This window comes from Musca autumnalis, unplaced genomic scaffold (assembly GCF_047663935.1).
Source record: "Musca autumnalis isolate F117 unplaced genomic scaffold, ASM4766393v1 scaffold_4, whole genome shotgun sequence".
In the NCBI taxonomy this organism is placed as follows: Eukaryota; Metazoa; Arthropoda; class Insecta; order Diptera; family Muscidae; genus Musca; species Musca autumnalis.
In genome coordinates, this window is record NW_027411977.1 from 6,449,036 (window position 1) to 6,521,124 (window position 72,089).

The 72,089-nt window shown below is 35.4% G+C and overlaps 1 pseudogene; it reads left to right on the forward strand.

Annotated features, from left to right (window-relative positions):
- Positions 1-17,546: 17,546 nt before the first annotated feature.
- Positions 17,547-17,914, forward strand: LOC141401759 (ATP synthase F(0) complex subunit k, mitochondrial pseudogene; annotated as a pseudogene).
- Positions 17,915-72,089: the final 54,175 nt, after the last annotated feature.

A 72,089-nucleotide genomic window follows, 5' to 3' on the forward strand; every position in this document is an offset into this window, starting at 1 on the left:
AGCCGTTCATTCATCATCGAGTACGTTATCCTCTTGTAATATGGAGCGAACTAGCTGAGGCATCTACCTTATTGACGTTCCGCCTACGAAAGAACTAGATTGGTAAACAACATACCCAAGCAAATAACACCAAAACAAATCTCAAATTGCGTATCATAGAAATTGTGTTATATTCATAAGTGCACATTGGGTAGGCATCCTTCCCCTTGGGCTTATTCAAAACACATTCATAAAAACCATCTCCCTCTGATTAATATATGAAGTGATGAAATGACATCTATTGCTGATTTGTTAAAACGTTCATAATTTCTTTACACATCACCATAACGGGAGCACTTCACAAAACTAAAAGACACCAAAAAGGAAGCAAAAGAAGAAAAAAACTCCGGACAAAAACTCACATAAAATTAAAATGAAAAGGATTCCTTGGAGAGATAAATTAAGGAAGCACCAGCATCTCAAACAAAAACACCACCCATAGAGCAACATGGGAACATCATTGTCACCATTGCAGTCGTCGTCGCATATAAATGATGTTCAAGGAAATGGAACGAAAAGAACAAAGATATCAAAATTACAAGCTAACAACAAAAAACAGAGGAAGCATCATTAAACTCCTGGCTATCATGCCAAGTCAAAGAAACAGCACAGAGGGCGTGCAATGGACACTTTTTTCCACGAACAATGTTCTGTTCAGTGGTAGTGTATACCACTGAAGAGTTGTTGCTATTGTCTCAAAAGCAAAAAAAAACTATTCCAACTATTACCACTTTTCTGTTCGGTTTGGCCAGGAAGAAGTGTGTCGATGATATATTACTTTGGTCGACACACCCCCCTATGGAAAAACATTAAAAATCTTCAATACCAATGAAGACATATGAGTGTGGCACGGGAAACCTTCAGAAAAGTGTACATTCATGCTCACAAACACAATGGTGCCTTTTGTGAGACTCTCTAGCTGGAACGCAATGGTGTGAGAATAAAGAACTACTTAAGTTCTTTAAAATATTCTTTTGTCAGAACACAAGTGGAATTCAACCAATGACAAGATTCATCTTCCCCAAAATAGAACAGTTAGGTACTTTAAAATACCCTACAGTACTGGGGAACTATAGTAACTGTAGTAGAATAACGATCATTCGTAATGGCAAGGGATCGTCGAGAACTGTTATATGGGGGGCCATATTTATAAGAGGGCCTATATAAAGGGTGATCCATTAAGAAGTTCCTATGGGGGGCCATACTTATAAGAGGGGCTATATAAAGGGTGATCCATTAAGAAGTTCCTACTTTCTTTAACCAAAAAAAAAAGACACCGAAAAATCAAATTTATTGGGGAATGTTTATTATTATTTGAAAAAAAGATTCGATGACATTTATTTTTTTGCAGATTATGGTCCAAAAAATATTGGCCGTCTCAGACGGTCCATCCGTTGAGTCAAATTTTCAATGACTCGTTCAAGCTTTTCGACTGGTAACTGGCGAATGGCACGTCTGATGTTTTCCCCAAAGATGGGAATCGAAGCGGCTTTATCCGCATACAATTTTGAATTTACATATTCTCACAGAAAAAAGTCTAACGGAGTGATATGAGACGATCTTGGTGGCCAATCGACTGGTACAAAACGTGCTCACCGAAGTGTTCTTTCAATATACCCATTGATTGATGCGATGTGTGGGAAGTGGCGCCGTTTAGTTGAAACCAAATGTCGCCGAGATTACGAGCTTCAATTTCAGACATCAAATAGTCTTTTCTCACGCGCAATAACGGTCGCCATTGACGATGAAGACCTTACTGCCATCATTTTGAAGAAATAGGTCCCGACGATCCCACCGACCCACAAACCGTTATTTTTCTGGATGAATTGCCAGCTCTTGAACATCTTTAAGTTGCTCTTCTTCCCAAATGTGCAAATTCGCTTCCTTACATACCTATAAAATCAGAAATGTCCTCATCACCGAACAAAATTAGGCTCGAAACACACTCCCCCATTACCCGAATTTTCGTAATAAAGTTGAACGATTTGTAAACGTTGTAGAGGAGTAAGATTTTCCATGATAAAATGTCAAACAGTACTATACAAAAATAACATGAACACGTGACACGACTTACGCGTGATCTGTCAAAAAAAAGGCTGTTGAAAAACATACCTCGAAATGCATAGGCCTAAGATTGCCTCGCCTATTAATGACTAGAACCCTATGCGGCCCTCGGGCAAAATTATAAAGAATAATTCTGGACAGTTTAGTACCAACCATGTACCTGACGAAGTTTAACATCAAAGTTCGACGATATTAACATTGTATGTCGAACACTGAAAGAAGTATCAGATATATTTGAAAAGTCTAAAAAGAAAATGTAAAAGTAGGTTTGACAGTAAATGTGACAAGAGGAAGAATATTTTATCGACGTGAAAGACAATCCGTATACTCGGACACACTTTAGAAGTTCAAATACAATATTTGAGGTATCTTCCTGAAGATTAATATTAATATCAAATTAAATTATCCAGAACATAGAACTCCAATTGAGTTTTGTGTCGTAGCAGGTGAAAACTATTCATTACTAGCGGACCCGAGGAACTTCGTCTCGCTTTTAAGGAATAAAATTGCATACAAAAACTAAATTTTCGATTTTCCAATTTTCCGACTTTTCCAGAGAGATTTTCCAAAATTTTCTTCCGTAAAGACCTTCTCCTCGAAAATACGAATAACTGACAAAAATTTTACAGAAATCGGCCTAGCCGTTCTCATTTTATGAATTACTATAAATTTTTTACACCATTTTTTATATATATAGATTTCCTTATAGGGCATCCTAAGTTCGACACAATTTCTCTTATTACCTCTCAGATGTAAAAAAGAAATTCTCTTTTAACTAAACCTATTCACGGTGGCCACCAACAAACATAAACTGAATAACATTAGTTTAGGACTTTTTGAATTAATTTAAAACTTATACATTTTGGACAACTATTCTCCTCGCCGTAGCAAAGTCAACCTAAACTAAAGTCAAGTAAATAACTTTCTCTTACCCAGGCAAAAGATGGGCGAGGAGTGGTGCTTATGTAGCAGTCATTGAATTGGTAATAAGACGAATGCCGTTAGTTCGTTTCATTTCATTCCAGTTAGCCAAGGTTCTGGATAGGTTGTGTTTTCAAGTGAATTACCTCCCAGCTATCAGTCGTTTGTTACAGATGGATGTGTGTGTATGAATTGTAGCCAAAGAACTTTACGCTAAAAGTTTCTTTTTTATTTTATTCAAGTGGTGCAACAGACAACTCAGAGAACAGAACATTATTTCATAATAAATATGTTTGTCTTGAAGATTTCATGCTAGGCTATATTTTCCTCCAAGGCCCCATGGAAGTCTTCATATTCACAGGTCCATCACTCACACACATAAAGGAGAATACATTCATTATGTGGTTGTTGTAAACTTGAATTTTTAAAGTAAAGTTTCGGTTTCCACTTGCAATAACCAGTTTTATTTTTCTTCTTCTTGGCCAGAGTATGTCCAGTCATTCCAGTTTTTGAGTTATAATACAAACATTGGTTTTAGGCAGTTTTGTGGCATCTACAAAATTGCAAAAAAATAACAAACTTTTTTGCAACATCCACCCACACATAAACAATGAAGCAACTGTCCAGAAATCATAAAATATATTTTTGAAATAGTGGGTGTTGCTTTCACTTTACCTGTTGTTGCAACTTTGATTCTGGGACTGTATGTGTTTGTCTCCATTTTTTTATTTGCTTTCTGCTGCAAGAAAGTTCAAAGTTTCACAAACAAAAGTTTATGATTTTATTTCTATTTCATGTTTTCCGCCCTTTCCTCAATTCAAGTAGATGCTATTCAACTTAAAGACTAATTTAATTCGATTATGCACAAATAATTTTGAAAATTTAAAAAATATGTGTTATTTGAATATCGAACAGAGTTGCGAAATACTCAGGAGTTCTTGGATTTAAAATAGACTCAAATGTTAAAAGTTGCAAATATTCAGATTGGCAATTAAAATTTTTCTAAACATCTTGGCTATGGAACAGCACTTCGGATTCTCATAGAACTGCGATCCGAGAGGAGCTCTTCACTTCACTTCTTTCGAATTTTGTGTGGGAGGTACCTGAAGGATTGAACCGATTTAGCCTACATTCGAACCCGATATATACCTGGAAGGAATAATACGATGTGCAAAGTTCAGACCAAATCGATTGATCCCTACGAGAGTTATCGCTCACACCATTTTACAGAATAATGTTTTACTTTTGTGGCGAGGTACCCGAAGATGTCGCAAAATACACTGCACTTAAGGCAGTTAATTTTGATTGCCTCACAATATAAATCCCCAAAGTTTTTTCATATAAATGAGTTCAAACTGTCCCGGTTAACTACTTTTCTATAAGTACCCAATTCGAATATTTGCCTGTCAAATATTTTCCCCAAAAGGAACATATAATAATATTTTTATCGGTTTAGTACCCGCACTGGTGTATTTCTGAGATAATCAATTTCAATGACTTCCTGATGAAGTTGTCCATTGATATGTTATGGTGTTGGGCTCACAGATGACTAAATGTCTTATTGGTTAAACAGTATAATTTCTATATTTTTAGACTTGAAATGAACTATTCTAATATACACCATTTTGTTTTTTTGACGATTATATTCTAGTCATTTTTGTAAGTTGAGATCAGAACTACTCGCAAATTAGCTATGTGGGATTTTCGAAACTGCCTTTTCCGCATAACTGCCTCAATTTTTTGGAATTTAATAAGAGGTAGTTAACCGGGGTGCAGTGTAGTACGAAGTGCAAAATTTGATTCGAATTGGTTCATCCGTTCGAGAGTTATCGTGCGCACCAGCCAGACAGACAGGCAGACGGGACACATTTAAACCGACTACAAATTGTCTGAAACGAATTTCGAACAAACATACATGGGGTATAAACCATTATTTCAATTAGACACATTTTGGTCGTATCGAAGATAGCATAAAGGCTGAGGGTATAGACACTTCATACCATCAAGAGTATCGTGCTGCCAATGAAGAAAAAATGCGACAAATATGGTTTCGAAATCTAGTAGGATGCATCCAGACAAAAAAGAGGAGAAGCATATTTTACCAATTGGCAATAATCCGAGTTTTGCATAAGCAACATAATCGACTGTAATAATACATTTTGGGTTGCTGCGGTACCACATTGATAAGAAAGATAGTACAATTTGATGCAACTAGTAAAATAAATTTTAAATATTTCCAAATCAATGCCGGACATCATCCCCAAAATCACTTTGGGATTTATGTCCGGGCACCTATTTCTGCATGTACATATAAACATTTTCCTATAGTCATCTATGATCTTTGAGACCCTAATAATATTTTTCACATTGGTTGCACTTGAGTTTGCTTTCACCCCATCGTACGTCTTAGATAAGTACATAATTAAAAAATTAATAGTGTTTTATTTATATATGCACTTTCTTGAAATATTTTGCGGATTCTGAAACTACAACGTTCAAAGATGAGAAAAATAAAAAAAATCTCCGAAGCGCTTTTTAAATAAATCGCGGTCAAAGTTCACATTTTTAGGGTTTTTAGGTTTTTTTATTCCTAGTTTTTACCATTTTTGAGATATAGAAGTTCATGTCACATCTTTTAGGTTTTTTGTTACGTTTTCACAATTTGCTCAACATGGAACTAGAGAAAATGTTATATGTAGGGACATTTCACTGACTGAATCGTCTCCTTATAAAACAACGTCATGACTGCAATTTCTCAACTTAAACTTATATATCTCAAAAATGGTACAACCTAGGAAAAATTACGAAAGCCAATCTTGTAGAGAATTTGCACACCTATAAGATTTTCTCTAGTCCCATTTTGAGCAAATTGTGAAAACGTTACAAAAAAACCTAAAAGATGTGACATGAACTTCTATATCTCAAAAATGGTAAAAACTAGGAATAAATCCATCCTGTACAACCATTTTTCTTTAGCTCCATTTCGATAGGACTTGCGATTTCCAAGACAAATCGCGAAAACCTAAAGTAAACCTAAAAATGTGAACTTTGACCGCGATGTAAGCGGTATTTATTTAAAGTTAGATAAGGCGCACAGTGCATGTCATTGTTTTATAATTAGGTGATACATCCAGTGCATTGTCCCAATTTAAACTTCTATATCTCAAAAAGGTAAACCTTGGAAAAAGTTATAAAGGTCAATCTTTTCACTGCTACAGTATTTTTTTGGTGCCATTTCGATCGGACTCTCGGTTTCCAAGCAAAATCGTAAAAACCTAAAAAACCCTTAAAATGCGAGCTTTGATTGTTTGTTGCGATTGTTTGTTTTTTATTTTCCTCATATATGAACATTTGTAACGTGGTTTTCTCGTCGGCTGGAGTAAGTTCAGTCGCGACCCTAGTCTCCATACGGACCCACTAAACCTTACGAAATGAAAGACCAGTATTCTCCCTTTCCTGGGGACTAAATCGGGGATTTATTGCTTAAATACTAATTTACAATATACATGTGTTTAAATGATACGATACGAATGAATTCAATGTGTATATATTTGGATTAATAGTTGGCGTAAGGATTATGCAGACTCGCTGGGGTTTGGCAGCTGAGAAGTTCGTGTTGAATTAGCGGCTTCTTCTTCGAGGGAAACGGAGTTGTTAGTGTTCGGGTGTGAATGATCGGGAAGACTATGAATTCGGTGTTCGGGTGCAGATGATCGGGTAGACGATGAATTCAGTGTTAGGCTATAGATGATCGGGGATACGATATATTTGGTGTTCGGCTGCAGATGATCGGGGATACGATGTATTCGGTGTTCGGCTGTAGATGATCGGGAAGACGATGCGTTCGGCGATCGGCTGTTGATGTTCGGTGTTCGGCTGCAGATGTTCGTGAACACTATAGGATAGGATATTAGGTTAGTGTTATGGTCTAATTTCTACCATGCGCTATTGGTTTCTACCTACGAAACAGCCGACACGAATGTCCTGTGGAACTGCTGACCCGAAGGCCCTGTGGAACAGCCGACACGAATGTCCGTGGAACTGCTGACCTGAAGGTCTAGTGGAACAACTGACCCGAAGGACCTGTGGAAATCCTGACCCGAAGGGCAACAACTGACTCGAAAGACCTGTGTATGTATTAGTCACCAAACATAATGGGTAGCCCTCAAAAAGTATTCCCAACGCTTAATCAACGTAGTGTAAGTTGGCGGATTTAGAACAGTCTTTTATTCCAACCCGTGTAGCTAACTCCCTGCAGTAGTAAGCTCCTCGTCAACAATTAACTTTGAAATATTAGGAGTCCTTGCTTTGTGCGTCCACAAAACAGGAATCAACAAATCTTCTTCTATCGATCCAACCTGTAGTGGAATTCTGTAACTAATTTTTCGAGTTACCGACAAATATCGGTAAAATTAAAACGCAAAATTATGAATGAAACGTTTTACTTTTAGTTGACAGCACTCTTACAAAAATTTCGTTAATTACTGAAATTATAAGTATTTTTTATTAATTTTCTCGTTTAGAGTTAAGCTTGATGATCGGAAATTATTTGCCAGTGAAAAAGGAAAGCCAAGGACTCGAACCCACATAGTCACCAAAATTGCGTTACCTGGTTTCATTGGTGGTAAAGCAAATCTTCGGACGTATCGACTATGTAATGGCTTCTCTGTCCTAGATCTTATCGTTTTTCAAATCCAAATGTGTTTTGAACATTTACGCGGATACTTGGCCACAGAAATGTATTTTCTTCACGACAAACGCTTTTTTTGCGCTGCCTTTGAATTTATGAGTTTTAATAAAAAATCATTAAAAATGATCTTCGCCCTTACAGGCAAAAATTTCAAAAAATAAAAAACAGGCTGAGCACGACTGGGATTTGAACCCACGTCCTTGAAAACATATCAAAAAATGTTGCCACGGCGTGTTAGCGTTCAAAGCCAAAACTCATAACTTCAAAGGCAGCGCAAAAAAAAGCGTTTGTCGTGAAGAAAATACATTTCTGTGGCCAAGTATCCGCGTAAATGTTCAAAACACATTTGCATTTGAAAAACGATAAGTTCTAGGATAGAGAAGCCATTACATAGTCGATACGTCCGAAGATTTGCTTTACCATCAATGAAACCAGGTAACGTAATTTTGGTGACTACGTGGGTTCGAGTCCTTGGCTTTCCTTTTTCACTTGCAAATAATTTCCGATCATCAAGCTTAACTCTAAACGAGAAAATTAATAAAAAATCATTAAAAATGATCTTCGCCCTTACAGGCAAAATTTCAAAAAATATAAGTATTTTAATTTTACAGATTTTTGTCGGTAACTCGAAAAATGAGTTACAGAGAAGAATTGTTGATTCTTGTTTTGTGGACACACAAAGCAGGGACTCATATATACTTTGGGGTCTGCAAAAATGGAATCGATAATTCCTCTTTTTAAAATGATGTGGTTCTTACCTGATGAATCAGAGTGTACTGTCAAAATAACGGAAACATATATTTGGTATCTTTAAAGGTTTAGTCACAATTTCTCAATATCTCACAAACTTTCTAAAAACTTAACACATTTACATTTTAAACTGTCTAAACGTTTTCACTACCACGAGTGTTTCCTAACTTATTTTACTAAATTGAAATTTAATTTTGTCAAAATTTATAAACTTCAATGCCATTCAATAGTGCAAAAACCAACAAAATAAATTAAACAGTACAAACATTCACAAGAATGGTAAACGTTTGTTAAAATGTTCCAATTATAATGGCACACTCAAACCCATATCGGACGATAGGCGTAGCTCCAGAGTTTATACTGAAAACATTTGTTATAACTAGAAGAATAAGAAGAAGAACAACAACAATTATACTGGGTGCAATTAAGACTATCATTAGCTGTTCTTTATAGCAAAACACATCATCATTAAAAAGTAAAGCCCTTTTCATGACTGCTGTGGCTGTGGTTATTGTTGTTGCCCTCCTTACCCCCTAATTTTATCAAGACATTGCTTATTTGCTATGCGGAGGGGTTTTCATTGCTTTTTATGATTTTGACATTTTTAAATGCCAACAAATTAAGACATCTTCTACTGCTTCAACATTGCCATCAACATAGCCTAAAACAACAACAACAACACCAGTAGCAGCACTAATATCTTGAACACCACCAATGCCATCATTCCCAACACATTTTTAATAATTTCAACAAGAACATTAACGACTGGCAATGAAGGCGTTAGCCTAACTTTGCAACAGTGGTTTTATTGATGCAGGTAATGTATGCATCAGAAAATTTGGCAATATCAAATATATTTAAACTCTTGTCAAATTTCTTTAAGACTACTTACCGAGGAAAGTGGAGTTGTTTGGTTAACAAAACAAAAATTACTAGTTCTTGCAGTTCATTGTTTTGCATCTCCAAGGTCTCATAACTTATCACAAGCAACCTACTTTGGTGGTTAAACAAAACACCCTCTTCACCACTGTGACTCTCATCATTGAAAGCTGATAGAGACAAGGAGGCGAATGAGTAATGTTAATTACCCTCTGAATTAAAAGAAATATGAAAATTTTTGTTTTTGAATTTTATAGGATTTTTATGGTGAACAAGAGTCTGAACAATTCTCTTATTATACATACATACATATATCTGTTTGTACATTTGTTTGTTTGTATGTTATGTGCGTTAGTATTAAAAAGTAATTTGCAGTTAAAAAGTCTTTATTGGTGTGGGTTGACTTGATAATTATACACGAACAAAATGTCAGTGGTACCAAAAGAGGCTCACAACTTTGTTTATTTGCTTGCCACAAATATTACCGCCTTCCTGTGGCAACAACAACAGCAACTACCAAATGGAAATGGAATACCAAAGAGCTTCTCCAATGTCTTAAATATTTTCAGCAGGTTGCCAATGTTAAATTGTTTATAAATGAACATTAAGTGAAGACTGAGATTTTCTCCGATACATCTTCAATTTCCTTTCGGAGGTGTAGGCAAAGATTAAGTTTCACACTTGCTGCGAATTAGAGTGCCACGGCATTCACATTCTTCGCATTGTCTCAGCCATTAAGTGAGTACTTGAGAGTCATTGGGGAAGAACTTAATATGAGATAATGATATTTGATTATTGTTTACCTAAATAATTTTAATGGTTTTATGGCGGTTTGCCAAATATAATCGTAAATTATGCGTTAGGATTTCACAAAGCTCGAGAATAAATCAGCATGGATAGGTGAGTTTATTAAAATGTTTTATGTTTGGAATTTAGAGGTGTTCTATTTAAAGTTCTGTGATGATAGCTCTAATTTTTCAAAACAATATTATTGATGTGTATCTATTTTCTATCTATTTAATATCCGTTGAAATTAGTGGGGTAACCAAACCTTGCTAAAAATGGATATGAACAAAGAAAGAAAAGAAAGAAGCGGAATATAAAGAAGATAGTTTTTTATTAGACATCTTGCGGAACTGTTGTCCAATGCTGACAGAAAAATGTTAAATTCGAACTGATTCGATTGAAAATCTTCAACATTTTTGAAATCGAGAGGTATGCCATATCTTTGACCCATGTTGAACATTATTGGTAAGAAAATGTGGCTAAAACTACCCACAATATGAGTAAAGAATATCCAAACTTGACTTGTATATAAATAAAATACAATATAAACAAGTAAAAAGTAACAGTCGGCTTTGCCGACAGAGATATACCCTCAGCCTGTATGAACTGAAACGTCCATCTTCTGACAATGTCGAATCTACAGATTACGAATTTTGTAGCCCCTTTGGAAATTTGCCGACATAAAATATATTTGGTTTGAAGCTCAAATGTGTTGCGGAGGATGTACTTGAAGAATTGGACCGACAGAGTCCATTTTGGAAGTAGATCTTATTTTGGGATTCATTCCTTTTGATAGATTTTGTGCCCACCAGTGACTAAGTGGTTTTGCGCCACGATGTCAGGAAGCATGGATTTGCGCTTAAACAGGACCACAACAAATAGCATAGGTATAATTTTCCAAAGGTTCTTCGAACCGATCCTAAACTGCGCTAAACAAAAATATTGATCTTTTATGGGGGAGGTACCCTAAGGAGAAGACCGATTTCTGAAGGTTTGGGACTGTTGCTACGTCCAGCAGATATAGCACGTACTATTTTAGTGACATGCCTAACTTTTGGGGCTTGGGCGAGGTACCGGAAGTTACGCACCGACCGTGCCAATCTTTAATCTTAACCATAGTTTGGACTAAATATTATGAAGCCCCAAATTTTGGACGGAATCGGCTGATCCATATGAGAGTTATCGTACTCATTTTACAGTTTTCCGGCGATTTCCTCTGAAATTTGGCTCAAAATATCGGTAACTCCCTTGGCAAACTTACGGAAAATGGGGAGGTACAATTCTATGCGGGCTATATCGAAACATGGACCAATATTGGCGATTTTCTGGGGGGAGAAGTTTCGTAGTCTCAAAGAAGACAAAATACCAAATTTCAGTTATTTTGGTATGATAATACAGCTGCACAAGATCGAAACTCTGGAGGTAGCCTCCTATGGGGGATGTATCCAAACGTGGACTTATACAAACAATTTTTGGTACAAATGCTTTTTAGCCTCTTTTCGATGAGTTACAAATGGAATGAAAAATTTAATAGCTATTTATTTCTCCACAAATTGTGAAAAGTTACGTATTTTTCAAAATGGGACAAGATGTTCGTCTTTATTGGTACGCCACGTCCACACCTTCTCATATTTAGACCCAATTTGTTGGTTTCCTTAGTTTCAATATGATTACTATCGAATTCCATATTGAAATTAAGAATCGGTGATGACCAAAATTGGAGGGTTTGGAAAGGAAAGTCGATTTCGGAACCATTGTGCTACGGTCACAATGTATAATAGCTGGTGCGCACGACAACTTTCAAACCGAAAACTGTGTTTTGCCCACTCTTTGCATATCACAATCTTTGTTTTGACGAAATCCCATTTCAAAAAATTTGGAGTCGGTTTTGCCTGTCTTTTGGCACTACTACTACTTACTTAGTTGGCCCATTACAGAACATTTGTTCCATAGACCGAACTAAGAAAAGATCTCCATTCCTCTCTCTTTTCGCTTGACTTTTTTGGAATACCGCGCCTTTTCATTTCTTCATCCACTTGTATGCTCCATCGAAGCTTAGGCCTGCCGATTCTGCGTGCACCACTATGTGGCAAGTATTCATACGCCTTTTTAGCGGGTTCATCATCGCTCATTCTTATGATATAGCCAACGCAATCGTTGCATCTCGATACGTTTAACTTTATTCATGTCTTTGTATAGCTTATATAGCTCGTGGTTCATACGACGTCGATATTCATAGTCAACACAAATCGGCCCATAGATCTTTCAAAGAATTTTTCCTCTCAAACACACCAAGCACTGCCTTATCTGTTTGCGCAAGTACCCATGCTTCGGAGCCATACATTAGCACGGGTAGTATCAGCGTTTTGTATAGTGTTATTTTTGTTTGACGAGATGTGGCTTTGTTTTTAAATTGCTTACTTAGACCATAGTAGCATCTGTTGGCCAATACAATTCTTCTTTTATTTCACAACTGATGTTGTTTGTTGTGTTTATAGCAGTGCCGAGGTAAACGAAGTCTTTAACTACCTCAAAATTGTAGGTACCAACTTCCACAGTTGGTCCGAGCTCTATGGACGCTTTCCGCGTCGACGCCATCAATTTGGTCTTTTCGCCGTTTACCGTCGGACCCACTTTAACAGATTCTGCTTCGACCTTCCTAAAAGTATCAGTTACTTCCTTTACTGATCGTCCCATGATGTCTATGTCATCAGCATAAGCAAGTAACATGTGGCTATTGGTGTAGATTGTGCCATTTCTTTTGACATTTGCATCTCGTATTACCTTTTCCAGCAAAATGTTGAATAGGTCACACGAAAGGCTGTCTCCTTGTCTGAAACCTCTTTTGGTACAAAATTCTTCGGAGAGGTTCTTTCCAATTTTAACTGAGGACCTAGTATCAGTTAAAGTCATCTTACAAAGCCGGATGAGCTTTGCGGGGATACCAAATTCAGACATTGAATGGAATACCTTTGATCGGAGGGGACTGTCGAATGCTGGTTTATAATCGACAAAAAGGTGATATGTGTCGATCTTCATCTCTTGGTCTTCTCTAGGATTTGCCGCAGGGTAAATATCTGGTCATAAATATCTTCCTCCCCTATAAAAGTTAAGATTTTTAGCTTACCTTGGTGCACGAGGTAACTCACGAAGAGAATAATCATTTATAACGAAATATCGGTTATAATGACGAAAGCTAAAATTCCAAATTTCTGCGACCCACACAAAACAAATATCGCTTATAACGACATGTCGGTTATGTTTTTGATATATTTATATATTTAGGATAAGCCATTGGTTGATTATATTGTAAAATACATGGGAGGTCTACGGCTATGGTCTAGTGAAAATATAGGTGTCATATGGACTCTCGCATACACGATTTTGCGTGGTCCAAAATAATACAATGATGGGAGCAACTTCAGCTTTGGTGACAATTACGGAACTAACCCTAGAAATTTACATAAATGGCTATATCCTAACTGGTCCAAATTTGACTTTCGTTATATTTTGTCCAAACTTAGTTTAAGTTCGGAGATGCGTTATATCGGTCCACTCCTTCCGGTACCTCCCCCACAAAAGTTCGCAATGTTTGGAAATTTATGCGCACGATAACTTTGAAGTGAGTAACCTACTTTACACATCGTGAAATTTCTACTAGACTTAGATGAGGTTCCAATATGGACCAAATCCGTCTACTCCTTCGGGTAACTCCCACACAAAATTTTGGAAAAGTTCACTTTAGGACCTGCTCTCGAATCGCTTTGATTTTTGTTGTAGCAACTTCGACTCACTGTCGAACATACGACGGTACAAGTTTCATCAAGGGCAAGTCCATACTTCCTGAGAAAATAGCCTGAATGTTGCAAAAAAACCATATGACACCGTATGTAGTGGTTGGTGTGCAAGATAACCCTTAAACGGATCTGCCGACTCGGTCCCACAATTTGGCCTTCGTAATATTTTGTCCGAACTTAGTTTAAGTTCGAAGATAAGCCATATCAGTCTACTCTTTCAGGTGAGAATATTGTATCTAAAAATATCAAAAGAAGCTAAAATACCACCGGTAGTTATGTCCATAAGTTTGTTTGGAGACGATTTTTTATCAGTGAGAAAATCTAGTATCAATTTACAGCTATGGCATCTAGGTCTTATGCTCTTCAAGAAGAATATATACATATCGCTTATATGCTCAAAGAGTATATGAAATCATAAAATACATATCGTATCAAAATTCTAAACGGGTCATTTTTCAACATGGTGAAGTGATGATGATCTTCATATTTTGGTAAAGGCTTAACAATTTTTTTATAAAAAACAAACATTGTCTGCAAAATCCATTATACGGATATAAGAGTATCCTAACTCTTTGATGAAATTATAGATATGAAAATATCCACATATAAAAGAAATTCCTAAGTCCATCTCTATTACAGATCACTTTTCGTTCAAAGTCCCTACTTTAGGGGTTGAAAATTGGTTAAAAGAAATCTTGTCTTTGTGATTTCAAAAAATATATGTTCCGGTAAAACGAGGAATGCATATCAAAGCAGGCCTCAAATCTATCACCCACCCAATGCATTACATTTTCAATTTCAATACACGTTTCGTTGTTTTTATTTGCCATTAAAAAATATTCCTTGATTAAATCAAATGTTTTTGTAAACAAGACATTAACAGAGTTTATCGACAAAATATCAATCGTTAATATCCACCACCATTTTTTATGCTGAAACATTTGCCCTCAACAAAAACCAAATAACAGGCGTGTTATATTCCTGTAAGCTCTCCATGTTTTTTCATAAAGATTTTAAATAACACATTTAACAACATTTTTAACACCTTTAAACAATTTAATATACTAACACACCCACTTATCGGTACTCCATAAATGGGTGTTGCATCTCCGCCGCACCGTCGTCGCCATTACCATAGGCAAGGATAATAAAAACCAGTTGATTATTGAAAAAAGCAAATAAACCGAAAAAATAAAAACATTAACGAGCGTATGTGGCTTTTTTGTTGGGGAATAAGTCTGCACAACAACAAAAAGAATACAGCATCACAAAACATAAACACTTTTTGTTGAGTGCCTTGAAAGTGTCATTGATTAAAATAAATTTGTTTGTAATTCCATCTGCTAGCACATAAAATATTTTATGGCCAACAAAAAAAGTTAAAACCAACACCGGTACGAACACACATTGGTAAGTGTCAACAAACAAGAAGGAGAGAAACGAACAAACAGCGTGACACTTGATTAACCTAATAAATTCTCAAAGTTTTGTTGCGAAATGCGGCTTCTTGTGGCTACAGAAAGACTATAAGCTTAAATATATATCCGCACCCCCCACCTTTATACTTATTCAAACTCTCCTCAGCAGGGCGAAACGCATATGCACAAAAGGTAAGACAATCCACAAACAGCTTACAAAGTTGTCTGCTACTTTTTTGCAATGTTTTGCCTTTGGAATTCGACTACTGTTGCTGACGTTGCTATTGGTGCTGATTTGGGTGGGTTTCACGGTGGCGATGAAGACGATGATCTTAATCGTAAAAATTTATTACATATGCCGCCATAAATATATAGAACAAAAAGAAGAAAAATAACGAAATCCTTCAAATGATATATAAACTGCCTACAGTGGGAAATGATGTAGTGAGGGTGCCCGAATAAAGCTTACTTGTCTTAAGATAAATAAAATGAGCAGAAGAAAGGAATAAAGCGACAAACAAACGTATGCATGTCTGAAGCTAAGTTTAAAGATCTCTTCACAAATAAATAACCTGTGGAAACATTTGCATTTATTCATTCATAATATGTCACTGATCGGTTCCAACAAATATTTTCTGATGAAATCAAATCATAGTGCAGCTCGGCTCTCGTTTTCAATTCAATAATAAGTGACCTCATTCTAATTACCAATTTTCGAAAACACTTCTAGAAAATTGCTACGAAACCACCGCTGTGTGAAATGTGATTTGTACAAACAATAATATTTTTCTTATTTTTTTGTTATTTCGATTTCAGATGCCTTGAACCTAACTTTTAGGTAATATTACATACCAGCTTAATAAACGAGTTTGTTTAAAATCTTTTATTTTAAAAGTTTTTTTTCTTCTTTATTTTATATTTGATTCAAACGTGTGGGCGATTGCAAAACCTCAACCAAGGCTAATGAAAGATTTTCCCGTTACACCACCTCACCAAAAATAAGCGTCTAAGTACATGAGAATATTACCACTGATTCGCTGTTTTCTCACTGTCTTCCTCAGCCCAAAGATAAAGAACATTTGTATTCAACATTCGTCTATAAACAAAATGACGGCAATAATCCGAATGTTGTAAATTTGGTTTTCTCACGTTTGTGTGTTTTAAATACTGCACGAAGCTCACCCACACCGACAACGGATAGATTGTAAAAGCGACAGTATCACTTCGCATCTTCCTGTAAAGGTAAACTTGTCGTAATCAGCCATTGGTGGTAATACCCCCCAAATCTATGTCGTGAAACTCAACAGCACTTATAGTGTCTAACGCCATCCAGTTAGAGGCTGACTGTGTATTATAAGCCTGCAATTTATCCACAAACATATGACAGTCACATACGCCAAGGAATTATTTATTCACAGGCTATTGTTATCCGGCGGTTTTTACAGTGGTGTGGAATGGTTTAAATTTGTTGCGAAAGTTCATTTTTTTATTTCATTTATTTATTTCATTTGGTGTAGAGAACAGAGTTCCTCACAGACTAAGTTTAAATATAATAGCATATTGTATATATAAATTAATATAAATATAATTTTCATATAATTAAAAAAGAAACTGTTTTATAAATTCCATAAAGGACTGCTTTGTTATGTAAAATTCAGTAGGAGACAACCGAAATTCAATAGTACCCTAATAGTAGAACTATTTAATGATTATGAATTAAGTTAAAATTCCGAAGGCATCGACTTGAAACATTAAATTTAATTATTTCATCGATTTATCTGCCAGCAACAAAGCCACCACACTGATGATTGAACAAAATAAATTTCTAGACGTACCTTGTTCACGATTCATCTTTCGTGTGCTACGTTATGCTATTACATGCAGAGTAGCCAATTTTTCCGCTTTTTCCTCTTCGAAAGTACACGGATGTTCAGCTGGTCTTGATTGTTGACAGCCGCTTCAGTCGCAGACCAGTGGTCCATTGTAAGCATCCTGAAAGGTGGTACAAAGGGGTAAGAGAGGGGAGGAGAAGGACAGGAAAAATGTAGGAGGAAAGTAGATATAACAGAGAGGTAGGGAAGAAAGAAGGGGGGTGTTAATTGAACTTGCCGAGTCTAAGATGACCGCCCCATAGCCACTTAAGACCCCTGCACAAAGTTAACAGGGCTGCAGTCTATGTAGGAAAAATAATACAAACACACTTGTATTGTCAAATTTTACCAGAGACAAGAACAAACTACAACCATGGCTGAAGAAAAATTAACTGGTTTGTCAAAATATTTCAATGGCTCGACTACTGCTGGCCGTGCTAATGTTGGCAAAGCCACATACGCCGTCCTTGGGTTGATCATCGTCTACAACATGATGAAGCCCAAGAAGAAGTAAACTATTTAATAGTTTCTTCTATGGAGTGTTTCTTAAAACACCTCCCTTCATTTCTCTGGTTGACAGGTTGACCGTACTTTCGGATGAAGACGAGTAGTAGTTATTTATTTTCTTGCGTGGTTATTAGCACATTTCAGATTCTACTTATATATTCTTTATTAAGAATTTTGTGAACCGACAATTTTCGGTGTGCGCGTTGACGTTAATAAATAATGTTACGGAATTAATGTTTGACTTAGCTTAGTGTAGACGTTGTTTCATTCCCCGATACGATTTGTACCAAATAAAACGTCAATTCGTTTTAGATTACGATTCCACTATGCTTTATTGACTTCACATCAGCTGTTCACACACGACTTCAGTTCACTTGGTCACACTTCACTCAATCCACGATTTACTTCTTTACTGCAGATGATTTTAGTTCGCTGTATAATTTACAACTCACTCGGCCACACGCTACTCTCCCGTGTTTATACTCGCCCACTTATGCATAGTCTTTTTTAATATCCTTCATCTAGGAGGTTCTCCAATGTTCAAATGATATCAAGATGCGCATACAAACTTACTCGTATAAAAATAGACGAGGGAGGTATTAGAAAAGGTTACAATTAATGACGTCACAATGTAGAAGCATAGCCATCAAATAAACAAAATAAATGCGAGAAATATATTACAGCGAACACAATAGCTAGTGAAACATTGTAAATTAAGACTAAGTGATAATTTCATGACTTCAGTAAACTCCATACAGTAGTTGTTGTTGCAAAACTGATACAAATAAACTAAATGCTTAATAAAAAATTACGTTGCAATTCAAATTCTTAAATTAAGAGAAATTCATGTCAATTAAAAAGCCTGTGTCCCAGTCTAGGAAACCGACAACAATTTTTGTTGTCCTCCTACTTACATGTCATAGACTTAATGCTGCCATGACCAGCAATGACCCATACTGTGAGTCTGATATCTGATTTACGTAGTGAGCCAAAGGAAGCAGTTCTACGTCCTGAGATTGCCGGCCATGTATGGTATCGAAATCAATCTTCCCAAATCCTTGTGGGTTTTCCTGCAAATAGCTTACCTACTTTGCTAAGGCTTGACACTGACCTCCCACCGAAGGTTCAAGATTTGGTTCCTAGCGATCAATACTTTGCGCTGATAACATGCTAATAAGGACTGCTTTCATCAAACAACTGCGTGTGGTGAGTGTAATATGCTGCCGGTGTTTGTTGTGATTGTAGCATTTGGTTTAATTTTGTTACTTGTGACTTGATCTGGTGACATACATGTGCCACCGCAAGTCTCAATTCGTTGTAGGATATTTCAATGCGAAGTATATATAAACCACAGCTCGATCCTTGCCTTGTTGAGGCAAGGTTAGGATTCTCTCATATTAAAAAGGGAAGCCAATTCTATTTACCTTAATGATATGGAACCTCATCAACCTCTCCAAACAGCGTGTCGAACACGAAATGTAAGCGGAGATGATAAACTGAGATCTCAATTTGTTTGCAGTCGGGCACTCAAAATACAAGTGTGCATGTTAAACACTGCACCACAGTAGTTTCCACAATAGAATCACAGAAATTTTTTTTGCCTAAGACCTATGACTGCGAAAGAAAGCTTTCAGAACTAAGAGTACATTAGTAGTTATATTTCTTTTTAGCAACTTCGGGTGCCACCATGGTGCAATGGTATGCACACCCGCCTTACACACATAAGGTCGCGGGTTCGATTCTCCGGCCAGGCAACATCAAAACACTTTTCAACGGTGGCAAAATACCTCTCAGTAATGTTGGCGACATTTCCTGGGTATTTCAGCCATGTAAAACTTCTCTACAAAAGTGGTGTCTTAGACACGCCGTTCGGACTCGGCGATGAACTGTAGGTCCCATATCATTGAGTAATATGAATCGGGGTGCACTCATTGATATGAGAGAAGTCTCCCTTGTCCCCTATGGCATGCTTGTGGAACAATTAAAATCTTCGGAAGTATATTTCATCTTTCGTGTTAGAGGTTCACAGAAAAAAACGAGGCTTATCGCTACCGTTTTATTAGAAAAACAAGTAAGAAAGTATCAGTCAACTGTTTCGACAGAGATATGCCCTTAGCCTCGGACCTAACAAAAAGAAGCAAACACAATAGTTCTAACGTCTATAGGTTTCTTTATTTTTTGAGCAAATTTCTAAGGAAGTATGGATTTGTCCCCGAAAAAATGTACCGTCTTTACTAGGAGCCGTAAACACAACATGTTGCCAAAAAATTAAAAACGATCGCAGACATGTCCATAAACTGCACCCTTTCCAAACATTGTGTGGGAGGTACCCGAAAGAGTGGTCCGATGTAACCAATATTAGCACATAAGACATGATACAATGTAAGAGATAATACAATGGACCAAATCGGGTTCTCGCTTTGAGAGTATCTTACGTACTACCCATTGTAGTAGGTGCCGGTGGCCTTTTTTGGAAATTTTAGGTCATTGCCTCAGGAAGTATGGAATCGCCCCGACATAAATTGGGCCGTCGTAACAGAGCCGCAAAAAACATTTTGGAAAAAATTTCAAAACTATCCGAGACGAGCTGTTGATCCAAAGGACGGGACCTATATAGACCATATTCCAACCTGATACATGACTAAATGATATAATACGATGTGCAAAGTTTGGATCAATCAGAAACACCCTGCGAGAGTTATCTTGCGGATTTGTCATTTTAGTTGATGCCGTCTTGGAGGTTTTAGGTCATTATCTCATTAAGTATGTGCTCGCCGGCGAAGACCGTCGTAAATAGGGCCGCAAAGACAACAACAAAACAAAATCGATTAGTTGTCAATGAGAGCTGTAACTAAAATTTTCTGAGCGACATTTTTGCAGAACATTCCGAAGCTGAAAAATGTCATCTTGTGGGACTTTCAATGCAGTTCTTGAAATAAAGGCCGAAAAGGACATTGAAGAAACCAAGTTAGAAGATCGAAGTGCTATACGAAAATAATCCTCATTCGATTTGACTGAAGACACGTAATCTCAAAAATAAGCTAAAGCAACAACTAACAAAGATATAACGCTAATTCTTGAGGGCTTATAGGGTCTCCAGCAAAATATTCATCACGCCATAACTCGAAAGTTCGACTCACGGCGGATCTGTCCTTCGGGGTTCTTAATATACTCACCAAGGACATCCATCCCCAAAAGGAATTATTTCTTCCCCAAAATTCGTGTTCACAGTGTTATATACCATTTCGATTCTGCAAATCGAGTCGATTTGGTTTTCATCACATACCCGTTTGTGTTGGAGGTGCCCAAAGGAGTGGACCCATATGACCCATCTTCGAAATTAAGCTAAGTTTGGATAAAATATTACTAATAACAAATCGACTCCAAATTGTCTGAAACAGATTTCGTCCAAACATACTTGGGGCTTATTATTTTGATGAGGCACATTTTTTGTCGTATCAAAGTGTAGGGTACATACGTGTTATCCTAAACGCTGAGGGTATACAACAACAGAAAGGAGCAGCAATTACAGCCAATGCCGCTTTTTTAAATGTTATAGAAAATAACGTCACTTTTATGAATATTTATAAAATGTATCGAAACTCGTATTTCCATAAACTGCCTTTCAACTACAATTAAACTACAATTGATCGTTTTTTTTTTTGGAGATGCCAAAGTATTTACTTATTAACTACCCAGCAAAATTTGACGGAAGGGGTTCTTTGCGATGACGTGATTTCATGTCATCTTTTCATTGGTTCAAAGGAAGTCGTGGAAGATCCGATCTTTTCATTAGGATTTGAACCAATGCAAAGGAAGTCGTGAAAGATCTGATCTTTTCATCAGCATTTGTACCCATTCCATCGATCCAATAGAGATGATGTTTGTGTTTTTATTTAAACACCTGTTTATTTTCATTTTGGTATGTTCCAGTACTGCAAAAATCTACTAATTTTTACTATTTTTGCCGATAACATAAAGGAAAAATTGTTATCGTAGTAAAAATAAGTAGATTCTTGCAGTTTCTGGAACAGACCAAAGTTGTTAGAACTGTCGTCGTGATGTTGTCTCACATTTCCTGCATATCAAACAACTAAAACTTCTAAACAATTGGTATTATATGAAGTCCCAACCATCGAGCTAAAAATAGAATCGGACTGCACACATTGCTATTTTAAAAGTTCCCTTGTCTGTTCTAAATCTGACATAGAATGAAATCAATCAAATCTCGCTTCTTGGAATTTGAAAAATAAAGTCCGAAACGAAAAAGGACAAGAATCTGAAAATAAAGAAGAAACTACTTTTGGAAAGAAACAATTAAAAATAAATTAATAAAGCATAAATGGTATTTTCCATAAAAAGTCTCTCCTCCCCGTTCGTTACATTTTGTTCTTAGAGATCCCTAAAGCAAGCCGGGTTGTAGATCCCTACATATTTCCGTCACTAAACAAAAGAGTATAAATTACCAAAATGTTGTTACAAAATAACAAAATTATAAAATAAAAGTAATTTACGAAATAAAAATACTTAAAGGAGTGCATTTGGAGTCCATGTCGAAATCTGAACTGGTGATGGGAAGATATATGAAAAAACCTTTTGTAAGATGAAAGAATATCAGTTGCGGAGAACGGAGGAAGTAATCTTTTGCGTTGCAGCGGTGGTGATTACATTGCAATTTTGGATGTACACTTTTGAAAAACTAAACTGATAAATTAATTGTAGCTATTTCATGAATTCGTTTGAATTAATAAAGAGTTTTGTTTTTCATGAAAACCATATTTCAATACAGCATTTCCATTTTCCAAACAAGACATGAAAATTTCACGCCAAGGGGTTGGTGAAAATGACATACCAAAGCATTGGTTAAAATGACATGTCAAAGCATGTATGAAAATGACGTGTCAAAGCATTGGTGAAAATGACATATCAAATCATTGGTGGAAATGACATGTCAACGCATTGGTTAAAATGACATGCTTAGGATCCAGAAAAGAACGTCATCTTTTGGGGTCCACGCTCATATAAAATTCATCGATGAAGATGCTAAAAAGATGAGATGCTAGATCACTTGCACCCATGATTGAATGTCATCTTTGGCATCGAACATTTTGCTGGGTAACTTATAACTAACAATATTGATAAGTACCTATTTTTTATTATCTTAAAAAAAACTTTATAAATTCAGTTAATTTCTTTATAAATATTCCTTATGTCAACCACTGTAACTGAACTTTTGTAATTTAATGTGTGTAGGTGTGTGTGTGTTTTGTCGCAACACCTCTCATTGCATCAGATAAGATACTGAATGACAACACAGAAAGAGACACAATCGTGGCAACATCAATTTTAAGTGCAAAAGTACTGAAAACTCTAAGCTACTCTCAACCAGTCAGTCGCATACCGACAGCAACAACAATCGTCATCGTATCATTGCCGTTAGATAAGTATAATTGAAGCATTTTTATTCTAAATGTTATCCATGCGATTTGTATTTATTTTTGTAATAACTGTGTGTGCCTCTTTCCACCCCACACTCCCTCCCTCATCCATATGCCTTTACAATTTAGGCAATCTTAGGCTTAGCATATCGGTGTGGGTAAGTGTTTATGTGCGGTGTTTTTATTTCATTTCTTCTTAAATACCTAACGGCAGTTTTATTCACTTATGCACGCATAACGTGCAAAACTCACGTATTTATGCTTAACTTTTTTGCAGACATGCCATATTCCTCTCACACCCTCATCTTATCGCGATTTTATGAAGAAACCCCTCCACATTATGCCTCTTGAAAACAGCACACACACAGACACCACTTCCAAATCTATGTATCAAATCAGCTGAATGAAGTAAGGCAAAGACGTTCTTCAGTTGAATGTAAAAAAGAAATATTTTTCATATTTCATTATTTTTGTTGTTGTTTCCAACGTATCACAATGCAATGCATTAAAAGGTGACAAAAGGCGTCTTGTGTTGAAGTGGGCTTTGGTGCGAATGATTATTTTGTGGTGCGATGGGTGTAGCGGTTTGTTACTCATACGTTAATGTATGGTGCAAACAACAAAGGGGATGGACATCATAGACTGTTGCCGTAAAACGGCCTCGTCGTCTTGGAATTCTAGAATTCTGTTCATGTATTTACGAGCGCCAGTTAATGCTTGTTTCCGTTTAATGCGTTACAGGAAAAATAAAATAAAACACCAACAACATCAACAACACACCCCACACATCACATTCGCACCCAACATCAACAGTGTCAACTATAACAGCAGTTACAAAGCAAAAACAACAACGTTGGATAAGGGCAAATTGTTACAAACATTCCAACACCTTCAGTGGAATAAATTAAAATTCTTTGAAAAAAGAAGAGATGGAGAGTTTCATTGTAGCCGCCTCACAATCCAAGCGAATGAAGTGGAAATTAAAATGTTTAGATCGAAGATATACCACCATAGGCTTAGCAAACTGTTTATGTATGCAATTGCATTTTCTTTTAATTGAAAATTATACACAATCGGGCATTTAAGATTGAATGAAATGTGGTAGAAATAAAAGTGTTTCGTTAATATTTGAAATAATGATATTTTCAATTTGCATGCGAATAAATTAAATCTAAATAAACGACATATTATAGTTTCAAAAACAAACAAAAAAAATAAATAAATGTATGCTGAGGATATAGACCTTTTGGGAGCTTGATGTACTTTCGGGAGAAATATTACGACGTATAAATGCTGGACCAACGCCTGTCACTCCCTTCGATTTTCGTGGCCATCTGTTTGTCACAGCTTTTGTCAGCTTTTTTAAAGCGTTTGGGCCAATATGACTGGAAACAGGACCCAAACTCTTAAACTATACCCGAAGGTATAGTTTTATAAGGACCTTCTTGAAACTTACTATACGTTTGGAAGACTCAATTCGTAAGTTTTCGTGGTCATCAGTAATTTGAGTTGCAGGGTTATTTAAAGCTATTGGGATATGATCTCAATAAGTATGGACTTATCACCGAAAAAACATGTACTGTAGTATTGGGTACCGCAGGGACAACATGTTACAAGAAATTTCAAAAGATCCGAGGTATGTTCTTACACTGCACTTTTGCGAAATTTTTTTTTTTTTTTAATGTTGTGGGTTATGTTCTCATAGAAGTGGACCGATATAGCCCATATTCGAACTCAGTTCAAGTACAAATATTATAAATCTGTTACTACCGTCGACAGTTATCGTGCGCACCATTTTACCAAAAATATTAATCTTTTTGAAGCAAGTGCCCGAAGGAGTGGACCGATATCGCCTACGTACGAAAATTTCTGAAATTTCCGGTGGATGATACCTACAGAACTTTTCCGACATAGTCCATATTCGGGCCTGATATGTAAGATATGTGAAGTATGAACCAAATTGGTAATGTTGAACTTTTGTGAGAGGTATCTGAAGGAGAGGGCCGATATGGTCTAGGCAAAATATTGTTCCACCCAAATGATCCGTTCGAGAGTTTTCGTGCGCTCCATCTAGACAGACGAACGGACATAGCTAAATCGACTCCACATTGTCTAAAACTGATTTCGTCCAAACAAATTTGGTGATATGAAAGACTGAGGGTATAAAAAATACGAAAATGTGCATGGCAAAACCTAAGACTTATTTTGGTATCTCTTTCATCTCAAGTGAAGACTAAATTTTTCAGTACATTGTTTTAGCAAAAGTACCTTCCGGATTAAATATAGTACAAACTAAAGTAGGAACGGACTCAACCCGGAAGATGGATCCGCAAGCTGCAATTAAAACAGATAGCCATAATGCTGTTACTTCACTCAACTTCTACAAAAGCTTAACGAAATCGCTCCTTGTGGCAAAGTGTTGAACACTCCATGCAACCGGCCCAAAATCAATACTTGGATACCAAAGCTTCCTACTGAAGAGAATAATATAGAGACGAGTAAGATAATTTGGTAACAGATACATTCAAATCCACCATTGCCAGATATTTACATTGCGGCAAATCCTGGAAGAGACCTAAGAGATGCACATCGACACTTACATCCTTTTTATCGGCACTAACTGGTACCCGGTAATTAGTTAAAACAGGAAAGAATGTCTCCGAACAATTTAGTCAAAACGATTCCTTTGTGTGATCTTTTCAATATCTTGCTGGAAAAGGTCATACGAGATGCAAACGTTAAAAGAAATGGCACTATATGTTACATGTTACTTGTTATGCCGACGACATTGGCATCTTGGCTCCTTCAGTAAATGAAATAACTGAAAAATCAAAAGAGAATTTGCTAAAATAAGTGTGACAGTAAACGGCCGCAAGACCACGTTGATACTATCACCGAGCAATGCGTCCCCCCAACTTGGACCGACTGTAGAAGTTGGTACCTAGTGGTTTCGGGTCCATCCGGTACGAAAGAACCCGCTGCCGTGGATTTGTCTCCGTTGGCGGTGAATATCGACATCTCACAGTGGTTCAGAAATCGATTTTCCTCGCGACAACCGCATTTTGTCGTCACCGATTGTTAATTTATATATGGGATACGATAGTAAACATATTGAAACTAAGGAACACAAAAAATTATTTCAAAATATTATAAGGAAAAAGAAAAAATTCTAACTTGAGTGGAGTATAACTTTTAGGGGAAACCACGGAAAAAGGTTTGGTATTCGCAGGAAAATGAACGAGAGCGACTTGTTTTGAGCACATACAATATAATCTCGACAATCCGGACACCACATGTTTCGGTGGTAACCATTCATTCATTCATTCATTTAATCATTTAATTTGTAAGTTTATATCATTAATAACGGACGTTTACTAAATAACACTTTGACATCCCTGTAGGAAGTGTGGGGTCATGTGTTGACATGTCGCCACTTTGTCTACTAATATGGTGACAAAGTCAACACTTTGTCACCAGGTTGTCAACTATTGATACCTTTACCTTAATAAGAAGAAGCATTGTGTATATTGACAGATGATAGCCCAACGAAGCATCCTTTCTTTAATTTTCTTAATTGTTTGGCGTAAAATATTTTTGCGGTTGGTAAAAAGTGTTTTTGTAAAAATCAATAAAATATCGTGAAAACATAATGCATAAGAAAAATAAACAATTCTATAGCAAAGTACGAATTCTGAGGCGACTAACAACATTTTTGGTGAAATTTCGACAATTAGACATTATGTGGAACCTTTAGAGAAGATTGTGGAGCCTGATGTATATATTGTCCCGTCTTGCTGGAAATGCTGAATGCAACTAAACATAATAATGAATTACAATGTTGAAGAATTATTTGGCAAAAATCGATTGTGAGATTTTTCCAAACTTATACAGCTGTAATAGGCAAGCAAATATAAGGACATATTTTTTATTTATGTTTATTTATATATGTTTATTCTTTTCAATCCCTAGATGTTATATCAACATTCAGCGAATCGCCTGATAAAACGTTAAGTGCAACAGGAGAAGAACTATTTAAGCAGACAAGTCATTGGTGCGACTTGGCCAAGAAAGAAAAACGAAAACTTTTTATTATTTATATGTAGCCTTGAAAACATTGTCTTTATTTACTAATTTTTACTTATGTGGAATCTTTGGCTTAGCCATTTAAAAAGATAAAAATACTGTAATACGCAATTTGTACATTTTTAGCATTTTCAATATTATTTGTTTTATTCTTTAATGAAATATAGTATTTAAACAAATGTGTAGCTTCATCTTCTTATTAAACGTACTATATAGCTGTTTTATCTATGAAAAGTTCCAAATAAGCTAAAAAATTATTATTGAAAATCTGGTACTATTGACTCACTACCTCCATTGTCTATACTGACTCACTACCTCCAATGTCTATACTGACTTACTACCTCCAATGTCTATACTGACTCACTACCTCCAATGTCAACACATGGTTCCTTAGGAACTACTGACTTACTATTGACATACTAGTTCCATTGTCAGTACTGACTTTCGAATGACACGTTCATACAAAATGTCTATAGGAAATTACATTAGTTGTCTACAGTTTGTCAGTAGTACTGTTGACAATGTCAGTAGTAAGTCAGTATAGATTCACTATTGACATTTCCTACAGTGATGTAAGGTAAACAAATTCATTTTAAACAAATATCATGGGTTGTTACATTTTTCAGAATAGGGGCAGCTTTGCTGGCAACCAAATTTAGTTCTTATATTCCTTCAGAGTAACTTTTAGTCCAGTCAAAATAGACATGCGTATAAAGTGAAATAGCAAAAATTCCCACAAAGCTTAATCTTGGTGGAAAGCTGGGGTTTGCCATTAGAAGTAACGTCCTGAAAGTCCCGATCGATCCCATGTGTGCCAACGAATTTATTTATGGTCATATATCATTTTTTGCACTCCTTATTCAGTTTTTTTATTTTTCTCAAAAACGTTAAGAAATCGACTAAAGTAAAAGTTGTAGGCTTACAAATTATCTACAAGAATAATCTGTATGACTTTTCAATAGGAGTCACCATACTTGAGATATCGTGATATAAGTGTCAAATTACACATGTGAATAAGTAAGCCGAGTAACAACATCATTTTTCTATAAGCTTTCCAACAATACCCACTTTGCGGTAATCGGTTCAGTAGAACAGTGTCTAACGCGGTTTTAAATCTGGCTTTCCGGGTCAAATAAACGGCGAACCGTATCCGCCGCCTATGAAAATTATACATTTCCGTAATGGGGTCGTTCCTGTTGGGCTTTCGATTACACATGTGGGTTAAATGGGCTTTTTCACCTCAAGAATGGTTCCTTCTAGGAAAATTCTAAAGACGAAACTTGTGGAGGATTTTTTGTCTGCAATATTTGCTGTAAGCTCTTTTTTCTTACTTTTTGAAACTTCTCCACAATTGATGTGTATTTATTCAGTGTTTTTGTCAAGCACATGTACATATATTCATTGCCCGTTTCCATTGTTTTCTTAAATGTTAAAGCCTTGCCTTAGATTTCCTGAAGTACGAATACAAAATGGAATTCAAATCTATTCCCATTAAAAACTTGGTAAGCACATGTCATTGATTCATGAATTACCGAGTGTTCATTACACTCCGCATTATCAGGCAGTACATATATAATTATTTACACAAATTAATTACTTCCTTACTTACTACTTACTTACTAAGTAATGAGTACGGTGGCACAGAGCTAGTGTGTCCGACTACAAATCCTAGGGTTGTATGTTCAAAGCTCACCGTCGACATGTTGATGTACATCGATGTGTTTAAGCAACCCTTATTGTTCGTACGAGTGGCCTAGTGTGTAGTGTCAAAAGTTCGTGTGTTTAAAACCATCAGAGAGCTAAATAAAAGAAAAAGACAAAAAATGTGGAGTTTTGAATTTGGATATAATTTCATCTCAATTGTTCTAAAAATTAGCTTATTTTCGACTACCGGTATGTGGTTAAATACGTACTTAAAAAATATATTTAAGGAAGTACTTCTTTCCTATGAAATCCCTATGTAAAAATAATTACTTTTACGGTCAATTTGTAAGTAGTTACTACTGCCAACATTTACTGAATAAAGTCATTACTTGGTAATTTGAACCGAAAACTCTGAAAAACTTTTTTTTTTCCGATTTGTACTCCAATTGCAATTGCTAAGAACGAAAACGTCAATGAAATAAATAAGAATCTAAAGAATCTAAGATAGGAAAAATATTATATGTCCGGAAGAACGAGGTAAGAAAAATAACATATTTTCCGGATTACAGAGTCTGCAATGTAAAAAATTCTATTGTCTGGGTTATCGAGACTATACTGTATATACTTTTTACCTGTTCCGTACCGTCGGTTTAAAAGTTTTTTTTTTTAATTTATTGAAATTACATGGATAAAAATCTGTATTTTTTCCATACCGTTACCCAACTCAAGGAAAATGTTTTTCTTTATTTTGAACAATTTTTAAATTTTTTTAAAAAAAAAAATAATTTTTTAAAATATTTTTTTTTTATTTTTTTATTGTTATTGTTTATTTACAAACCTTTTTGCCTTTTTTATTTGTAAATAATAAGTAAGTATTTTATGTTTTCTAATTTCAAATGTTTGGTTTTATTTTGTGTTGTAATTCAATGGATGTTATGTGTGAGTGTGTATGTACAATGTGTGTTGATTTTAGCTAGGCTTTATAATGCAATTTAGGTTTTTAACTAGCACAATGTAAGGTAAGTTTAAATTCAATGTTGTATGTTAAAACTAACTTTATGTTCAATGTTTTTTGTGCGTATTTACAAATGTAATGTTTTATAACTTTTGCTTTATGTGAAATTTTATGTTCAACAAGGATAAGTGTATCGTTTTGATGTTGAATGTAACTTGTATTTGTTGACTGTAACTTGTATCACGATCGTACGATTTTAAGGTTGATGACGGACTGAATTATCGCTGCTCTTTGTACGGCTTTTAATGTTGACAAATTCCAGGATTCATTGGAAGGAGAGCAATAGGTTGATAGTTAGCGGCCGCAGTTTGTTTGTATATGTGTATATATGTAAAAATGTACATAGTTGCGGACCGCTAATCAATTTTGAAGAAAATAACTTTACAGTGCTGCTCATAAGTATGGTCAGAGACCATACATTCTCCGCCCCCAAGACTCAGTGCTTAAATCATCCTTCTAGTTGACTGGCAGGTTGCGTATTGGTATGCTGCAATCTGGAAAAAAACGAGAAGCAGTACAATGTTCTTTTTTTAAAAAAAGGGGTCCGTCTAATTAGTCGGAAAATAGCTTGACCACCTTCGTTATGGGTCGGCTGATGTTACCACCAGCAGTCTTTATGTCTACCACTCTTACGTTTTGGTCGATTCCCTGGTGGGTCTTTATAATTCGTCCTAACTTCCATCAGTTGGAGCTGAACGTTCATCCTTAAGTACAATTAAATCACCCTCCTTAAGATTGTCTTGTTGATACTTCCATTTAGTACGTCGATGGAGCTCATGCAGATATTCAGTTTTCCATCTATTACAAAAATATTGGGAGATAATTTTCAAACGCTTCCACCTATTGACAATGCTAACATCTTGGTCTGAAACATCGGGTTCGGGAGGGGCTAAAATTGGTGTACCGATTAAGAAGTGACCTGGGGTCAGAGGCGACAAATCGCTAGGATCCTCACTAGCTGGACTTAAGGGTCTTGAATTAAGACAAGCTTCGATTTTTGACAAAATTGTGGAAAATTCTTCGAAGGTAAAAGTCATTTTTGGTATGCATTTCTTCAAATGTGTCTTGAAAGACTTCACGCCGGCCTCCCACAAACCGCCCATGTGTGGAGCGCCGGGTGGAATAAACTTCCAATCGAGATTTTGATGGGAATTTTGTACAATCGCTTTATTTTGTAATTCTTTCATGAACAAGAGTCTGTCTTTCTTTAGGACATCGACTGCTCCAACAAAATTGGTTCCGTTGTCGGAGTATACACAAGATGGGCATCCACGCCTACTAATAAATCTGGAGAATGCCGCTAGAAATGACTGAGTCGAGAGGTCACTAGTTGGTTCGAGGTGTATGGCTTTCGTAGCAAAGCATACGAAAAGGCAGACATATCCCTTTGTAATAAGACATGCTCTTCCCGTAAAGTTTCGTATGCTGAATGGTCCCGCAAAATCTACGCCAGTGTTAGTAAAGGGTCTAGATAGCAAAGTTCTTTCTGGTGGGAGTGAAGCCATAATTTGATTCTCTGTTCGTCGCTTATACAGAATGCAGACTCGGCAATTCCGAATAGTCTTTTTGATCAGTGATTTGAGTCTGGGTATGCAAAAACCGGATCTCAAAACTCTCAACATCAATTGGTTCCCACCGTGCAAAGTCACCTTGTGAGTGTGGTCGACTAGTAAAGTAGTAAATCTCGCATTGTGCGGAAGAATGATTGGGTGTCGTTCTTCGAAAGTGAGTGCTGGCGATTGAACCAGTCTACCATGAGCTCGCATAATACCCTTTGGATCTAAGTATGGGTTAAACGATAGCAAAGGACTCTTTGGAGGAATTCTGGATCTTTTCTCTAATGCTTGAAACTCTTCTGGGAAAAAGAACCGTTGGGTGCGAATTATACTGGCACGTTTGCCGGCCTGAATTTCATCAGCAGTAAGTTCAACTTCAGAAGTTAGAGGGGTTTGTCTACAAACAAGGGTGTTTTTCCAAAATCTGAGTGCTTGCGCATATGCTCTGTATACTCTTGTTAACGAAGATATGTTTCTCATGGGGTCTTTTTCCATCATTTCCTCCATATTTAACATCAGCACTTTCGATGTTTTTGCTTCCAGTGCACAGTGGTTCCGCCCTTGGACAAAAATCGAAAAATTTATGGCGACAAATTTGACTGTTATTGAAACAAATATTCTTTAAACACATCATATTATTAATATCCAATATTATTTTTGTCAGTTTACATTGCTAATATGCCAAATTAAGTCGAGGAAGTTATGATTTGTAAATGGTGCCTAAAAACATAAAATCCACCCGCAAAGAATTCGTAGTTTATGAGACAGATTATAAAAAATTGAAGAGGTAAATGTACAATTTCCAAAATGAAAATGATAGTCGATGGTATTAACAATGTTTCTACGAAAAAACATATGTAAAATTCGCTTTCTAACTCGCCTAAAAATAAATTTTTTGTGAATGACTTTTTCTGATATTTTTCATATCATTACTAAAAAATTAAGTTGAGTTTTACTAATGTTGTGAGCATTTGTGAGTTTCGGTATTTTTTTTAAAATAAAGGGGAAAGTCTCTATTTTACGACAAAAAAAAGTCCAGCTGCCCCCATCCGCCACCCGGTAAGTTATTACCCTTATACCACACACGCCTCCGCCTGTAAAAGTACTCCCCTCTATATGTGACATGTACGCACATTGTTCAGAGCAAACAATAAATTTTAAAATTAACGAATTTAGATTATTACACATCATATGTTTTCAAAGTTGATTATAATATGACATTTCAACATTGTTATTCTGAATTATAACGGTACTGTCAATAGCAAAGAGAATAATTTAATGTTTGCATGTGATCACCTGATCACTTTGAAAGAGTCATAAAAGTTGTAGCTGAGTTCATAATAAATAAACCCAACTTATTAATTTATTATTTCTAAAATGGAAGTTGTTTTAAAAGGTATTTTAACAAGTTTAAAACAACTGTGTGTGAATATCAGTGCACGCTGATTAGTAATTTACATTAAATACATGTTTTAATTCTATTGTGCTGTGCAACTTTCATATATTGTTTTTGTGATATTTTATGTTCATACATACTTTATGTTATTTATTTTTGTTTTCACTTTCATTCTTTCAAAATTCTGTTTTAGGCACCACATACGAATGTGTTTTTACTCACTTACATATATTTGAAATTTGGAACTCAAAACAAATTGAAAATGAATTCAGGGAACAAGAAGTTATTAATGAAGTTTTATCTCATATTCATATTGATACTGATGAAAGTGATTTCACAATGTTACTTTCACGTTTACATAATATTTGTGTGTCCATTTCAAAATACTGGCATGAGTGCAACAGAACAAAGTCCAGATTTTTAAAAAGACATTCACATTGGCTTGCAGTAGAAAAAAGCGTTGTCGTTGGGAGAGTAACATTACCAATTACCATTACCCCACCACCATCTACCGAAAATAAAAAACGAGGACGGCCTGAGGTTGATTTCTTAGATTCTACAAACAAAACAAAAAAGCGCAGACTATTAAAATTGGCCGAAGTAGACATGTCTGCTGCAGCTGCGTTGCGTGATTCATGTTTACAACCTGAATATAAAATGCCTGATGTAAGCGTGATCGAGGTTCTTTCACTGATCATGGAAAGCAATCTCACAAAACATCAATACTTATTGATCCGAGATTTCATAAATACGAAATTTCAGAGTGGATTGTTACCCAGCTATCAGAAGGTTCTTGAGGAAAAAAAGAAATGTTATCCGGATAAAGATTTTATTAGCATCACTGAATCAAAGGCAGAAGTCCAGTTGCAGAATTTGATGGATCACACAGCTTCACGAATCTTAGAGCTTCAACATGAAGTATTGCACCAATTCTGCAGTGATACTGAAACTAAACTCGTTTTAATTGGAAAATGGGGATTTGACGGTAGCTCTGGACATACTGAATATAAACAGAGATTTACTAGCCATACAATACAAGAAACTAGTTTGTTGATGACATCTTACGTTCCTTTGAAACTTATTAAAGATTCGACAGACACCTCTGAACCTTTAATAATTTGGAAAAATCCCCGCCCAGCATCAACTCGATATTGCAGACCTATTCGTTTCCAATTTATAAAAGAAACAACCGAAGTTTCTCTTGAAGAAAGGAACTATATTCTACAACAAATTTCTCAACTACAAAATACAGAATATTATATCAATGGAAATAAGTTACTAGTAGAACACAAACTTCAACTAACTATGGTCGATGGTAAAGTTTGCAGTGCTGTTAGCCAATCATCATGCTCCAAATGTTATATATGTGAAGCAAAGCCAACGGAGATGAATGATTTGGAAAAATGTGCACAAAGATCGATACGCAGAGAATTTTATGAATTTGGCTTATCTCCCCTCCACTCCTACATACGATTCTTCGAATATTTTCTACATATTGCATACAGAATACATATTAAAAAGTGGCAAATAAGATCCCAGGATGATAAGCGGCAATACTTAATACGAAAAAAAGAAATACAGTCACAATTTAGGGACAAAATGGGACTAATTGTTGATAAACCAAGACCTGGAGGTAGCGGAACATCAAATGATGGCAACACTGCTCGAACATTTTTTAAAAACGCAGCGTTATCCGCTGAAATAACCGGGTTAGATAAGCTACTTATTGAACGGTGCGCGACATTGCTACAAGCCATTTCATCAGGCCTATTTATAAACATCAACAAATTTAAAAAATACGCATGGGATACAGGATCTGAGCTGATTAAAGCGTATCCTTGGTTCTACCTTCCAGCTTCAGTACATAAAATTTTAGTTCACGGAGCTGATGTAATAGAATATGCTTTGGTACCCATAGGTGAACTTTCAGAAGAAGCAGCAGAAGCAAAAAATAAGGATATCAAAAACTACAGATTAAAACATACTAGGAAAAATTCGCGAATTTTAACTAACACAGATTTACTAAATAGGCTGCTTTTGAGCTCTGATCCTTTTCTTACGGGACAAAGAAAATTACCTTCCAAACCTATAAGATCGTTACCAGAGTCTGTACTTGAATTATTGGATGAAACTCGGAACGCCTAATACACAATATTTGTTTGTTTTGTCGTTATTGAAATATTTTATTTTTTTTATTATATATATTTTTTTTATAAAACTGAAAATAAAAGTTTGTGGATCTCTATAAGATGCATCCAAAAAATTATTTGTTTAGAGCCTGGGAAAGAACTTTAAATGCAAAATTACAGCCAAATCGGGTGGAAAATTTTGCTAAAATCGTCAGCCGAAAATCGGGCGGTACCTTTAGATGGGGGCTGTACCAAAACGTGGACCCATGTTCACAGATTTTGGGGGAGATATTTAATGACCGCTGGGAACCTTAAATGTTAAATTACAGGTAGTTCGGTTAAAAATTGTAGCAAAAATCCTCGAAATACCGAAAATCGGGAGGTACCGTTATATGGGGGCTATACCAAAACATGGATCAATGTTGACGGTTTTTGGTAGAGTTGTGTTGTGACCACTGGGAACCCTAAATGTTAAATTACAAGTAGTTTGGTAAAGAAATGTAGCTAGAATCGTCAAAATACCGAAAATCGGGCGGTACCATTATATGGGGGCTATACCCAAATGTGGACCTACACCCGCTATTTTTTATTTTTTATCTTTTTGGCTCATTATAAGTCTATGCTGAAAATTTCGAGGCGATAGCTCGATTAGAACTATTTTTGGCCCTCCTTCCCATACAAGTGGGACCACTGTGCAGTGTAACTTCGCAAATTTCTTTCGATGGCCAACTATTTTTCGGTAATTTTAACCAATCTGGCCCAGTCCACCAGAGTTGGTAATTGCTAAGCTCGTTGGGTGAGCACCCACGACTAGCAATGTCCGCTGGGTTATCCTTAGAGTCAACGTGGGCCCAATTTTCTATTCCAACATTTTCTAAAATTTCAGATACGCGGTTTCCCACAAACGTTGACCAGCGGCAAGGGGGTTTTCTCAGCCAGGCGAGGACAATGGTTGAGTCTGTCCAAAAGTGAGCGTTAAACTTTGAAATTTGAAGATTATTTAGTATCGATGATGACAATTTTGATAGCAGAACTGCTCCACAAAGTGAAATTTTCTTAATTGGGGCAACTCTTGTTTTAGCAGTTAGTAAGGCTGTTTTTATTTCATTATTTGTGTCTCGGGTTCTGATGTATAATGCTGCTGCATATGCGCTCTCAGACGCGTCACAGAATCCGTGAATTTCCACGTCATTGTCTGGAGAGTAATTTATCCACCGTGGAATCTTTAAATGCTCAATGTCTCCGCTATTCTTAACAAAGTTCTGCCAGTTCATAAGAGTAATTGCCTTCAATATGTCATCCCAGTTAATCTTGTCCAACCAAATCTGCTGCATCACTAATTTGGCGACAACTACAATGGGAGCAAGCCACCCACATGGGTCAAATAGTTTGGCAATTGTCGATAGGACTTCTCTTTTTGTGTAAGATGTTTTAATTTCCATTGTGGGTGGTGTGAATGAGAAAAAATCACCAGAAATATTCCATTTTATTCCAAGAGTCTTTGTGGAGGCATCATCGGAAATGTCGAGTGAATTAACTGGATTTAGTTGTTCTTTGGCCAGATCCTTCATTATTTTTGGGTCGATAGCTGTCCATTTCATAAGCTCAAAACCAGCCGATTCCATGGCAGCCTTTAACTCTTTGCGAGATTTAATAGTATCTTCTATTGAATGACCTCCTGCTAGAACGTCGTCAACGTATAAGTTTTCCAAAATAACTTTCGAGGCAATTGGGTATGTGTCTTTTGTATCTTCAGCTAATTGTATAAGTGTTCTAAGTGCCAAGAAGGGTGCGCAGTTTACGCCAAAGGTAACCGTTTGTAATTCGTAATCCTCTATGGGATCAGACGGAGATTTCCTGAATAATATTCTTTGAAATTTTGTTTGAGTAGGATCCAATAATATCTGCCGGTACATCTTGGTAACATCGGCATTATAAACGTATCGGAAAAATCTCCACTTTAATACTTGCAACACGATATCTTGCTGTAAAACTGGACCAGCATACAAGTTATCATTCAGACTTCTTTTATTTGAAGTGGGACATGATGCATTGAAAACTACACGCAATTTTGAAGTAATCTTTTCGGGTCTAATTACTGCATGGTGCGGTAGATAGTAATTTGGAGTCTTGGTGATATCACTTGGAGCAATTTTCCTCATGTGTCCCAGCTCAAGGTATTCAAGAATTGTACTATCATATAATTCCTTAATTTCTGGGGTCTTCATGAGCTTTCTTTCCATCCGATAAAATTGAGCTAGAGCAATATTTCTTGAGTCTCCAAGTTCTTCGCATTTTTTAAAGGGGAGGGTCACTATGTAACGCCCTTCCTTATTTCTTTTAGTAGTATCCAAGAAGTTTTGCTCACAAAATGCATCTTCATCTGATCTCAAAACTTGTTTTGGGGTCTCCTCCACCTCCCAAAAACGTGTTAAAATTTTCTCAATTGATATGGTATTGCAAAGTGATATTTGTCTCTTCTTTTGAGATTCATCCTTCAAGGGTCCGCCAATTATCCATCCAAAAACTGTTTTTTGGGCCAAAAGAGATCCAATTGACTTCATAGGTGTTCCAATTGTAAATATAAGAGGTCCTATGTCCATCCCTATTAGGAGATCAACTGGTTGGCTGACGTAAAATTTCGGGTCTGCTAATTCCAAGTTCGTAACATCGCGCATTTGTGTTTTTTCTAAAGTATATGGTGGTAAATTCGAAGGCAAAGATTTCAAAACAGGGGCCCAAACTTCCAGTTTAAAATTTGGGTCAAGCTTAGATCGTAGTTTAAAAACGCATGCTTTAGCAGAAGTTTCCGAAATGAGTTGGTTTATTCCAGTAACATGAACAAGATTTCGTTTTGTTGGCAAACTTAAACGATTTTTTAACTTCTCAGTAATGAACGTGGATTGTGATCCTGAGTCAATTATCGCACGAGCATCGTAATAATGACCATTAGCCTCAATTTGTACTATGGCTGTGAAAAGTAAAGTGTCTCCGGGATGTTGATCTCTATTTCCACCATCCTGGAGAGCCAAGGTTGTAATATTTTCCGGTTCTTGATTTGTTGTGGACTGTATGAGTGTAGTGAGAGCAGCAGCACTGGTACTAGGTCGTGCTTCCTCTTGAACTGTAGTTTGTATTGCCGATAGGGTCTCCTTTCCCTTGTGTAACAAGGTATGGTGTTTTAAATTACAAGTTCTGCATCCAAAACGGCTTTTGCATTCTTTCACGCCGTGATTAGCAGATAAGCAATTATAGCAAAGATGTGAGATTTTCACAACATGAATCCGGTCATTCACGTTTTTAGCCAGAAACTGTGGGCAATCTCGTATAAAATGGTTGGCTTTGCAAATTTGACACGAATTCTGATATTGTGTCTTGGGTTGCTGAGAGGCATTTGCATTTAATTTACCCTTTGAACTCTGATCCTTCTGGTTTATATTAGTTTGAAAGCTGCTTGCGAACTTCATTTTCTTCGAATTATCCTGTCTGTATGGAGTTAATTGGTTTTGTTTCGAAAAACTGGGCCTTATGTTTCCGACCGATTCCAAAGTTTTGAATTTGTGAGTCAAAAAATTATTAAAACCGTTCCACGTTGGCAGTGTCTTACAATCTTCAAGAGTATTCTCGAATTCTTCTAAAAAAGTTCTTGGAAGTTTGCTGGAACAAATATATACTAATATTGGGTCCCATCCTGAAACTTCAACTTTCAGAGTCTCCAAAGTTTGAATGCAGCTATTCACCGTTCGCTGTAATTTTTGAATGCTGTGACTTGAGCCGGAAGTAACATTTGGTAAATTGAATAAAATCTTCAGTTGCTCGTTCACCTGCATCCTCTTGTTTTCGTATCTGTCGGTTAAAATCTTCCAAGCTAGCTCAAAGCCATCATTGGTAAGAGGAACATGGCTTATTAACTCTCTTGCTTCGCCAGCAGTCTTCTGAGTCAAATGAAAATACTTCTCGACATTACTCAATTTGGAGCCTTTTATGTAGATTGCAGTAAATAAGTCACGGAAACTCGGCCAAGCATTATAGCCTCCCTTGAAAACGTCTGTGTCACATGCTGGTAATCTTGAAATTGGTGTTGAATCGATTTGCTTCTGTGCCAACAGGGTCTCTCGTTTTATTTTCTCCTCTGATTCCTTCTGCTTTAGCGTCTGAATTTGTCCATTGACTGCTGCAATCGCCTTTTTATAAACATCAATTGCCTCTAAATAATGTGTCCTCAGCTTGTTTTTATCGATTGGTTTTTGTCCCTCTTCTGGCTCATAATCGCGGCATTCCACATAAGCTTTCTTTACTTGGTCGTAAAAAGAGTTGAGTTCCACTCGTGATGCCTCCAGAGTATGTATGTATGTCGTCATCAGTGTTAGCAATGCTTAAAATTGAAACGTAATCCTGCAAATCATTAACGCAATTTGCAAATTTTGTGCACTTAGCTTTATCCATCCTTATTGTAACGAGGGTCAGACTTTAGAACAAATTTTTGTTTTACAAAGGTTTGACAAAGTTGCCCTTTACGAGGACAAAGTGTTATTTTTCTTGGGTGTTTTAAACAAATCAAGAATTTTGTCTTTGCAAAATTTTGTTGTTAGTTCCCAATTAGGTTGATTGACGACAAGCGGATCTAATTTTGTGGAGAGCCTTCGAGTCTGAAGAATCTTTGATATGAAATATTTCCGAAAGAAAAGCCAGAAAAAGAGTCCAAATTGGATTATAAAAACCGCTAAGGAAAATTGTTTAGATGAGTCAGAAAACTTATAAACGGCTATTCCTGTTTTTCCACGAAAGATTTTGTGCAAATGCAATAGACGATAGCAAAAAAAAAACACAGAAAAATTATTTTCAATTCAAAAAATTTCCAAAAAATATCCGACAAGAAAATGTGTGCTGGGTTGCACAGAAGAAATGATAATTTACAGAGAGTTTTGCGCCAAAAGAACAATAAAATCACTTAATTCCTTTGGTAGGAGGATTTTATTATATGTTGTAGCTCTAAAAACAGTATGATGTAGTGTCGAAACCAAAAAATAATCAATTCAGAAAATTTAAGAATCCCAGCAAAATGTTTCAATCTCGAACCAAGTTTGGGTCAGCGGTCAAAATTCAGCAAAATATATGAAAAACTCCAATTATATCCAACAAAGAATGATTTGGGTCAAAGGTTTCAGCAAGGTATAAAGTAATTTTAGTTTTCAAAGAAAAATATTTTAGCAAAAAGTTGTAAAAAAAATCACTGTAAAATGTTTCAGCAAAAGAATTCAAGAAAGATGAAAATATTTCGTATCAAGAACAAAAACTTCCATCAGCAAGAGTTCAATATGTGTTCAAAAATTTTCAAAGAATTTGTATAAGTTCAGAAATTATCATAAAGTTGTGTAAATTTGGGTTGAGTGTTTTCAAAGAAATGTATAGAAAAATGTTTAAGTATATTTTTAAGGTTAGTTAACCTACAAATCACTGCGCTTGCATACCAAATGCTTTATAAAATTGTTTTGTAAAAAATGATCAAATTTTTGTGGTTAGTTAACCTCAAAATATTTTAGCGCTTGTCCACCAAACGCCTTAACTTTATGTTATGTGTTCCAGAAGCCGCCAATTTTTCCAAATATTCCCAAAATTGATGTATTGGGATGCTAATATGGCGATTATGTACAAATATTTAACAATGTTCAAATGTGTCTGTGTCTCTATGTAACAAATGTTGTAGGGTTATGTATGAGTCTTTAATAAACGGCGATTCTTTTCCAAAAAATTCCCACAAAAATATATGTAAAAATTGCAAGGTTATGGTTGTTAAACTATGACGCCAAAAAGTTGCGCCAAAGTTTGCATATAAACGCTAAGTATGTTTGTATTGGAATTGTTATGTAAAATTTTCTCCAAAATGTCTGCTAAGTTCATGTAAATTGTGTCACAATTATGACGCCACAAATTTGCGCCAAATTGCAAAAAAATCTCTTGTTGTGTATGTAAAGAGAATATTCCAAAAAAATGAGACAGCAAGATTCCAAAAAACAAATAGTTATTTCCAAAAAGAATCAATAATTTCGAAGAGAATTGATTTGTAAAGTGTTTGTGGCAATATGAAATGTTTTTCTCCAATATGGCTCCACCAAGGTGTAATGTAGGAAAAGTTTAATTATGGCGGGTCAATTTCATAAAGGTCCCACTGTAAACGGACAGATATTGAGATTAGGAAGTGAGGAAAGAGAGTATATTTCTTTCCAAATGTTCCAATTTCTCCAGTAAAATTATGTCCCTTTAAAAACACACTAGTAATTTCCCAATTCTTGGAAGAAATTTCCAAATCTTCCAAATATTCAAGGAGAGAAATCGAGAGTCGTTTATGTATGTGTAAAAGTGTGGACGTATTTGTGTATTCCCACGAGCAAAAAAAAGGGTCAACATCAGTCCTTGATCCCAGAAATCTGTTGAATTCGGGTCAATGTGTCAAAGGGTGCCAAATTGTGTGTAAAAATAGCGCTTTTATCATATAAAGGTACAGTGTCGGTGTCAAATTTCGCCGCACCCTGTAATCCTTTCTCGATTCCACGCTTCAAAATACAAAAAAACTCATTCGTACTCACTTTGCACTCTTTGTGTATAGTTGGGAGTGTGTGTCTGTGTATATTATACCCTGGTGTTGTGTCCAGCGATGTTCCACTGTGTCTTCTTCTGATTGTTCTCTAGCTGTTGTTTTGTAATTTTTGTTATTCCGCCCGTACCGCTTTTTTTATTACTTTTGTAAATTGTTGTTGTAAAATTTATGTAAGAAATTTTATATTTGCACAGTTTGTTGTATTTTGTGCACTTATCTTTTCAATGTATGTACTTTTGTGGTTCACTGTATTTGTTGCTCTTTTGTTTTTGTTGTTTTTAATTAATTTTGTGTTAATTAAAAATATGAAAATGATTTAATTAAAAAAGTTTTTTATAAAAACTCTTTGAGCCACTGTAATTATATATATTTTTTTCGTTTTCAATCCAGCGTTTTCTATATTTTCACTTCTTTCTATTCACTGCTTGTTGTTGTTGTTTTGAACTAACTGGATGTTCTAAAAATTTTTGTTTCATTTCTCACTTCTCGTTCGTATGTTTTGCAACTTGTTGTTGTGTCTATATATTTTGCCGGCAACTCTCACTGGAAATTTGATTTTTATTTCTTTTTGATTTTTTACACTTTCACTGTCTTCTCTTTTTTTCCAATATGTGTTTTTGTTGCTTTTTGTATTTTTGTAGCACTTTTCTGTTTTTATTATTTGTATTTTTATCACTTTTTTTAATTTGTTAAATGTCACTGAGTATTTACTTCTATTTGTTATCGTTTATTTGCTTTAACTGTTCAACTGTTATGTGTTCACTGTAATGAACCAACCGTTCAAGTTCACTTTTTTCACTAATTTTATTTATTTGAAAATTATTTTTTTTAATTTTGTAGTTTTTTGTCTCACAAATCACTTTTTGCACTTTTTAATTAATTTATAAAAAACACTATCCGGCTCGAAGGACCAAATGTTTATTTACAAACCTTTTTGCCTTTTTTATTTGTAAATAATAAGTAAGTATTTTATGTTTTCTAATTTCAAATGTTTGGTTTTATTTTGTGTTGTAATTCAATGGATGTTATGTGTGAGTGTGTATGTACAATGTGTGTTGATTTTAGCTAGGCTTTATAATGCAATTTAGGTTTTTAACTAGCACAATGTAAGGTAAGTTTAAATTCAATGTTGTATGTTAAAACTAACTTTATGTTCAATGTTTTTTGTGCGTATTTACAAATGTAATGTTTTATAACTTTTGCTTTATGTGAAATTTTATGTTCAACAAGGATAAGTGTATCGTTTTGATGTTGAATGTAACTTGTATTTGTTGACTGTAACTTGTATCACGATCGTACGATTTTAAGGTTGATGACGGACTGAATTATCGCTGCTCTTTGTACGGCTTTTAATGTTGACAAATTCCAGGATTCATTGGAAGGAGAGCAATAGGTTGATAGTTAGCGGCCGCAGTTTGTTTGTATATGTGTATATATGTAAAAATGTACATAGTGCGGACCGCTAATCAATTTTGAAGAAAATAACTTTACAGTGCTGCTCATAAGTATGGTCAGAGACCATACAGTTATAGTTTATTTATTGGAGTTTAGCCATTTTTAATATATAGGAACATATAAAAACACAAAAACATTCATATTTTGATGAAAAATACTAAAAAAAGTTTAATTTTGAATTTGAATTCCTCTGCAACTACTAGAGCTATTTGACCATTTTAGATTCACCGGAAAGCTGTGCTATCTGTCGTATTATGAAATTATGAATTATAAAAATATCTCAATTAGACCAAAAGTTACAGAATTTTGACCGGAAAACAACGATTCTGAACCACTGTGAGTCGTATGAACTACGGGCTGTATCGATTACACTTTGCAACATTGACAAAGGAAACAACTCCTAGTATGCATTTTTTGAAAGTACATATTGAGGCTACAAAAACCCTCATTGGGTTTTTTCCTATCAGATCCAGTTCGAATTTTATGGTCTCATATAAACCGGGCTAAAATTGCATTCATCGGGTCTTTATCTCAGCAACGAATAAACATTTGGCCTTGATGCCTTTAGCAATATTGTAGCCCTAAAGAAGTAGAACTTATCTGGTTAACAGGCAGTACAAGAAAAACTCCATCTAGGGTATCAAAATCGATAAAATATAGAAAATTTTACATAATTTCTGGAATTCTGGTCAGTGGCTGCTAAACTATTGAGAGTTGAACCAAGTAACCTGTTGCAGAAATCTTCCAAATAATGTTCTCAACAATTCTTCAGAACATTCCAAAAATCTAAAATGCATATTTCATGTTGTTTCAGCGCATTTTCTATCATATCTTTTACAGCACGTACTTTAAACACAGTTCACATCAAAAGTCTATTCTCGCATTTCGGAATTCACTACATTATTGACATATTTATTAAATTTTCGTTGAAAAATATACTGAAAACAACCTGATAGAGGCATTTTACAACAATGGAATATTCTGAAGAGTTATGTATTACATTCCAGAAAATATTTTTCTCAAAGATAACATTACGAAAAATTTATAAGTTTTGGAGATATGGTGCTAAATGTATACAAATTATGGAATTTTTCGAAAAAAAAAACACAAAAATAAAGAGGTGTGGAAATCTATTCTTCTACGAGAATTAATAAGACTGTCTACAAAATTGTTTTATAAGCCGAAACACATCATAAGGAGTATTCGAAAACAAAACAAGTTTGGGAAACATTTCGTCACAATTTTTAAAAAACGATAAGAATTTTCCATTCGTTGAAATGATTCAGAGGAACTGTGACTTTCGCAATTTTTAGAGATGGGAACTTTAAAAGTATCTCATAATATGTACCCAATATTTCCATCCTTCTTTTATAGCTCTATTTTAAATTCTACAATCCTGTGAATATTTGGGCACACAGTAAATTTAAAATAAAACAGGCACTTCTAAATGATTTGTTGCCCTCAAAAAAGTATTTCCGATGTGTGCGTGTATTTTATAACTCCATAAAAGTAATAAAATTCTATGTACGTTTTTTGTTGTCATTGAATTTGGGACTTATGCACTGCTATGTTGCCATGTAACGGGAAGAGAGAAAGGGACTAACAGTTTTGCCAAAACTGGGAGTTACCAAACAACTTTTACCATTGATATATTTGTTTTCACCTCCATTTTACGGTTTTAAACTTCAGAACGAAAAGCTGCAACCAACCAGCGAGGAATAGCCAATGGACGCAATCCTTGTCTAATATTGACTGTTATCCATTTGATTTTAAAATTGGTAGTAAGGGCAGAAGTTAGTGGCAAATATGTGAAAAAGGAAGCCCCCATTTGGGGTGACTGTCTGCATGCTCATAACTACATTTGGTACTACATGTGGTGTGGTGGGGGTAAGTCGCAAAAATCGCAGATAAATCAAAGTGGATAAACGATATGTCACACCACTTTTGAAAATGAAAAATGTTTTTATGATATCCTTCAAAACTAAACTAAAAAAACACACGAAATGATGGCAATGCTAAAATAAACAAAAGAACAAAGTAAAATCCGCCAAAGCGACAAACGTAGGAATGAACATTTCGTATTTTCCCTTTTCACACACACACACCCTCACCCATGTACATTGAACGAAAATCGTTGTGGTATACGCGTACGTGTGCCATTTGCAATGCGATTCCATCAAATATTACAACAAGGACTCAACAAAAAAGGAGGATTCTTTGTTTTGTGTGGCAGTACCAGCAACTCTTGAAACTTTGGCGGTTTCATCATCTGCTGTCAGTTTTGTATGAAGATAACATTTGTTTCCTTTATTTGACTTTTATTATTTCTTTCCATTTTATTTGCAAATCTGCTTTGCAGTAGCGGGGAGAGGGATACGCCACGTTCTTCAATGAGAAAAATTAAAAGACAACATCAGATCAGATCAAATGCGTTTAGATTTTGTTTTATGGTTGTTTTTGTTGCTATTCGGTAAGGAGTGTGTCATTGTAACTGCATATTTGATGTATAACCAAATCGTCATTTTTTGACACATTGAAATAGAACTGGTGCCATCCATGGTGAATGGCTGCTGCCAATCTTTGCAGATTTAGTTGTCTTAAATGCAATTTCAAAAATATGTGTTTTTTTCGTTTTTTTATATTTCAAATAATGTGTCAATACTTTTAAAATATTATAATATAATGGCTCGCGTTGGTGTGAATTGTTGTTAATGAATAATTTACAAAATTAAAAAAAAAAAATTAATTTAGATTTAAAATTCAACTTAAGAAAATGTAAAGTTCTAACACATCTTGGATTTAATGTCGAGGGCCTAACATCAAAACATGGATAAACAAGTAAAAAAGTATCAGTCGGCTTTGCCGACAGAGATATACCCTCAGCATGGGCAAATTGAAATACTTTTTTCACAAAAAAATTATGTACTTAGGGGGTTTCAAAATTTTGGTCGTATTAACCGACAAAAATGTTGATAAGGATTAAAGTTCAAAAATTTTGCGGAAAAGGTACTTAAAGGAATAAACCGTCATAGACCATGGGGGTGCCATAGCGGGTTTTTACACCATTCGGGCTGTTTTCTCAAGAAGTATGGACTTGCCCCTGAAACAACTTTCACCATCGTAATTGAGACAGCGAATGTAAGTTGCTTCAACAAAAATCAAAGTGATTCTATAGCAGGTCTTAAAGTCAACATATCCAAAATTTTGTGTGGGAGGTACGGGATGGAGTGGACAAATATAGTCCATATTCGAACCTGATCTATATCTGGTAGATATTATGAGAATGTGTAAAGTATGGACCATATCGGTCACTCCCATCAAGAGTTATCGTGCGCACAATTTTTCCGAATATTTTTGAACTTTTGTGGGGTAGGTACCTGAAGGAGTGGACCGATATGGCTTATCTACGAACTTTAACTAAGTTTGGAAACAATATTACGAAGGCTAAATTTTGGCCGGAATCGGCATTTCTGTTCGAGAATTATCTTGCGCTTCCACCCATAAACATGGTGTCATAGGGTTTGTTTTTCAACATTCAGGCTATTTTTCAGGAAGTATGGACTTGCCCCTGAGGAAACTTGTACCTTCGTATAGGGGACAGTGAATACAAGATGTTACAACAAAAACCTAGGCGATTCGTGAGCAGGTCCTAAACTGAACTTTACCGAAATTTTGTGTGGGAGGTACTCGAAGGAGTTTACCGATTGAGTCCATATTGGAACCTCATCTAAGTCTGGTAGAAATTTCATAATGTGTAAAGTAATGACCAAATCGGTAAATTCCTTCAAGAGTTATCGTACGCACAAATTTTCCGAACATTTTCGAACTTTTGTGGGGGAGGTACCGGAAGGAGTGGACCGATATAATCCATCTTTGAACTTGAACTAAGTTTGGACAAAATATTACGAAAGCCAAATTTTGGACCGAATTGGCAGATCCGTTCGAGGGTTATCTTGCGCTCCAAACATTACACACGGGGTCATAGGGCTTTTTGTAACTTTCAGGCTATTTCCTCAGGAAGTATGGACTTGCCCCTAATGAAACTTACAGCGTCGTATAGAGGACAGCGAATACAACTTGCTTAAACAAAAATCAAAGCGATTCGAGACCAGGTCCTAAACTGAACTTTTCCGAAATTTTGTGTGGGAGGTACCCGAAGGAGTGGACCGATTGAGTCCATATTGAAACCTCATCTAAGTTTGGTAGAAATTACACGATGTGCAAAGTTTGGACCAAATCGGTTATTCCCTACAAGAGTTATCGTGCGCACAAGTTTTGGGACAATTTTTGAACATTTGTGGGGGAGGTACCTGAAGGAGTGGACCTATATGGCCCATCTTCGAACTTAAATCGAATCTGGACAAAATAATTCGATACCCAAAATTTGAACCGAATCGATTGATCCGTTCGAGAGTTATCGTGCGCACCAGCCAGCCAGACAGACGGACAGACAGACAGACGGACGGACATTGCTAGATCTACTCAAAATTGTCTGAAACGGATATCGTACAAACATACTTGGGGTCAAAAACCATTATTTCGATGAGGCACATTTTTGGTCGTATCAAAGTGTAAATACCCTCTTTAGCCTAAAGGCTGAGGGTATAAAAATTATGAAATTATTTTGATTTTTAAAAAAGTAAATTACATCCAATTTGGGCTGAAAACGTCGATAAAATCTTCAATATACCTGAAATCGGGCGGTATCGTTATATGACGGCTATTCAAAAATGTTGACATATGTGCATATTTTTTGGAGGAAAAGTTTTCTGACCACTTCATACCCTAAATTTCAATTTTATCCAATTTGGGCGAAAACGGTGATAAAAACATCAAAATATCCAGTTTGGGTTGAAAACGTCGATAAAAACTTCAAAATAACTGAAATCGAGCGAACCGTTATATTGGGGCTATACTAAAACGTGGACTTACGTCTACAAATTTTTGATGCAAAAATTTTTTGACTACTAGGAAGCCTAACTGCCAAGTGACAGCCGATATGTGAGGTATATACCCAAACGAGGACCTATATAAATAATTTTTGGTAGAAATGTTTTTTAACCTGTGGAAACACAAAATCCCATATTACGAGATCTTCGAAGGGCAAATGATACCTTCAAAATTCCTAGAATACCTTCAAAATTCCTATAAGCGTCGACTCGTCAATTCGCCACTTTGTATGGGGACTTTACCAAAACGTGGACATTTACAGACCATTGTCAATACCATTGTCTACGGACCTACATTAGATTTCACCGAAATATTGTCCACTTACTTCAAAACGTTCGGACGCCAGAGTGATTTCTCGATGTAGAATTGCACGCTGATCAAGAATAAATGTTCTTTGTGTGATGACGGAAAGACATACTTAATATACCCATCATTATATGGCGGACGTTATAAAAATGTATAAGCCGCAATAATTTGCCTTAATACCTGACCGAATTTGCCTCATCGAAATAAAGATTTAAGACCACGTATAGGTATATTAAAACAAATTAGTTTCAGGCAATTTGAAAACGATATAGCTGTGCATGCCGTATGTCTGCAATTTTTTTCTAATTTTACCTCCTCCTAAAATATTGCGATCAAATACTGTTTAAGGTATCTTTTAAATTTTTAACGAAGTTAGTTCTTGTGGTTCTGATTACAACGATATACAGAAACCTAGTATATGGTATTGTTTCAAACTGCTTATTGCGAACAACGCACAGTGCCCAATTTTCAGAAAAACCTGGTAAAAAATCGAAGAAATAAATTAATAAATTTACACTAATTAGTGTCAAATATTATTTATAGGATCCCCCTGCGTGTAGTAATGAAAAAATATATACGTTTCATGTTTAGTAAGTGGGTATAAAACCAGGTCAAAGTGACATTATTTGGAAGTTTTTTTTTTCTTTTTTTTTGTCTCAATATTTAAGTTGTTTATAAAACTATGATAAGACTATGTAACACTGACAATGCAAACAACTTCTAGTATGCATTTTTTGAAAGTACCTATTTAGACTACAAAACCCATAGTAAGGGTTTGTCCTGTCAGATCCAGTTCAGATTTTATGGCCTCATCTAAACCGGGCTAAATCTACACTTTTTTGCATTATCAGCCCTTTATCTCAGAAACGAATAGGAATTTGGCCTTGCTGTCTTTAGCAATATTGTAGCCCTAAACTAGTAGAGCTTATAAGAAAAACTCCATCCAGGGCATCAAAATCTATAAAATATAGAAAATTTTACATAATTGCTGAAATTCTGGTCAGTATCGGCAAAACTATTGGAAGTTGAACCAAGTAACCTTTTTCAAAAATCTTCCAAATACAGTCCTCAACAATTCTTTAGAACATTCTGAAACTCTAAAATGCATACTTCATGTTTTTCACCGGTATTTTGCATCATATCTGTTACAACACGCCAACAGTTTATTCTCTCATTTCAGATTTCACTACATTATTAGCATTTTTCGTCGTTGAAAAATGTACTGAAAACAACGGCATAGAGGCTTTTTGCAGCAATGACATGTTCTGAAGAGTTGTGTATTACATTCCAGGGAAATTATTCAGAAATTATTAACGGTTTTGGAGATATGGTGCGAAATGTATAAACATTTTGGAATTTTTGCATATATATTGAAATCTGAGGCAATAAATGTAGTTTTTAGAGTTCATTATTTCTCAAAATATTTTTTTCTTGTCCTTATCTACAAATTTGTTTCAGAGATCAGAAGAAGATTTGCATTGGTTTCAGAGATATAGCCCTGAATTTCTCTAAAAACTCAATATTTAACCATGTTTAGATGGGGCCATAAAATCCGAGCTGGATCTGACACAACAAAACCCAACTAGGGTTTCTTGTCGTTTGGGTCTGTACCTTAAAAAAATCTTCAGTTCGAATTGGTTGCACTAGATCACCTTAAAAATGTTGCACAGTGTAATATCCAAAATAAACAGTGGTTTTTAATTTTTTTGTAATTGTAATGAAAGGTATGTGAAACGTATTTAAAATGTTCAGTGTCCTTACTGAATTGCGCGTTTTTTAATAATTACTATCCGTACTTGTTGATTTTTTCAAGGTAAATTTTCACAGTAAATGGTGAAAATAGTTGTGAGTAAGATTGGGTTGGGCAAGGTACACAGTCCAACATTTCATAAAAAGGAAAGAGTTTCTTACCAATTTCCATCGAATCATCCTGCACATATTTGCACTCTTCGTTTTTACGTGGCATTTTGTCTTGCAGATGTCTTATCAGAATTTAGTATAGGGTCACTTCCTGGCGTTTAGGTATAATTTAGAGATTTGATTATTCTAGGAACTTTAGTAAAATTTTATGGCGAACAAATTTCTAGAAGATTTTGATCTGATACGTTCACATTTTATAGGAGATTTCAACGATTTTTGGTATAAGTGACCAAAAAGATCCCTTTTACGACTATCACGATGGTTAATTAAAAAATCCTCGCATTTCCAAGTAATCCTAACTTAAATATTTGCAAAACTGATTCAGATATTTCCTTGGTATGTAATGAAACTAGAGACTACATTTCTTTGGTGACTTATAGTGAAATTTAGTGGAAAAAGTTTTTTTTTACATCATTCCTCTCAAATAATGTTTTGTGGGACAATTTAGCATAAATTCAGGTTAAGTACGACTTTAACCCTAAACCTGATTTGATACGATCACATTTTATGAGAGAAGGTACCAAAAAGACCCCTTTAGTGACCGTCTGAGGTTTAAATAATATGAAAAATGAAACCAGAGACCCGAAAAAACATAAGAAAAGTTAAGTCAAAATCCATTCATTTTTAGAGTTTTGTCCAGGTTTTTCGTGAAATTGGCCACATTGCAACGTCCAGATATTTTTACCAAATGAATATGGATTTTTTAAACAGTCCCAATCAGGGTAACACTAAAAAATTTCTAATAAAAATTCATTAAATAAACTTAATTCCAAATTACCCAATTCATTTTGAAGACTGAAATTCTCCAACACCACAAAATTACCTTCATATCGTTTAATTGTTACACCAAACGACAACGAAAAGTAACATTTTAAGCCCCCATAATGTTCTCTGAGGGGACAGGATTATCAAGATTGCCTGCTCACCATTAACCTAATTTAAATTTAATACCAAGGCATTTACAAATGCCAACGCAAAGGAAAACGAAGTAGAAGTAAATCCAAGCAAAGAATAAAACAACAACGATAAAAAGTTAATACATTTTACTTAAAATCATTATCGTTGTTATTGCTGGGCTTATTTAATGGCTATCTGAGGGACATAATTAATCATCATAAAATAAAACTTGGAATATTTATCATTTTCAAATTGCCTAATTTGCAGCAATAACGGCTAGAACCGACCGCACATGCCTCCTTGCGGCAAGCAAGGCAACCACTTTTAACAACATCTGAGCTGGATTTGTTTGGCAGCGCAGAAAAAAAAACAAATGTTTTTCAACATGAAATTTATGTTTTAACCCACCCAAAAAATCGAAACAACTCTACAAAATATGCAATAATGAAGGTACTTAAGTAATAAGTTACTTCTTCTCGGCACTAGTTCTTTGAAAAAAAAAATTATTGCTTACCGTACCCAAAAGGAATAAAATCGATTAGTTGGCAAAGAGAACCGTACCTAAAATCTTCTGAGAAACATTTTTGTAGAATATTTGGATGCTAAAAAATCTCATCTTGTGGTACTTTCACCACGGTTCAAGAAATAAAGAACGAATAGGACATGAAAGGCATCGAGTTAGAAGAATGAAATGTTCTACAAAAAGATTCGCCAAACGATTTGACTGAAGACATGTCACCTCAAAACGATGCTACAGCAACGCCAAACAGAGATATGGAGCTATTTTCCCAAGTATTATAGGGAAAAAATCAAAAACTTAATCGCGCGATATCTCAGAAACTTGACCTATGGCGAAAATTTCCTTTTGGGTTCTTAGTATACTCATCAAGGGCTTTCATCTCCAAATGAAATTTTCCACCCCCCAAAAATGCTGCTGCGCAGTGTTATTAAACTCAACTTAACTTCAAATGTCCATTCACTTATAGGAAATAGATATATTTTTTTCATTTGAAAAATTTTGAAGAAAAATATTGCACATACTTGCCTATAGAAATTTACTCCACCCACCATCACTTGGTTTACTTTAACTATTCACCTTTGTAAACATCATTAGTCTGACTAACAAGCTGCAGAAACAATAAATACAACAAGAGCTGTTACATCGTTTGCCTTCCCGTAAATATATGAAAACAAAAATTAGAAAATAATATTCGCCTTAGAGGTAAACACGACCAGAATCGAATATGTCGCTGCTTGTCGCCTGCATGTAATGGCCACCATCTTCATATTTTGGGCGAGAAATGGTCTAGTTAAGCTCCCCCTTGCATAAGAGACCTGGTTGTTAATGTCAAAAAAATACATATTTATGTATACGCCCTTCTATCAGCATTTTCGGCTTAAACCGTTTAATGGCCAATAAAAAAACCATTAACACCAACATTGCCTTCAGCAAAACTGAGGTGCATAACAAAACAGTAAGTTACACTGAGAGATGTTTTGTCGCTCGGTCAATGCTAAAGTTATTTAGAAATTCAACCGAAGACACATAAACTGAGAAAATTAAAACAAAATTTATAGAAATGGTTTGTAATATGGAAAGTATAGGCAACCAGTAGTCATAGTTTTATATTCCCACAATAACCGACAATCCATGGTATAATACCATGCGACAATCCTACAAACTATTTTTGTGTTTTGTAAAAATTGATGAAATAATATTTTATTTGCCCCGTCGATGTTCGTCCTGACCTGATTATGTTTAAGTTTAATCCTCCACAAACCCACAAAACTTTGACTTTTGTATTGTTTTTATACCCTCAGCCTTTAGGCTAAGGAGGGTATATGAGGAAAAGTCAAAATTTTTTAGTTTCCATGAAGCCAAGGTTTGCACCAGGGACGTAGCCAGGATTTCATTTCGGGGGGGGCCCACCTGACCAAAATTTTTTAATGTTAATGTTACCGAAAATTTATTATTTAGCAATGATTTAAACTTTATTTTAGGCTTATTTTACTGATGAAATAATTTTCATTACTATTTTTTAATTAAAATGGCGTAAGATTTCTTGGCCAATTTCCCCTTCTTTCAGGCTTCAATTTTCCACTCCAGAGTATGGTCAATTTTTCAATTTCGGAAGTTCAGGTGTCCAATCGTTTTTATTGTCATAAAGAAACTAACTATCGTTATTTCCCTAAAGATATTTTGGTGTCCAATCGTAGATCTTACCACAAATAATTTCTGAATTCCGATAGTGGTGTTCTTGAGAAAAAAAAATATTCTGAGCAATAGTGAGTCTATCAATCATGAAATTCTAGCACCTAATCGCGGGTATGTAAATGACGAATTCTATTGCCCAATCGTGCATGTAAACAGACTATTTTGGCGTCGAATCGTCGGACTTCTCTTATACAAATTCTTGTTTCCGATCGTGGATCTTCTCATAAATTGATCAGAAACTAGGAAAACTCTGGCAACCAGTCTTGAAATCTTTTAAGATGAAATTCTGGCGTCCAATCCAAGATCAATACATGTATACATCCTTTTAGCAAAAATCCATGAACAAAATGTTTCCAAATCTACATTTTTTATACTCTCAGCCTTTAGTCAAAATAAACCTCATCGAAATAATGGTTTTAGGGCCAAAGTGTGTTTGGAAGAAATCTGTTTCAGAAAACATGAAGTGAGCTATGTTCGTCCGTCTTGGTGGAGGACACGATGATTTTCGAACAGATCGGTCCAAAATTTGGCCTTCGTTTTATTTTGTCCAAATTTTGATCAACTTCGAAGATGGACCATATCAATCCATTCTTTCGGTAACCTTCCACAGAGTATTTCAAAAATGTTCAGAGATGTGCAGTTTAAGACCTCTATCGACAATAAATAAGTGGATAAGTGTAAGCTGAAGACCTAAGTAGTCATGGCTTCACTTCCTTTTTGCTAATAATTTAGTTATAAGTAAAAATATGATATAAATAAATTAATAAATAAAAAGAACTCTCTGAAAACGCTTTCCTTTTTTGCAACAAGTGTTCTCGGGGCAACTATTTTCAGGAGCAAGTCCATACTTTCAGAGAAAATGGCCCGAAAGCTGTAAAGAACACCTACGGCCGTCATGTGTAGGGACTGGTGCGCACGACAACTTTCGAACCTTATACTGCAGTACATCCTTCAAAAACCATCAAAATAGTTGTTAAATGCAGTTTAAGGTCTGTTCGAGGATCCTTAGAAATGTTTACTGAAGGTATTCCTTGTGTTTAGAACGGTAGTGTGTTTTTCGTGGGCAAGTCCATATTTCCTGAAAAAAATTGAAAAATATTCTGTGACGAACAGAAATGACTGGTGGGAGCAAAATCTTTTAAAAGGAATGACTTCCAAAATAAAATCTACTTCCAAAATGAACTATGGCGGTCCGGTCCATTTCTTCAGGTACCTTCTCCGCAACACTTGTGATCAATGATATAATCCACATTTTGTCGCCAAGTTCCAAAATAAAATCTACTTCCAAAATGAACTATGGCGGTCCGGTCCATTTCTTCAGGTACCTTCTCCGCAACACTTGTGATCAATGATATAATCCACATTTTGTCGCCAAGTTCATACGTCCGAAAATGGCTACACAATTCTGAAAATCTCCTAATACATAGCTTTGGGTTAATATTCCTGTTCGCAAAACCGACTGATTCTTGTTGAGTTTTGACGAAGAAGAGAATCTGTTTCCGATCAGTTTTTTTCTTTGTTTTTTTTTTTTTTTTTTTGATTTCATTTGTCGTCACAAAATCCTTTGTCAAAGCAGGAAAAAGGAACATTTCTACAAATGTGCATCCCTAATTCCCAAAATACAATTCAATGAGTAACACTATGCAACACTGAAAATGCAAACAACTTCTAGTATGAATTTTTTGAAAATACATATTTAGACTACAAAAACCCTAGTAGGGTTTTGTCCTGTCAGATCCAGTTCGGATTTTAAGGCCTCATCTAAACCGGGCTAAATCTACACGTTTTTGCATTTATCAGGCCTTTATCTCAGAAACGAATAGGAATTTGGCCTTGTCTGTCTTTAGCAATATTGTAGCCCTGTACTAGTAGAACTTATCTTCTGAAAAACCCACATAAGAAAAACTCCATCTACGGCATCAAAATTTATAAAATATAGAAAATTTTACATAACTGCTGAAATTCTGGTCAGTATGGGCTAAACTATTGGGAGTTGAACCAAGTAACCTTTTGCAGAAATCTTCCAAATAAAGTTCTCAACAACTCTTTAGAACATTCTAAAACTCTAAAATGCTTACTTAATATTGTTTCAGCAGTATTTTGCATCATATCTTTTACAACACGTATTTCAAACACAGTTCACACCAACAGTTTATTCTCGCATTTCGGATTTCACTACATTTTTGATATTTTTATTAAATCGTCGTTGAAAAATATACTGAAAACAACAGCATAGAGGCAGAGTTGTGTATTACATTCCAGGGAATATTTTTCCAAAAGAAAATATTCAGAAAAAAATTACGGTTGTGGAGATACGGTGCGAAATGTATTAAAATTGTGGAATTTTTGTATATATTTTGAAATTTGAGGCAATAAATGCAGTTTTTCGAGTTCATTATTTCTCTAAATATATTATTCTTGTCCTTATCTACAAATTTGCTTCAGAGGTCAGAAGAAGATTCGCATTGGTTTCAGAGATATAGCGCCGAATATCTTTAAAAACTCAATATTTAACCATGTTTAGATGGGGTCATTAAATCCGAGCTGGATCTCGCACAACAAAACCCAACTAAGGTTTCCTGTCGTTTGGGTCTGTATTTCAAAAAATCATCAGTTCGAATTGTTTGCACAAGATCACATTAAAAATGTTGCACAGTGTAATCGACAGAAATAAATCCATGAAGTTTAAATTCAATGTAATTTCGAAATATTGGAAATAATATGCAATAAATAAAATATAAATATTGACCTCAAGCTCATTAAACTTGGTTTTATTAACATTCGAAAGGTAGAACAAAACATAAAAGTACGACAGAAAAATCCTTTTTTGAACAATAGACATTTACTAATTTGTAACAAGAGACCAGTTTCTAATAATCTCAACGAACGAGACAGAGGTGGAACAGAAGTTTTATCATAAAAAATGGTTGGTATAGTTCTTTTTTTGCAAATTTGAAACATAATAAAGAATAAGGACCACAAGAATGTTTTTTTCTAGATATTGTTTACAAGCCAGTAAACATCTTTTTCTGAACTCAACAACACTTAGAGTCAGCCTAAAATTACTATTAAACGCTTAAACAACATCTTAAAATTTACCAACAACTATGCAGAAAATTGCTCAAAAAACCTAACTTCTTCATTATTTCATACTTTCAATAAGTAAACCAATGTAGTTGACCCAAATACTTTACATATTTCTTTAAAAATCTAAAACATTTTAAAATTTTACTCAAAAATTAAAAAAATGTGTAACATAAGCTAATATCCTATGGGAACGAAAATCATTTCGGGGGGGCCCGGGCCCCCCGGGCCCCCCCCCCCTGGCTACGTCGGTGGTTTGCACTATTATAATACGCGAACTATTGTAGTTTACCAGTAACTATGACTATTGCTGGATTAATTTAGATGTTTTTGTACAAAGCTCAAAAATTTAGCAAAAAAATTTTGTTTACGTGGTAGTTACGACCGCGTAAAGGAAAAAACATAGGTAAAAACACGTTGAAGCTAAACAGGTTTTTTACATTGCTATTCGATTTCTGATTAAACCATTCAAATGACGGACATCTGTCCAAAGTAAAAGTAGGAGAATACAAAAGAAGATTACACTTCTAATGTATCAGTTTCCAAAATTTCCACTGCATCCACCTTTTATGCATGCTGACATTTTGAAGCCGGATTTCAGGTGTTTTTTGTATTTTTTATGTAACTGGGACGCGCATTCGGATATTTCGAAAAACCAATTATAGGATTAAAGAACTCGCGATTTCGCATAATCTGATATGTATATTGAGTATGTAGCCCACACAGCAGCAGAGTAATCTACTGCCAAAGGCCAAAATTTAGTGCGATATTTTTTCTAAAAAACCTATTTTTTGGGTACAGTATTTACAATATCGTTTTGAGTGTGCTGGTACCCCGCGATATTTTAGTTTTTCGACGATCCGGATCATATGAATCACAGATCGTAAAAATCCATCTACTAGAACGGCGGAAATGGCTACTGCAAAAATTGAAAAATTTGCGAAAAATGTTTTTCAAAATATCACTGACTAATTCGCGTTTTCATCGCGTTTCCATTTCAATGAAGAAAGTGAATCATCACTCGCGTTTGTCCGAAAACAGCGGTTTGAAAAATTTAGTGGCATGGCAGCTGTATCCGATTTATCCAAAAAATACTGAGTGATGCTACATCCACGGTTCTTGATGGATTTTATTGAAATATGTTTAGATCGATATAATTTTTCTCGGTTGATAGTGAAATCGGATGCGCATAAAAAGTGCATGCACTTTGTGCAAAATATAAGCGTTATACAGTTCGTTGCACACTAAACTGCAGACGATGCTACATCTTAGCGGCCAAAGTAAATCCTGGCAAATGTGTACAAATTAAAAGAGAAGAATTAGCTGTATTGGTAAACCGCATGCGCATCAAGTGATTTTGAGGATTTCGCGATTTACACGCATTTCAAAATGAACATTACCCGATACAATTTTATATCAAGATTATACCCCATTTAAAGGAACCCAACATTTATTTGAAAGATATCCGTATCTTCTGATAGATGTTAGCGTGTTTTCGAGAAGTGATTAGAATAAAAAATGCGATTTATTGCGTGAAATTTAACTAAAATAGAAGAAAAACTCCGACCTATTTTTCTTACATTCTGTTCAAATAACTCACAAAATAAATTTTAATAAATATTTTCTCTTACAAAAATTTTATAAATTTCCTCAATATATTTTTTGTTTTTTGCTATAATATGCAAACTGCTAAACGGATTTGTATAGTTTTGGTTTCATTTGAATCTTCGCGATGTTTAGATTACGTGCATATTTTTTATATATTTTTCAGATGCATAAACAGCTTGAATTTTATTAGAACAAGTTGTAAACTACCAATTGTTTTGAATGCTTTCCTTATTTCCGCGAAAATTTACAACTTTTTCACTAAAGTTATGGGACCTCAGTAAACATATAGTATGTAGGGAGCCCCTAATTAAGAGAGTTTCTCAATATAATGATTAGAGTCTTTTAAAGATTTTTTTCTTTTTATCAGAATTGAAACCGCCATAACTTTTGCGCGCAACAACCAAAATTAGTATCTCGAACAGATTTAAGAATGGGATTTTTTTCCCAATCTGTGTACCAAAAATCTTTCATGTAGCTTAAAAAAAAATTTTTAATTTTTTTTTTATGGAAAACTAAAAAATTTTGTCTTTTCTTCATATACACTTTGATACGATGAAAATGTGCCTCATCGAAATAATGGTTTTAGACCCCAAGTATGTTTGGACGAAATGTGTTTCAGACAATTTGGAGTCGATCTAGCCATGTCCGTCCGTCCGTCTGTCTGTCTGTCTGTCCTGCTGGCTGGAGCGCACGATAACTCTCGAACGGATGAACCGATTCGGTTCAAATTTTGGCTTTCGTAATATTTTGCCCAAACTTAGTTTAAGTTCGAAGATGAGCTACATCGGTCCACCCCTTCCGGTACCTCCCCCACAAAAGTTCGAAAATGTTCGGAAAGTTTGTGGGCACGATAACTCTTGAAGGGAGTGACCGATTTGGTCCATACCTTGTATAGTGTAAACTTTCTACCAGAGTAATATGAGGTTCCAATATGGTCTCAATAGGTCCACTCCTTCGGGTACCTCCCACACAAAATTTCGGAAAAGTTCAGTTTAGGGCCATCTCTCGAATAGCGTTGATTTTTGTTTTAGCAACTTGTATTCACTGCCCTCAATACAACGGTACAAGTTTCATCAGGGGCAAGTCCATACTTCCTGAGAAAATAGCATGAAAGTTGCAAAAAACCCCTATGACACCGTGTAAGGTGGTTGGAGCGCACGATAACTCTCGAACGGATCTGTCGATTCGGTCCAAAATATGGTCTTAGTAATATTTTGTCCAAACATAGTTTAAGTTTGAAGATAAGCCATATCGGTCCACTCCTTCAGGTACCTCCCCCACAAAAGTTCAAAAATGTTCGGAAAAATTGTTCGTACGGTAACTCTTGAAGGGAGTGGCCGAATTGGTCTATACTTTACACATCCTAATATATCTACCAGATATAGATCAGGTTTAAATATGGACTATTTTTGTCCACTGGGTACTGGATAGACCTCCCATACAAAATTTCGGATAAGTTCACTTTAAGACCTGATATCGAATCACTTTGATTTTTTTGAAGCAACTTGCATTCGCTGCCTCATTTACGATGTTAAAAGATTTTTTAGGGGCAAGTCCATACGTCTTGAGCAAACAGCCCGAAGAGTGTAAAAACCCCCTGTGGCACCATATGTTGCGGTTGGAGATCCACTTCCATAACGGTCAATGTCGATCCATTCTTTTTAGTATCTCCTCAGCAAAACTTTTGACCTTTAATCCTAATCAACATTTTCATCGGTTCAAACGCCCAAAATTTTTAAAACCCCCTAAATATATACGTTTTTTTGGAAAAAATTGTTTCAATATACACATGCTGAGGGTATATCTCTGTCGGCAAAGCCGACTGATACTTTTTTACTTGTTTGGTCTGACCTTGAAACACTATGAAATATTGTCCACATGTAGTTCTCGGGGTTACACTGCAATGACATTTTTTATATATACCTCATGAGACAAAGGGTCAGAAAATTCTTTTCGATATATTTGAAGAAATTTTAGGGAAATGAAATTTGGAATCTTTTACTGTTATAGGTTGGATTAACCTAACTCCAGTTATGCTGCAAAATGCGGTGGAACCTGTGTTAGATTAGTCTTTGAGGTTTGTTTGCGGTTTTCGTTTATACTCGTACATTTTGCTGCTGGACCCATAAATATCAATATCTAAGCCCGAAATCCCACGGCGACCGATTCTGTACATTAGATTGACTCGGACAAATCTTCGACCAGGGGCCATCATATCAACAATTATGGGTCAGATCCGCATCCACCACATGTCAACATAGGTGAGACGTAATTGATGTAAGTAATGGGTGCACTTCCAAGGCTGCTCTGGTCTTAGACGCCTCCACGACTGTAATTCATTTGAAACGGTCTCTGCAATAAACTCATAGAAATTGTAGACTTTATAAGCCGGAGAAACATCACGGTTGCAAGCAAATTGAAAGCTTTACATTTTGCACAGTGAACGAAGACGCTTATAATGTAATTTCCCTTGGTTCAGAGCAACTTCCTTATCATCGTCTCCGTTAACAGACAACTCGATTTTATAATCTGCGGCCGCCAAACTTTTCAGAACCATGATAACAATGCTCCAAACAGCTGCCCATTCCCTCAGACCCTCAGGTACTAGCGAGAACATCTTCAAAGCTACAGCAGCACAGTGGTTCAGAAAACGATTTTCCTGGCCAAAACCATCATTTTTTGTCACCGATTGTTAATTTCTAAATGGGATTTGATAGTAAACATATTGAAACTAAGGAACGCAAAAAATTAGATCAATATATTGGAAGGTGTGGGCGTGGCGTGTTCCTAAACACGAAAAATGTTTCTCAATTTTGAATAATACGTAATTTTTGCGAATTTCTGGAGAAGGAAACAGCTATTTCTCAGAAACTATAACAGATATTGTGTTCACGGTTTTTTTTTTTTTGTTAGATAAGTAGGATGGTTGCCTTCAAGAGTCGTTTTAATAAAATTCTGTAGCGTTTAAACGAAGTGAGCCATTTTATTTTTCCTCAGGTAGTAAATTTTAGTGAAATTCCAAGTTTAGTGGACTAGGACTTTTTAGGGAACAGTTTGGAACAAAGGTCCATTGTCACAGAATTATGCCCGAGAGTGTCTTCTTTCAGCCCATATATACTTTTGTACCCGTCCCGTTCAGACCGTTTACCACCCTTCTACATGTTTTAAAATTACATGGGGAAAAAAGTTTTGTTTTTCCAATATAAATTATAGCTTCATTTTTTTTAATAAATGAGTTTTTATAAGAGTTATAAGAGTTTTTAATAACCCAAGTAGTATTTTTTCAATTTTGGAAAAAAATAAATTTTTTGAAAATAATTTTTTCAAAAAAATTTTTTTAATTGTTTTTTATTTTTTATGGTTTGTTTGTGGGGGTTTGACGTTTTTTAAATAGTTAGAACATATGAACAACTCAAAAAACTCATATTTTGATGCAAAATATAAAAACTCAAATTTTTAACTTTGACCTTGAATTCCTCTGTAACCGTAAAAAGTTACAGAGTTTTGACAAGGAAAAAACAATTCTGAACCACTGCACGATGGGGCCAATAGCAGGTTTTCGAGGCAAAAAGTCAATTTTTGAAGTGAACAATTTGAAAAAAAAAATAATAACGGATTTCGATTGCCAACACTCTGAATCGCTAAAAATAAAAAAATAAATCAATCTGGTAACATCACATAGCGACATACTGATCTGGCAATGGTGACATATTTTCTTATGCATCATTTTCCGACATTTATTATAAATAAGTAGTGAAAGCATTTTAGGCGCCAAAAAGAACATTTCAACATTTTTATATTTTTTAAACATGGAAAGCTCTTCAATGGGTATGTAAAATAAGATAGTGTTAACAAATAATAAAAATGTTGTGTGTGGTATATGTATTTTTGAGTTAAGATGTTATGTCTTTTTTGGAGTATTTTGCTTTGTTATCCATGTGTTCTCTGGAGTATAACTTTTGAGATCTAGGTAGATCTAGGATATTATATATATGTGGTGAAAGGTATTAATGTGTACTATCATTTTGTGAAAAAATTAGCTGCGCCCAGCTGCGCCTTTTCATAAAAATCTGATTTCAGATGTCGTAATAGTTAAAAATATGGACATTTTTATGTTTTGGTTGGAGAATAATCGGAAACCCATTAATGTTATCAATCGGATTTCGGAAAAATTTAATAGATGTATATAATAATAATATATAATTTCCAAGATATCGCAGACAAACTTTGGCTTTTGTGGCGGAATCTTAGTCGATTTTTACTAAATTTGGAACCTTGTTTTATTAACTTATAACAAACCACAGACAAAACCATGAAATTTGAACATATGTATATAGGGGAGCTATTTCTATATCTGAACCGATTTCAATATAACTTGAAAACTTATTTGTAGTCCGAATTCCGTAAATTTTTTGAAATTTAATGGAATTTGCATGCTTGGTCAATCATTTGCCTGAAATCGGGCGAACATATATATGTGAGCTATATCCAATTCTGAACCGATTTCAATATGATTTGCCAAAAATGTTTCTATACCAAAATCCGTCACACATTTCAAATTTCATCAAGATTGGACATACATAGCGGGATTGTGGCCAAATACCTAAAATCGGGCGAAAATATATATGGGAGCAATATCAAAATCTGAACCGATTTCAATATAACTTGGCAAACTTATTTGTAGTCCTAATTCCGTGGTATTTCCCAAATCGCATAAAAATTGGACAGAATTTGCGTGTTTGGTCCATCAATTGCTTGAAATCGGACGAACATATATACGGGAGCTATATGTATATATGAACCGATATGAACCAAATTTGGCATATTAATTTCTAAGCCCATTATAAACATCTGTACAAAATTTGGAAGGTCTAGCTTGCCCCAGTGATTTGTTGCCTCGAAAACCTGTCATTGGCCCCATCGTGCACTGTGAGCCGTTCACTAAGTGCCTAGCCGAATAACCGAAAATGAGCGTGATGAGCTTCGTCGTACGAACACTGAAGAAGGCGAGCATAAGTTGGAAAAGTGTTTAGACCAACTGAAGCAATGCAGCATGTTACTTTCAACGGTATGACAGATCCAAAGAGGTACGTGTTTCTTCTAACCTACAATTTATAGAGCAACCCGAGAGTTATAGGGCGAAGGGGAATGTACAACGCTGTATAAGAGCCTCTCAGCCAATGAGGTATAACCACAATTTACCTTGAGCGATGTTGCAGATGATCCGAAAGGGAAATCAACCAAAGCGTAGAATCCGCATGGAATCTCAACGAAAAGGTTAAGCAACTGGATGAACCTGGGGCCAAGCAAGTCTCCTTAATTTATTGTTGGCAGGGTGGTCCCGCTACAAAAGCCCGACAATGATGCCAGCAGAGGTGAATCGTACAGGTCTAGCCAATAGCGAAGATTCTTTAGGCACTACTTCTCCTCATTATGAGAAGCTGTTTGCGAGTTGCCAAACATCAGAATGGATTCCGGAAAATGATACTATACATTTTCACAACAGCATTACATGCCATATTCACACATATTAGTCGAGGACTGTACCAGAATAGGCCATACGACCGTACATGGTGGCTCGAAGGTCTTTGGTGCCGTATACATTAAGTCAAGTGAGCAGGAATAACCGAACATTGTGGAGAATACCAATTCTACCCTGGCAGTTTTCTTCGATGTAGGATAAATTCATCGATCCATAAAGCTCGCAATAGCGCAGGAAATTCCTCTACATTTGTCGAATGAATAAGAAAGACGATAAAATGTAAGATCTTCAAGTCACGCACCGTGAAGATTTCGGATTAATAAAACTATTAGCACTGTTAAACTGCGGCTTCTGGCGATAAATGAAATTCTACGGATTATGCTGTAGTGTTAATAAGTGATAAATTCTAACGACTGAATTTCCTGGTTTATGTTCAACCATTATGACATCTTTCAGGTTCCGAAACCAAGAGCGTACCCAGCTTCGAATATTAGACATGCGAAAGCACAAAACATTACCGAGAGTCACATTAGCTAGAGTGGTTGTTGTTGTAGAAGCATAGAAACCTACGTGAAGCACAGGTTTAAAACTGGGTTGACAGCCGCTGGCCGAAACACTATGTTTCGGGTCAATCCGGTACGAAAGAACCCGCTGCCTAGAGTGGTGTTCACCATCACTGATTATGTACACATTGTTCTCACATTTGATTCAATAAATATAATTATTCCAATCAAAATTATCTGGTCTGGAGGGCATAGCAACACAATGGGGGCTAAACTAGTTGATAAATACACTGTGCAACACTAAAATTATTAACCATATTCTGACACCGCCGCGTGATAAAAGACCAAAAAAGAGAGGACACGTGTCTCGCCGTTTTTTCGTATCTCATCAACTTTTGCGGTTATATGCCTCCAAAGGTTTGAGGCTTTGATGTAGAATGGATCATTTAGTCAGGACTATATCTTCCAAATCGTTAGGAAATTTGAATTCATCTCAGAGGCAAAGTTGTAGCTCTTGTCTTAAAGAACAAAAATTGTGAACACATATAATCCACAAACTTCATATTCAAGGTCAAAATCGCCATACTAAAATTTCTTTTAAAATTTTTTTCAAGTTTTGTTATACAGCTATCAAACCGATCAAATTTGAAGCAGACAACCAACTACAAAAATGTACCTCAGATCTCAACAAACACCTTTCTAGAATATACGAACTCTGTAGAAACGGATCTTAATGGTCAAAATAGCAAAACAATTTCGATTTTTATCCTCTTTTCTGGGCTTCTGCTCCATAGATACTAAACCGTTCACAATTCAAGAAAACAATCAACCACAATATTGTAGCAAAGGCATCAATAAACAACTTTCTGGAACATACGAAATGTCTATGAACGGTTCTTAATGGTAAAAATAGCAAAAATCTTTTGAAAATGTCCAATTTTTATACTTTTTTCTCGGACTCTGGTCCAAAGATACGCAACCGCCCAACAATTAAGGATACAGTCTACTACAAAAATGCACCTTAGATTTCAACAAACAACTCTAGAGCAAGTGAAGATTCTAGGAACGATTCTTCAAGCTCAAAATTCGATAATTTTAGATAATTATTTCCTGTTCAGGTCCGTAAATAACAAACCTTTCAAATTTCCTTGAGTTTTTAACAGTTTGTTATTTCCCAACCTGAGCAGGGGGAATGTTAAAAATAATTTATTTCTTCGTGAATTTCAGCCCTAAGAATTATTGCTAGAATCTTCATATGTTCTAAAAAGTTGTTTATTGAAATCTTAGGTACATTTTTGGTTGACTGTTTCCTTAATTTTTGGGCGGTTGCGTATCTTTAGACCAGAGTCGGAGAAAAAAGTATAAAAATTGGATATTTCCAAAGATTTGTGCTATTTTTACCATTAAGAACCATTCAAAGACATTTCGTATGTTCCAGAAAGTTGTTTATTGATGCCTTTGCTACAATATTGTGGTTGATTGTTTTCTTGTATTTTGAACGGTTCAGTATCTATGGATCAGAAGCCAAGAAAATAGGATAAAAATCGAAATTGTTTTGCTATTTTGACCATTAAGATACGTTTCTACAGAGTTCGTATATTCTAGAAAGGTGTTTATTGAGATCTGAGGTACATTTTTGTAGTTGGTTGTCTGCTTCAAATTTGATCGATTTGATAGCTGTATAACAAAACTTGAGACAAAATTTTAAAAGAAATTTGACCGTAGCGATTTTGACCTTGCAGATGAAGTTTGATGGATTATATGTGTTCACAATTTTTGTTCTTTAAGACAAGAGCTCCAACTTTGCCTCTGAGATAAATTAAAATTTCCTAACGGTTTAGAAGATATACCCCTGACTAAATGACCCTTTTTACATCAAAGCCACAAACCTTTGGAAGCCTATAACCGCGAAAGTTGATAAAATAGGGAAAAACGGCGAGACACGTGTCTTCTCGTTTTTTGTGTTCTATCACACTGTGGAGTCAGAATATGGTTAATAAAACATGACTCAAAAAATTACACACAGTGATATCTAGTTGGTAAAAATATAAATATAAGACACTAGCAAAGTGCCCGCTACTTCGTATGCGTTAAATATACAAAACAAATAAACAATATATAATATAGAATGGTGGAAACATTTTGTGTACTAATACGTACCACTTTTGTTCGATTTTCGTCACGCCTACACATCAAGAGAAATCCACATTTTTTGAAATAGTTTAATTGAGGTTCTCAGCGCAAATACGGCCTAACCCAACAACCGCCATCCTCATCTCCAGCACTATCTGTTCCCCCAGAACCAATTATAGAACTATTTAGTAGTTTACATGTAAATAGATAAATACGAACCTCCTCCTATTATTTCAAAATTCCCTTTACACAATAACAAATTGTACCAAATCCTTATTTACAACTTTTCGTATATTTATGGCACATATTTCTTAAATCGGACGTTATAAGCAAATGGTAACAGTAATCTTAATTCCACATCTCATGAATCCAGATCTATCCGTTCATCCAATACAAAATTGTACCATACATGGAACCATTTCGTACCCCTAAGTGTACCTAATTCCACAAATTAGGATTCGAGCGCTATAATTTCACCCAAATCCTAATTGTACAAAATGTAGTACTTTTTGTAAGCATAAGTACGCATTTCCAAAACTAAGTACGCATTTCCAAAACTAACCTCAACAGTAATATTAACTCCAAAATTCAAGATTCTAGCTCTAATCGTTCGCTCAAATCCAAGTTGTACCAAATATAGTACCGTTTAGTACTTTTCGTACATATAAGTACGAATTACCAAAACTTTCTCAATCCTACACCCCAACAGTAATCTTAATTCCAAACTTCAAGATTCCAGCTCTAGCCGTTCGCTCAAATCTAAATTGAACCAAATTTAGTACTTTTCGTACTCATAAGTACGAATTTCCAAAACTACTTCCATATCTCAATCCTACACTCCAACAGTAATATTAATTCCAAATTTCTTGATTCTAGCTCTACCCGTTCGCTCAAATCCAAGTTGTACCAAATTTAGTACCGTTTAATAGTTTTCGTACATATAAGTACGAATTTCCAAAACTTCTTCAATCCTACACCCCAACAGTAATCTTAATTCCAAACTTCAAGATTCCAGCTCTAGCCTTTCGCTCTAATCCAAATTGTACCAAATTTAGTACTTTTCGTACTCATAAGTACGAATTTCAAAAACTACTTCCATATCTCAATCCTACACTCCAACAGTAATCTTAATTCCAAATTTCTTGATTCCAACTCTATCCGTTCGCTCAAATCCAAATTGTACCAAATTTAGTACTATTTAGTACTTTTCCTACCCATAACTAAAAATTTCTAAAATTTTATAAATCCTACAATTCAACAGGTATTTTAGTTCCAAACTTGAGGATGGCAGCTACATCAGATCACCGAAATCCAAATTGTACCAAATTTAGTACCATTTAGTACTTTTCGTACCCATAAGTACAAATTTTCAAAACTACCTCAGTGCTATGTTCAAACAATAAGCTTAATTCCGAATTTCAGGATTCCAGATATATCCGATAACTCAAATCCAAATTTGGTACCATTTAGTACTATTCGTATCCATAGTACGAATTTCTAAAACTACCTCTATAAACACTCCAACATCAATTTTAATTCCGAATTTCACGATTCCAAATGTATCCGTTCGCTCAAATCCAAATTGTACCAAATTTAGTACTTTTCCTACCCATAACTACAAATTTCAAAAACTTTATCAATCCTACACTCCAACAGTACTCCTTATTCCTAATCTCGGGTTTCCAGCTATATCCGTTCCAAATTTGGTACCATTTAGTACTTTCGTACCCATGAGTACGAATTTCTAGAACTACCTCAATCCTACAAGCCAACAGTAATTTTAATTCCAAAATTAAGGATTACAGCTGCATCCAATCACCGTAATCCAAATTGTACCAAATTCGATACCATTTAGTGCTTTTCGTATCCAAAGTACGAATTTCCAAACCTTGCTCTTTCAACACTCCAACAGTAATCGTAATTCCGAATTTTAGGATTCCAAATGTATCCGATCACATAAATTACAATTTGGTACCATTTAGTACTTATCGTACCCATAACTAAAAATTTCAAAAACTTCATCAATCCTACTTACCAACAGTAATCCTTATTCCGAATCTCGGGATTCCAGCTATATATGTTCACCCAAATCCAAATTGTACCAGATTTGGTACCATTTAGTACTTTTCGTACACATACATAAGTACAAATTTTCAAAGCTACCTCAGTACTATGTTCAAACAATAAGCTTAATACCGAATTTCAGAATTCCAGATACATCCGATAACTCAAATCCAAATTTGGTACCATTTAGTACTATTCGTATCCATAGTACGAATTTCTAAACCTACCTCTATCAACACTCCAATATCAATTTTAATTCCGAATTTCACGATTCCAAATGTATCCTATCACTGAAATCCAAATTGTACCAAATTTAGTACTATTTAGTACTTTTCCTACCCATAACTACAAATTTCCAAAACTTTATCAATCCTACACTCCAATAGTACTCCTTATTCCAAATCTCGGAATTTCAGCTATATATGTTCACCCAAATCCAAATTGTACCAAATTTGGTACTATTTAGTACTATTCGTACCCAAGAGTACGAATATCCACAACTACCTCAATACTGCACGCCAACAGTAATCTTAATTCCAAATTTCAGCTGCATCAGATTACCGTAATCCAAATTGTACCAAATTTAGTACCATTTAGTACTTTTTGTTCCCATAGGTCCGAATTTCCAAACCTACCTCTATCCAGCACTCCAAAAGCAATCTTAATTTCGAATTTCAGGATTCCAAATGTATCTGATCACCCAAATCCAAATTGTACCAAATTTGGTACCATTTAGTACTTTTCGTTGCCATAAGTACGAATTTCCAAAAGTATCCCAATCCCACACTCCAATAGTAATCTTAATTCCAAATTTCACTATTCCAGCTCTATCCGATCACTTAAATTCATATTGTACCAAATATGGTACCATTTAGTACTTTTCGTACCCAAAAGTACGAATTTCCAAAATACCTCTATCCTACACCCCGACTGTAATCCTAATTCCAAATTTCAGGATTCCAGCTCCATCCGTTTCCCCAAATCCAAATTGTACCTTATTTGGTACTATTTAGTACCTTTCGTACCCATATGTACGAATTTCGAAAACTTCCTCCATATCTCAAACCTACGCTCCAACAGTAATAGTAATTCCAAATTTCAGAATTCCAACTTTATCGGTTCGCCCACATTCAAATTGTACCAAATTTAGTACCATTTAGTACTATTCGTACACATGAGTACACATTTTCAAAACCACCTCCTTATATCAACTCATCTTCTAAACCTTGATTTTCATTCCAAATTTCAAGATTTTAGATCTATCCGTTCACGTAATACCAAATAGTACTAAATTTAGTAACTTTTAGTACTTTTCGTACACTTATAGTTCGAATTTCCAAAAACCATTTGGTACACCTTTCTAACTCTCCATCAGTGAACCTCATTCCAAATTTCAGAATTCTAGCTCTACGCGTTTGCCTAATACAAAGGGTACCATATTTAGTACCTTTTAGTACTTTTAGTACAGTTCTAGTTCGAATTTCCAAAAATCCAGCCTTATCCGACACCTTCGGACCAAGAGTGACCCTCACCCAAAATTTCAAGATTCTAGCTTTAGCCGTTTAGTCTGGGCGTTGATTATCAGTCAGTCAGTCAGTGAGTCAGTGAGTCATCATTACTGAACTCTTTTATAAGTATAGATTGTGTGGCTTTCAGTCCATCAACCCACCATCGATCTTCAGGCTCCTATGTGCATCAACTTTCCAATATCTTCTTCAAGAAGGCGTGTTTCAGACGAAAACTGTAATCTTGACGTAGAAATCTGTGACAATCTGACCATTCCTTGATAAGCTGAAGAAGAAATATTGCAACTAAATACACGGTAAGGTCTCTAATTCTAAATTAAAGGCAATAATTATATTATTGTCCATCTCTATTATAACTCGCCAAATATACAGAATGGTAGGTGATCCGTTAGTATAGTCCTTTGAACGCAAAATTTTATTAGGAAGAAGCAACAACAATAGAACTAACACACTTCGATCACATAAACCTAGATTTCAGTAAATTTTTACTTTCATCAGTTTTTAACAGTGTACGTACATAAGTCATTAGGACGAAGCTAGTTCATTTGAAACAACACAAACTTCCTTATCAAAGAAAGCTGCTAAAGCACCGCATTGACACCTTAAGTCCCTCTGTATAATAGGAAAAATATAGCTTCACAAAGTGACACCGTGCAAACAGCAGTGACGCAGCAGACAAAGGCAGCAGCTGCCTATCGTGGCAGTCACCATTTACTGGCAATTCGTACAACACCTTTTGAACTACAGCCACAAAATTAAACTATCTTTAGGAAATCACAAACTTCTATTTAGGATATGTAAAAGCTTCTTTTACAATTTCGACCATTAATCTAAAATTGATGAACGACAGTCGAACGAACACACAAACAAACAAATGGCAGAAAACAAAGTCAAAGAAAGTCACCAGCTGCAGGAGAAAATCGAATTGAAAAATATCCTGGTGGACCAAAACAAACAGAAAATGCTCTTTTAAAACACTATTTACGGCAATTCAAATACGCTTATCACTATCTAATGTGCTGTCTATGCAACGGCTGTGTGGGCGGGCGGGCTGGTCCCCAAGCTATTGTCATCATCAATAAGTTCAGTCGTGTTTTCACATTTGTTTTAAGCAACCGGCAAACAATAAAAAACCATGTGGTGTTAAAAACTTTTCCTATTTAAATAAATCTCAGGGAAAGAAAAAAGTCTTCCCAAATGAAACGCACACAACCACAAATCTTGAAATTCAACAATGCAAAAGTGGAAATTGAATACATTTAAATCGAAATGGAATGTCGCTGATCACTTCAAAATGGCAAACAAAAAGAATGCCTTTTTTAAAGAAATTGGCAGGGTAACCGAATTACACACCACCATCATTACAACAACAACAACAACGAAAAGAATAGATAAAACCTACTTGTATTGTTAGGAAATTACGTAAACTTAAAAATGCGAAAAATGATAAAATACACCCTTGTGTAATAAATGGTATTTGAAAAAAAAAAACACACGAAAAATAAAACACACGGCCAAAACGGTGGCTGTATCCTTTTTGCCAACCTTTTCCTTCTCCATAAGGGAATGATTTTATTTATAATCCTGTTTTCGCTTGAATTTCGGTATACGCTGTTTTCTTTGAAATACGAGTGAAAATAGAAATTGTTTAGCATTTCAAACTCAAATATTAGCAACAATTCCATGTCGATTTTATTTATTTCTTTATTGGCCAAATTCATGTACAGTGGTATAGATGACAAAATGCCGCAAGGACAGAGAGGTTAGATACTTCTTTATAGAGGCACTTAACGGATAACCTATTAAAACCCAATAACAAATCAGAGGAAACACTTTATATGACCTAATATAAATAAATGCGTGAACAAAAAACTCAATAGAGAAGCTAAAAAACATTAAAAGTCAATCACCCACGCAAAACATCGAATATAATAATACGGATTATGAATAGTAAAGATATGTTTAATAGAGGATTTAATGAAATCCTAGTCATCATATTTTTATACCCTCAGCATTTATGCTAACGAGTGTATATGGTAAATAACAAAAATGTTTTACAATCGATGAATCCGAGTTTCACTCTTTCAGAATTCGCGAACTGTTAACATATTCTATAAAGTATAACTACAATTCTTTAAAATGAAGTGTTTCAGGAGGGATCCCATAATGTCGACCAATAAAATTAATTTTCGTGGAAGCAGTGTTGGCATCAATGTAGAAAAATTGGTAAAAATGGGTTGAAGCCAACAAGTTTTTTATGTTCCATGCGATTTATGGCTTAACCTTAGATTTCATACACCTATTCCCAATGAATGAATCACAGAATACTCCATGGGCAATAAGATAGCAGTGTATGATTTTTCGA